The 72,089-nt window shown below is 38.8% G+C and overlaps 1 protein-coding gene across 4 annotated transcripts; it reads right to left on the bottom strand.

Moving 5' to 3' along the window:
- Nucleotides 1–33,611: 33,611 nt before the first annotated feature.
- Nucleotides 33,612–52,375, bottom strand: Naa30 (N-alpha-acetyltransferase 30, NatC catalytic subunit). Of its 4 annotated transcripts, none has more exons than XM_051177110.1 (6): nucleotides 52,262–52,375; nucleotides 51,258–52,023; nucleotides 46,269–46,392; nucleotides 43,866–43,921; nucleotides 38,353–38,448; nucleotides 33,612–37,036 (listed from the first exon to the last, which is right to left on the bottom strand). In XM_051177110.1, the coding sequence occupies exons 2-6, from the start codon at nucleotides 52,020–52,022 to the stop codon at nucleotides 36,899–36,901; spliced, it is 1,179 nt and encodes a 392-aa protein (XP_051033067.1). In that variant the 5' UTR covers nucleotide 52,023; nucleotides 52,262–52,375; the 3' UTR covers nucleotides 33,612–36,898. The 4 variants fall into 4 exon arrangements, with proteins under 4 accessions (XP_051033067.1, XP_051033068.1, XP_051033066.1 ...); XM_051177111.1 differs by lacking the exon at nucleotides 52,262–52,375 and adding an exon at nucleotides 52,145–52,162; XM_051177109.1 differs by lacking the exon at nucleotides 52,262–52,375 and having other exon boundaries at nucleotides 51,258–52,138.
- Between the last annotated feature and the right edge of the window lie 19,714 nt (nucleotides 52,376–72,089).

The following is a 72,089-nucleotide window of genomic DNA, read 5'->3' as shown; positions in this document are numbered from 1 at the left end:
AAAGAAGCAGTCTATGGGAGCCAGTGAAGGGCTTACATAATAAAGTCACATGTGTCACCAATCTTCATAAAAGAATAAGACAGACAACACTAGCAACAACAACAAAAAGATCCTCTGGCATGATCATGGTAGCGTTAAACAAAACAGACTTAAGGGCCTGTAACAGGCATACTCACTATTAGTAGCTGACATATGCACTCTTTCAATTTGGCAAGAAGAGAAATATTTCACACCTCACGAGTATGAAATTGATCCTCATAAGGAACAGTCATGACAGTACACCCCACCTTTGAGAAGGCAGGATTGAGCACTCTGCTGGAGTCAGAACACTCAGTTTCCCAAAGAAGGGTTTCAAAGACTTTAAAAAAAGGCAGGTGCCCATGAGCAGGTTCCACACATCTGTAATGCAGTGGTTTGGCTCTATCTAAGCATGATGTGGCAACAATCAAGAGGTTTAAAAGCCCATTGCTGGGGCTGGAGAGATGGCTCAAGGGTTCCTGATGTCCTGATCAATTCCCAGCAACCACATGGTGATTTGAAACCATATAATGAGATCCAGAGTGCCCTCTTCTGGCATGCAGGCATAAAAACCATTTAATTTTGCCCTAGAATTATCAGAGAAAAACTCCAAAATTGGGAGTTTCAGAAATGAAGAAAAAGATGCTGGCATCAAATCCAGGTTCACAGTAAGGAAGAAGATGACTTTTACAGAGTTCTGTTCTTTGAATCTCTTACTGAAAGGCTTTCTACTCTTCACCAGTTCTAGGACTGTGGGTGGGGCTCAGTAATAAAGGGCTTGCCTAGCATGCACAAGGCCCTAAATTAATCCCCATGACCACTCTCAAAAAAATAGTCCCCAACCACAAAGTCCTACAAAATATGATCCAAACCCACTCACACAGACCAGGTAATACAGAACAGCTGAGCACAGATTACCAAAAGTGACTTTAACAGCCTGACAGTCAACCCTATGTCCCCACATGGGGGAGCGGGCAGAGTCCCCACAGTGCTCATATTTGACAATTTTATTTGTATCGATTCAGTGCATTGGTAAATGTCTTCCTCACTCTTTGAAAAGGATGGAGGGTGGGGGGATGGCTCAATAGTCTAAAAGCACTTGCTGCTCTTGCACAGGACCTGGCTTTGGTTCCCAAACTCCACATTGAGTATTTCATAACCACCTGTAACTCCAGTTCTGACATCCTCTTCGGTCCTCTGCAGATACCTGCATGAACATGGTACATACACATAGATGCAGGCAAAGCATCCATACATCTATTCATAAATATAATGCAGTAATAACAATAAAAACTATTTGGAAAGGGACTTCCCTATTGTATTTACTCTATTTCCACTTAATATCACACATTTGCATCCACAAACCATCACTATCCACCCCCGACTTCAAAAACAAAGAAGCAGGGACCTCCATCCTGTCTAGAACTGGGTGGAGGAAACAGCCTGTGGCTGTAGACATTTTGCTACCTACCAACCTTTTGCTGAAGTATCTTGCTCTCCTTGAAATTTAATGTTAGTGACACATATTGAGACTTTAGCCTTTTGGAAGCATTTCACCAATTGAATGAAGCTTGTTTTTGTTTTGTTTTATTTGTATTTTTAAAAGCTTTAATAAGGAAAAGAACTAAAGGCTCAAAGATGCCACATGAATATGTAAGAGCACTCAAGTTCCTTTAAGAGCCCTCTGCTGGCTATTTTCATATTTCTCAATTAAAATAAAATAAAATTGGTCACACAAAAAACACTGGAAACAGCAAACCATTTTCAGTAACTTCCTACTCTGACCCCGCTGTCCTAGGTCTGAATCGGCAGCCAGGCTTACTCCATTTGCTGTTTCTTGGAAAGTAGGCAGGCAGGCAAGCTCTGATCTGTCTTGCTCTAAGTTGCTTCCACTTATTACATTATTATTTGCAAAGTTTCTATTATCTAGCTTATTACTTCTTTCCTGAATTAAAATTTTGGAGGTAGTCCTAAATGTAGGCTATTAAAAGCATACCAAGCCTTTAAAATAAGTTGTAATTTCCAGGGGAGTAATTAGAGACAGGCATATTGAGCCATGCCCAATTACTACAAAGTGCTTCCTCAACTGAGTAAGCTATGAACATGTCAGGACAAGACACATTGCCCACAGAGTTCTAAAGGCAAAATCCATCCCCACAACTTAGTCTCCTTCCCTTGGTCCCCCTTTTAATCTTTTTAGTATTCCTATTTCCTCTGCAGAATCTTATAGGCTACTCTATACTTTACTGTCCCCTATGTAAATCTTGGAAAGCAAAGTATCTGCAGAAAGACTAGGGCAAGTAAGGGATGAGAAGTCTGGGTTTCTGAAATCCTTATTCTCTTCTAATTTCATGGTGATAAGTCAGCATACAATACAGGTGATTGCACACAGTAGCCCAGAGACAGGTGAGCTGAAAGCATTTTTGACACCTGAAAAACAAGTCAATAAAGACTGACCTGTAAGAAACATCATGCATTGAAGGGTATGATTATGCTAACAAAATGTCACCAGTGGAAAGACATGAAATGTCAAAGCTTGGGGATAGGAACACACAAAGGACACAGTCAATAAAGACCAGAAATATTTTAATTTAAAGTGACTGTTTCTACCAGCGTCTCAGTCTAGGACTTAGGACAGGAAGACAAAACCCTGAGCAGACCTCCTCAAACAAAAGTACCAGTAGTGAGACAGCAAGCAAGGTCAGTGGTGAGGCAACAAGAATGATGTGGCTTCATTTGCATGTGGCCAAAAGTTGACTGATCTTCAATCACTTTTGATCTTCAATCCAGGGTTCAAGCCTCATGATGGAGACAGGACAGATAGCCTGGCTTGACCTTGATGCCCTCTCCTACTATTGACCTCTGAATTGTTATTTCTTCGATCACCCCCAAACTGAGCCATTGGTAACCCAGTTCATGAACTAGAGGATCTGAGGGAGGATGGAAAAATGAGACGGCATGTCTTAGGCCTATTTTTGCTTATCTTTTTTTTTTTTCATTTTTTTTAATTTTTATTTCACATATTGATCCCAGTTCCTTCTCCCTCCCTCCCTTGCTCCCTCTTTCCCTCTCTACCACCCTCTTATGTACCGGACCACCCTCCCATCCCATCCCACCCACTCCACATATAGGGTGATGCCTTCCAGGAGGGGTCATCGAAATCTGTCAAGTCATTTGGAGTAGGGACTAGGACTTCTCTCCTGCCTCTAGGTTAAGGGAGTATCCCTCCATGGGGAATGTGCTCCCAAAGTCCTTCTGTGCACCAGGGATACATTCTGATTCCACTATCCAAGGCCCCTTAGACTGCCCAGGCCTTCTAACTGAGACCCATGTTCAAGGGGTCTGAGTCAGTCCAATGCTGGATTCCCAGCTATCAGTCTAGGGGCCCAATAACTCCTCCTTGTTCAGGTCACCTGTTTCTATGTGTTTCTGTAGCCTGGTCTTGTCCTCCATCTCGGAATCTTGATTCCACTTCGGCTCAGTGTTTAGTAGTGGGTGGTGTTTGCTTCTCTTTCCAACAGGTACTAGATGAGGGCTCATGATGATGGATAAGTTAATCGTCAATTGCATTATCAGGGAAGGGCATTTATGGTAGTCTTTCCACTGTTGCTCACATTGTTAGTTGGGGTCAGTCTTGTAGGTTTCTGGATATTTCTCTACATTCAGTTTTCTCTTCAAACCTATAATGGCTCACTCTTTTATGCTCTCTCTCTCTCTCTTTCTCTCTCTCTCTCTCTCTCATCTATTCTTCCCGACTCATCTTTCTAGACCCACTTGCTTTCATCTCCTCCCCTTCCCTTTCTCCTAGCTCTCTCCACTCACTGCCCCCCACTCCCAATATGCTCTGGAGATCATGTCCCTTTCCCCTTCTGCAAGGGGAAACTCTTAGAATCCTCTTTGTATCCTAGTTTCTCTGGCAGTATGGATTATCCTTTGCTCATTGTTTGAAATCCATATATGAATGAGTACATACCATGTTCCTCTTTTTGTGACAGGGGTACCTCATTCAGGATGGTTGCTTCAAGTGCCATCCATTTGCCTACGAATTTCAAGATTCCATTGTTTTCTTTTGCAGAGTACTATTCCATTGTGTAAATGTGCCACATCTTCTTTATCCATTCTTCGGTTGAGAGGCATCTAGGCTGCTTCCAGGTTCTTGCTATTACAAATAATGCTGCTACAAACATGACTTTCTTGCATGGATGTGGATCATTTGGGTATATGCCTAAGAGTGGGATTGCCAGGTCCTGTGTGGTAGACTGATTCTCATTTTCCTGAGGAACTGCCATACTGCTCTCCAAAATGGCTGTACAAGTTTGATCTCCCACCAGCAGTGAAAGAGTTTTCCCCTTTCTCCACATCCACTCCAGCATAAATTGTCATTGGTGTTTTTTTATTTTAACCATTCTGACAGGAGATAGTAAGTTGTTTTGATTTGTCCCTGATGGTTACAGATGTTGAGCACTTTCTTAAGTGCCTTCTAGCCATTTTAGATTCCTGGATTGAGAATTCTCTATTTATTTCCATACTCCATTTTTTAATTAGATTATTTGGAATTTTAGTAACTAGTTTCTTGAGTTCTTTGTACATTTTGGAGATCAACCCTCTGTCAGATGTAGGGTTGGTGAAGGACTTTTCCCAGTCTGTGGGTTGCCATTTTGTCTTGCTGACTGTATCTTTTGTCTTACAGAAGCTTTTGAGTTTCAGGAGGTCCCATTTATGAATGGTTGATCCCAGTATCTGTGCTACTGGTGTTATGTTCAGGAAGTGGTCTCCTGTACCAATTTGTTCAAGGGTACCTCCCACTTCTAAGAAGTTTGATGTGGCTGGATTTATGTTGAGATAGTTTATCTATTTGGACTTGAGTTTTGTGCATGGTGATAGACATGAGTTTATCTGCAGTCTACTACACACCATCATCCAGTTGTGCCAGCACCATTTGTTGAAGATGCTTTCTTCCTCCCATTGTATACTTTTAGCTGTTTTCTCAAAAATCAGGTGTTCGTAGATGTGTGAGTTAATGTCAGGATTTTCAATTCGATTCCATTGGTCTACCTGCCTATTTTTGTGACAATATCAGGCTGTTTTCAGGACTATTACTCTATAGTAGAGCTTAAAGTCTGGGATGGTAATGCCTCCTGAAGTTCCTTTATTGTACAGGGTTGTTTTGGCTACCCTGGGTCTTTTGCTTTTCCATATAAAGTTTATCATTATCCTTTCAAGGTCAGTGAAGAATTATGTTGGAATTTTGATGGGAATTGCATTGAATCTATAGATTGCTTTTGGCAAGATTGCCATGTTTACTATGTTTATCCTACCTATCCAAGGGTATGGAAGATCTTTCCATTTTCTGGTATCTTCTTTAATTTCTTTCTTTAAAGACACAAAGTTCTTGCTATATAGGTCTTTCACTTGTTTGATAAGCATTACCCCAAGATACTTTATGTTGTTTGTGGCTATTGTAAAGGTAGATGTTTCCTTGATTTCTTTCTCAGCCCCTTTGTCATCTGTATATAGAAGGGCTACTGATTTTTTTTTTTTTTTTTTGAGATTATCTTGTATCCTGCTACTTTGCTGAAGGTGTTTATCAGCTGTAGGAGTTCCCTGATATAGATTTTTTTGGGGGGGTCACTTATGTAAACAATCATATCATCTACAAATAGGGAGAGTTTGACTTCTTTCTTTCCAATTTGTATCCCCTTGATCTCCTTTTGTTGTCTTATTGCTTTAGCTAGAACTTCAAGTACAATATTGAACAGATATGGAGAGAGAGAGCAGCCCTGTCTTGTTCCCAATTTTAGAGGAATCACCTTAAGCTTCTCTCCATTCAGTTTGATGTTGGCTGTTGGTTTATTGTATATTGTTTTTATTATGTTTATGTATGTTCCTAATCTCTCCAAGACCTTTATCATGAAAGGGTGTTGAATTTTGTTGAAGGCTTTTTCAGCATCTAGTGAGATGACCATGTGGTTTTTCTTTTCCATTTTGTTTATATGATGTAACACATTGATAGATTTTCATATGTTGAACCATCCCTGCAACTCAGGGATGAAGCCTACTTGGTCATAGTACATGGTTTCTCTGATGTGTTCTTGGATTCGACTTGCCAGCATTTTTTATTATTTTTGCATCAATGTTCATGAGGGATATTGGTCTGTAGTTCTCTTTCTTAGTTGTGTCTTTGTGTGGCTTGGGTACCAAGGTGATCCTGGCCTCGTAAAAAGAGTTTGGTAATGAACCTTCTGTTTCTATTGTGTGGAACAATTTGAGGAGTATTGGTATTAACTCTTCCTTGAATTTCTGGTAGAATTCTGCACTGAAGCCATCTGGCCCTGGGCTTTTTTTGGTTCGGAGGCTTTGGACAACTGCTTCTATTTTATTAGGGGTTATGAGTCTATTTAAGTTGTTTATCTTTTCTTGATTTAATTTTGGTAAGTGATAGTTATCCAGAAATTTATCTATTTCCCTTGAATTTTCAAATTTTATGAAGTGCAGGTTTTCAAAGTATGACCTGAAAATTGTCTGGATTTCCGCAGTGTCCATTGTTATGTCCCCCTTTTCATTTCTTTTTTTTTTTTTTTAATTTGCATGTTCTCTCTCTGCTTTTTGGGTAATTTGGATAAAGGTTTGTCTATCTTGTTGATTTTCTTGAAAAAACCAACTCTTTGTTGCATTGATTTTTGTATTGTTTTCCTGGTTTCTACTTTATTGATTTCAGCCCTCAAATTGATTATTTCCTGGTGTCTCCTCCTCCCGGGTGAGTTTGTTTCTTTTTGTTCTACGGCTTTCAGTTGTTCTGTTAATTCGCTAATGTGACTATCCTCTGTTTTCTTCATATGGGCACTTAGTGCAACAAACTTCACTCATGTACTGCATACAAGGTGTCCCATAAGTTCGGATATGGTGTGTCCTCATTCTCATTCAATTCTAGGAAGTTCTTAATTTCTTTATTTCTTGTTCAACCCAGGTATGGTGCAATTGCGCATTGTTCAGTTTTCATGTGTTTGTAGGGTTTCTGCGATTTGTGTTGTTGTTGTGTTGGCCTGATAAGATACAGGGGACAATTCCCTTTTTTTTTTTTTTTTTTTGTATCTATTTAGGTTTGTTATGTTGCCTAGTATATGGTAGATTTTACAGAAGGTTCCATGTGGAGAGAGAAGGTATATTCTTTTGTGTTTGGATGTAATGTTCTATAGATGTCTGTTAAAACCAATTGACACATAACTTCTGTTAGTTCTTTTCTTTCCTTGTTAAGTTTCTGACTGGTGGTCCTGTCTAGTGGTGAGAGTGGGGTGTTGAAGTCTCACACTATGAGTGTGTGAGGTTCTATGTGAGCATTGAGTTTTACTAGCATTTCTTTTACGAATGTGGGTGCCTTTGTATTTGGGGCATAGATGTTCAGAATTGAGACTTTGTGCTGACAGATTTCTCCTGTGATGAATACAAAATGACCTTCTTCTCTTTTTATTGATTTTTGTTTGAAGTCTAACACTTGTTAGATATTAGGATAGCTACACCTGATTGCTTTTGGGGTCCATTTGATTGGAAGATCTTTTCCCAACTCTTTACCCTGAGGCAATGTCTGTCTTTGAAGCTTAGATGTGTTTCTTGTATGCAGCAGAAGGATGGATTCTATCTTCGTATCCATTTTGTTAGCCTCTGTCTTTTTATAGGTGAGTTAAGACCATTAATGTTGAGGGAAATTAAGGACCATTGATTGTTAATGCTTGTTTGTTTTTGATTTATTGTTGGCGGTGGTATTGTGAATATATTTGCCCTTGGGTTCTGGTGAAGTGGGCTTATCTATTGCCTATGTCTTTGTGAGCGCAGTTAAGTTCCTTGGGTTTGAGTTTTCCTTCCAGAACTTTCTGTAGGGCTGGATTTGTAGATAGCTATTGTGAAAATCTGGCTTTGTTATTAAATATCTTTTTTTCTCCATCTATAGTGATTCAGAGTTTTTCTGGTTATAGTAGCCTGGACTGGCATCCGTGGACCTTTAGTACTTGTAGCACATCTATCCAGGACGTTCTGGCCTCGAGAGTTTCAATGGATTATTATGTGTCGAGGGGTCTTTTTTCTTTGGTCCAGTCTATTTGGTATTCGGTATGCTTCTTGTATATTCATGGGCATGCCCTTCTTCATATGTCTGGCAGACATTCAGATTATCTTGCCCCTGTCCTTTTAGAACAGAAGTCTTAATTTGCTATTTGCTTTTTCTAATATAAAAATGTCTTACATTAACTGGACATGCTGGTGCTGTAAGACCCTAATTTTGGGGTCCTGATGGGCCAATGGGAGAGCCCTGTGACACAAACACCAAAACCAGGAGATGCAACAAGCAAGAGGTCTTTAATGAACAAGTGCGCACTCGGGTGTAAGCAATCTCGGGGAAAGCTGCACACCCCTCAAAGGGTTCAGGCTCTTTTTATAGAGAAGATTGCAAATCAGCATACATGCATGGGGCACAAGGTGATTGATTACAAAGTATGATCTCATGTGTGATCTGTTCTTCTTCAAAGGAAAAACCAAAGAATGACTTGGAAAGTCCCCAGACTGTCCGTTGGCCAGGTATGACCCAGACAGGGCTGTTCCAGGGTTGGGGTCCTATTTCCTTGTGGGCCAAGACCTGTGAGAAACGTTTTTTTTTTTTTTTTTTTTTTTTCCTTTTTCTTTGCAAACTAAAGTCTTTCGTACTCTGGCTTTCTCTTGGCTGTACATTTAGAGCCTTCAGTTATTCCAAAAAGGTTTGATGACTCAGTAACTAGCCCGATTTAACAAGATCATCCTAGCATATAACCACTAGCCCCATCACCATAGTAACCTTTCTTGTTCTCATAATTCCTGATCTTTCCGCCCATGTCAATGTCCATTCTTTGTGATTTTCTGTATTCTGCTTGAAAGAACTATTCTTTTTACCCTTTCCTACATCCTTGCTCTGCAGGCTAAAGTCTTTCACTTCAATGGTTTTGTTGAATATGTTTTCTGCACTTTTGAGCTGGGCTTCTTTGCCTTTTTCTATGCCTATTAGTCTTAGGTTTGGCCTTTTCACGGTGTCCCACATTTTGGATGTTTTGTGTTAAGGAAAATTTAAGATTTTCTTTGGTCAATGAATCTATTTCCTCTAGTTTATCTTCAGTGCCTGAGATTCTCTCCTCCATCTCTTGTATTCTGTTGGTTATGCCTGTGTCTGTAGTTCCTGATAGTTTGCTCAGTTTTTCTATTTCCAGCATTCCTTCAGTTTGTGTTTTCTTTATTGTCTCTATTTCAGTTTTCAAGCCTTGAACTGCTTCCTTCACCTGTTTGTTTTTTCTTGGCTTTCTTTACTTTTTTAAAGAGATTTCTTCATTTCTTCCAATTTTTGTTTTTTCTTCCATTTCTTTAAGGGATTTTCTCACATCGTCTTTGAAGGTCTCTATCATTTTTATGAAGATATTTTTTAAGTCGTTCACTTCTGCTTCATCTGCTTTGGGTGTTCAGGTCTAGTTGGTGTAGAATCACTAGATTCTAGTGGTCTCATGCTTGTCTTTCTATTGTTAGGTGTTTTCATGTATTGCCGTCTTCCCAACGCTTCTTCCAGTGGGTGCAGGTGGGGTCTCTCTCTCTCTCTCTTGTACTCCCCTGGTGGGCTTAGGTGGGCCATTAGTTCCATGTCTGTAGCTCTGGGTGGTCCAAGGTCTCTAGGATGTCTCTCCACAGGCAGGGGCCCGGCGATGGGTGTCAAAGATCAGGCTCCATCAGAGGCCTGGCGATAGGGGGTCAAAGATCCAGCAAGCAAGGACTCAGGATGGTCCCAGGGGGATATGCAGATCTCTGGCCAGGGCCCAGTGTTGTTGCTTATCTTTATGTTTAAAGAACAACAAAAAATTGAAAATCCCATCAAAAAGCTAAAACAGGAAAAATTTAAATATATGTTGTGAAGCCAAATTTAACACATAAAACCTGAGCAGAAATCACTACTGTAGGTCAGAGACTTGAAGTTAATGCTTGTCATGTGTGGTTGTATAATGATCCTCAGAATCCTGTAAAGGGACTAGAAGTGTGTATTAGTTACTTCTCTCGCTGCTGTGACAACATACCTGAAGGAAGAAACTCAAGGAAGATTGCTTATTTGGGATCATGGTTGAAAAATATAAGCCACCATAATGGTGACAAGAGCATAAAACAGCTGTCCCACTGTGTCCACAGTCAGGGAGCAGAGGATGAATTCCTGTCCTCCTTTGTATTCAGTCCTGTACCCCATGAATAACACTGCCTACATTCAGGGTAGTCATCTCATCTCAGTTAACCAATCTAGTGGTTTGTTTCCTAGAAAATTCTAGATTCTGTCAAGTTGACAACATTAACCATCACAACTTCACCTCTCATTCCCAACAGTGTGGATAGGGGAACATTTCACAAAGCCCCTACTGAGAGGGGGTAAACCAGTTTTCAGGTACAACACCCCAATCCTACATGTGTGCAAATAATATCACCACTAAGTAGAGAGAGTAGGTTGTAAGGATAAATGCATATGCGTATGATACATATATGTGCATACATACAAAATGTATTTTCAATTATAGAAGGAGATATTATCAATTTTTGAGGTGGTAGTGTGACATGGCAGAAATTGGAAGGATAGAGAAGGGTACAAATAATGCAAACATAATATATACTTACAGATTTAATCTACAAATAAATATAAAAAACAAGTTACATACTTCCAATATACAATGACATATAATAAACATATATTCCAGCAGGGAAGATGGGGCTGTATCTTTGTAAGAAAAGACTGGATCACAGTAAGACCAAAACCCAGAAGACAAATACTAAATCCTACAGCTTCATGTCCAGCATCTAGAGCTCAAGATTAGATCATCTGGGCTTCAAAAGGCTTGAATAGTCCCACCCTTCAAGAGGAAAACATAACCCTTTCTTGGACCAGCTCTACTCCACACTTCAGCTTTCCTTGGTGATTATTCCATGGTCCTAGTATCTCCAATATCATATGGTCCACAGTGCAACTTAGGCCTTACCTTCAGAGATTTATGAAATGTCCTGTCAGAGGCTCTTTGCGGGACCTCTAACACTGTACTCAGTGGTAGAGTGATTATCTAGCATGAGCAAAGCCCTAGGATCAATCTCCAACACCAAAAACCAAACAAACAGAAAGAATGGTGCTAGAGCAATTAGGCTTCCACATTTAACAAAATGAATGTAGACAAGATCTTACATCCTTAACAATTGACTCAAATAAACTGGACTTTAAATATAATATGAAAAAAGATGCCTACAAGACAACAGGAAAAAAAATAGGTGCATTTAGTAAGTCAATTACTTTTTAGCTGGAATAGCAGAGGCACATGCCATGAAAGAAATAATTGAAACTTTATTTAAATTAACATTTTTGGGGAGGTGGTGGCACACACCTTTAATCCCAGCATTCAGGAGGCAGAGGCAGGTAGATCTCTTTGAGTTTGAGACCAGGCTGATCTACACAGCTAGTTCCAGGATGGCCAGGGCTACACAGAGATACCCAGTCTCAAAACTCAAAAAAAAAAAAAAAAAACTTTTGGATCTGAGAAAAACACTGAAAGGAAAAAATATAAAATATACATATGAAAAGGTATTTTTATTTTAAATCAATAAGAAATTGAGTAATGTGATTAAAGTACAGCAAAGACCTTAACAGGTGCTGTGATAAAGAAGATAGAAAGTAAATTGGGATTACAATTGTTCACATCTGTAATCCCAGCACTTGGGTGACTGAGACAGAAGATCATGCCTGTCACAGGCAACTGGACTACACAGTGAATTTCCAAAAAGCTCTAAACTACAGAGTCAGGCTTTGTCTAAAAGGAAACAAACAAATAAAAAAAAAAGAAAGTGTCTTAGTTAGGATATCTGTTGCTGTGAAGAGACACCATGACCATGGCAACTCTAATATATTAGTTTACTTTTTACATTCCAATCCCAGTTCCCTCTCCCTCCTCTTCTCCCACTCCCCCAACTTCCCTGTCACCTCACCTGCCACCTGTTCTTCAGAGAGGGTAAAGTCTCCCCTAGGAAATCTACTAAATCTGTCCCATCATTTCATTGAGGCAAGACCAAGGCACCCCTGTGCATCCCCTCCACCCCCGTGTCTAGACTGAGCAAGGTATCTTCCATATATTGCCCCAGCCGCACCATTGTCACCTATACTCAGGGAGTCTAGTCAAGTCTTATGTAGGTTCCGCAGGTGTCAGACAAGAGTCAGTGATTTCTCACTAGCTCGGGTCAGCTGATTCTGTGGGTTTCCCCATTATGGTCTTGACTACTTTGTTCATATTATTGTTCCTCCCTCATTTTAAATGTACTCCAGGAGCTTGGCCCGTTGGTTAGTTATGGATTTCTGCATCTGCTTCCATATGATTCTGGAAGAGGGTTCTAGCTTCTCTGGGGTTGTGAATTGTAGGGTAGGTATCTTTTGCTTTATGCCTGGTATCCACTTGTGAGTACATACTATATTTGTCTTTCTGGGTCTGGGTTGCATATTGAGGATGGTTTTTTCTAATTTTGTCTATTTGTCTGGAGATTTTAGGATGTCATTGTTTCTTCCATTGAGTAGTACTCCGTTGCATAAATGTACCACAGTTTTTGGGGGGTTTTGTTTGTTTTGTTTTGTTTCTTATCCATTCTTCAGTTAAAGAGCATCTAGGCTTTTTCCAAGTTCTGGCTATTACAATAATGTTTCTATGAACATAGTTGAGCAAATGCCCTTGTGGTGTGAGTGTGCTTCCTTTGGGTATATGCCTCAAAATGGTATTGCAGGGTCTTGAAGTGGGTTGATCCCTAATTTTCTGAGAAATTACCATACTGATTTCCACAGGGGCTATGTCCTTACTTGACATCCTCCCCAGCATAAGCTGTCATTGGTATTTTTGATTGTAGCCATTCTGATCAGTGTAAAAGATAGTATCTCAGAGTTGTTTTGATTTGCATTTCCCTGATGACTAAGGAGTTGAGGATTTCTTTACATGTCTTTCCACCATTTGAGATTGTTTTGTTGAGAATTCTTTGTTAGATCTGTGCCCTGCTTTAATTGGATTATTTGGTAGTTAAATTTTTTGCTTCTTGAGCTCTTTGTATATTTTGGAGATCATCCCTCTGTCAAATGTGGGGTTGAAGATTTTTCCCATTCTGTAGGGAGCCATTTTGTCTTGCTGACTATGTTCTTTGCTTTACAGAAGCTTCCCATTTTCAGGAGATCCCATTAATTGATTGTTGATCTCAGTGTCTGTGCTACTGGTGTTCTATTTAGGAAGTGATCTCCTGTGCCTATGTGTTCAAGGATAATTCCCACTTTCTCGTCTATGAGGTTCAGTGTGGAGGGATTTATACTGAGTTCTTTGATCCATTTCAACCTCAGTTTTGTGCATGGCAATAGATAGGGATCTATTTGCACTCTTCTACATGTTAATAGCCAGTTATATCAGCACCATTTGTTGAATATGCTTTCTTTTTTCTATTTTATATTTTTAGCTTCCTTGTCAAAAATTAGGTGTTCATGGATGTGTGGGTTGATATCTGGGTCTTCCATTTCATTCACTGGTCCAATTGTCTGTTTTTATGCCAATACCATGCTGTTTTCATTACTATAGCTCTATAATAGAGCTTGAAGTCAAAGATGGTGATGCCCCCAGATGATCCTTTATTGTACAGGATAGTTTTGGCTAGCCTGGGTGTTTTGTTTGTCCATATGAAATTGAGTATGGTTCTTTCCAGGTCTATGAAGAACTATGCTGGGATTTTGAAGGGAACTGCATTGAATCTGTAGATCACTGTTGGTAGGATTGCCATTTTTACTAAGTTTATCCTACCTATCCAAGAGAATGAGAGATCTTTCCATTTTATGATATCTTCTTTTATTTCTTTCTTTAAAGACTTAAAGTTCTTATCATACAGGTCTTTCACTTCTTTTGTTAGTCATCCCATATACAGAGTAAGTTTTTCCTCCCGCCACTAGTCTTGTCCCGCCACCGTGCCAGCCCCAATTATCACACAGAGACCCTGTATTAGATATGCTGTTGGCCAGGTACTAGTTTCTTATCAGCTAGCTCTGTCTTAAGTATTAACCCATTTCTTTTAATCCAAGTACTTTCACGTGGTCTTATCTTACCAGAGAGTGAGGCCACTGGCATTCTTCTCTCTCTGTCTTCCATCTTGACTCCTCCTTACTACTTCCTCTTTCCTCCTTGTCTCCTAGTCCATCCTCTCTTGTTTTCCTATTGGCCAACACTGCTTTATTCATTAACCAGTATGAGAAACATATTTACAGAATAACATCTCACATCATCTCCTCTTTTTTGTCTAAAATAAAAGAAGGGTTTTAACCTTAACATAGCAAAATATATCACACAACAGTTATCAAATAAGAATCACAGTTAACAATATTTAGTTCCTTAACATTTACCAACATTTAAGAAAATATTCCATCAGCTATCCTATCTAGTCTATGTAACTTATCTTTAATCCTAAATGAGGAAAACTATAACCATAACTATCTGTCTTCAACTCCCTCAAAGACCACAGACCATATAAACTCTAGAAATGACAGACACAACTCACTGCCTGGTCAGTCACCTGAAGTTCTTCTGTAATCTTCCATCTTCAGCCCATAAGCCATAATATGCCTGGCAGACTCTTCAGCAAAGCAGGAAACTTTAAACTGTCTTCTTGTATTGGCAGTTTGAAAGTCACTTTTCTCTGTGTCCTGCATACTGTCTGGCAGACTCTTCCATGAAGCAGGAACTCTGTAGCAATGTCCATCTTTTATCAGCAGTCACTTTCCTGTGGGTCCTGCATGTCCAGTTTATACAGCATAAAGTCCAACAGTCAAGACAAGAGCAGTATCTTGTCCAAATGGATAGTTTTGCATTATTGAAAGCAAAGTCCATAACGCATTTCTTCGATGTTCATCTTCCTTTCTAACGCAGGTAGTGTTGCCAGGAGCAGTTGTGCTTCACTGTCAAGAAAAACCCTAAACCATTTTAAATGCCATATTCTGTATATTCTGTAGGTCTTTGAAAGGTTTGAAGAATGTCTATTCATCTTAAATACATCTCTATATATCTAGAAATCCTAACTTAAGTTTTGACTATCATAGGTAACTATTTAAAATCTGTACTAAAATATACATTATATTTCTAAATGAGCTATATAAACACAATACCTAAGCAAGAGAAGAAATATACATATCACAAAATTGACCTTAAATTGTATCAATAAATGGAAATCCATTCCAAAACAAAGTATTCATATCTATACCATAATCCCCTTTTTACCTTTAAAAAGATTGGTTGTTATCATTAACCATTTATAACCAACCCCATTTAAATGAAAACAAACATTTATAAACAATATTTGGGAGCTTGGGTTTCCAAACTGCTTCCTGCTGGTAGGGGGCGCTATCATGGGGGGGATCCTAAGAAGACTCAAAAATCCTGGCTGTAGTCTGCAAGGCTGCCTTGTCCCAGATGTTTTGAATGTAGGATTACCTGGTATTCTGTTTCAGGGGGTCTGGCTTGGGGTCTGGCTTGCTTAAACCACATCGGTCTAAAAGGAATCCACAGCTTTTCATTTTCTGTGAAAACAAAAATAGAAATCCTTTTCCCCAGTAACTTGTCCTTAGACTTAAATTTTGAAGTCAAAGCATTTTTAAAATATATAAATTGGATTGATCCAGCAGCATTTGTTTTAACAGTTGTTTTTATTTCCTCAGATTGGAGATGTGGTCACTGCAATGGCCAGCTCTCATACACACCAATAAATTTTTGGAAGTGCTTCTTAAAAGCTGTGCGGTTTTTTTGCCGCTTATGCTGAGTCAGTTAATTTCCCTTAAAGGAGCCATGCAAATATCTGCTTGTCTCTCGCAGACTCCAACCGAGAAAATGCTGCTACCAAGAAACCTTGCTTGTCTCTGTTCTTTTGTTTCTAAAACCCTTTTTTAAGTTTTTGTTAAATTTTAAGTGGAAGTTCTTATGGCCCCACTGCTGGGCGCCATATTACAGAGTAAGTTTTCTCCCGCCACTGGTCTTATCCCGCCACTGTGCCAGCCCCAATTAACACACAGAGACCCTGTATTAGATATAATGCTGTTGGCCAGGTACTAGTTTCTTATCAGCTAGCTCTGTCTTAAGTATTAACCCATTTCTTTTAATCTAAGTACTTCCACATGGTCTTATCTTACCAGAGAGGCCACTGATGTTCTGCTCTCTCTGTCTTCCATCTTGACTCCTCACTACTTCCTCTTTCCTCCTTCTCTCCTAGTCCCTCCTCTCTCGCTTTCCTATTGGCCAACACTGCTTTATTCATTAACCAGTATGAGAAACATATTTACAGAATGACATCTCCCATCATCCCAAGATATTTTATATTATTTGTGGCTATTGTAAAGGGTAATGTTTCTCTGATTGCTTTCTCAGCCCATTTATCTTCTGTACATAGGATGGCTACTTTTTTTTTTTTAAGTTAATTTTGTATACTGCTACATTACTGATGGGGTTTATCAATTGTAGGAGTTCCCTGGTAGAATTTTTGTAGTCACTTATGTAAGCTATCATATCATCAGCAAAGAGCTAGAGTTTGGCTTCTTCTCTTCTAATTTGTATCCCCCGTGATCTCCTTTTCTTATCTTATTGTTGCAGCTAGAACTTTGAGTACTATACTGAATAGATAATGGAGAGAATGGACAACCTTATCTTGTTCCTGATTTCAGTGGGATCACTTTGAGTTTCTCTCCATTTAGTTTGATGTTGGCTGTTGGGTAGCTGTATATTGCCTTTATTATGTTTAGATATGTTCCTTGTATCCCTAGTCTCTCCAAGACATTTATCATGAAGGGGTGTTGAAATTTGTCATCTAGTGAGATGATCATGTTTGTTTTGCTTTGTTTTTTTTTTCCTTTCAGTGTGTTTATATGGTTGATTACAGGATTACATTGACAGGTTTTCATATGTTGAATCATCCTTGCATCTCTGAAATTAATCCTACTTGGTCATGGTGGATGATTTTTCTGATGTGTTCTTGAATTTGGTTTGCCAGTATTTTATTGACTATTTTTGCATCTATGTTCATGAGGGAAATCAGTCTGTAATTCTCTTCTCTTGGTTGTGTAAATCAGTGTAAATGTAGCCTCATAAAAAGAGTTTGGCAGCATTCCTTGTGTTTCTATTGTGTGGAATAATTTGAAGAGTATTGGTATTAGCTCTTCTTTGAATTTCTGGTAGAATTCTGCACTGAAACCATCTGTGTCTGGGCTTTTTTTGGTTAGGAGACTATTGGTAACTGTTTCTATTTCCTTAGGGATTATAGGTGTATTTAAGTTGTTTATCTGTTCTTGATTTAATTTAGGTATGTGGTACTTATCTAGAAAATTGTCCTTCTTTTTAAAGTTTTCCAATTTTGTGGAGTACAGGTTTTTGAAGTATGACCTAATGGTTCTCTGAATTTCCTTAATGTCTGCTGTCATAGCCCCCTTTCCACTTCTGATTTTGTTAATTTGGATATTCTCTGTCTTTTGATTAACCTGGATAAAGGTTTGCCTATTTTGCTTAACTTCTCAGAGAACCAACTCTGTCTCATTGATTTTTTGTATTGTTTTCTCTGTTTCTATTATATTGATTTCAGCCCTCAATTTGAGTATTTCTTCCCATCTACTCCTTTTGGATGAGTTTGCTTCTTTTTGTTCTAGCAAGTGCTTGTTAATTCACAAGTGTGGGATTTTTTCAACTTCTTTGGGTAGGCATTGTGAACTTTCCTCTCAGCACTGCTTTCATTGTGTCCCATAAGTTTGGGTATATTGTACGGTCATTTTCATTAAATTTTAGGAAGTTTTTTCTTTCTTATTTCTTCCTTGACCCAGTAGTGGTTTAGTTGATCATTGTTTCAATATCCATGTGCTTGTGGGCTTTCTAAAATTAATGTTGCTGTTGAATTCTAACTTTAAGCTGTGCTGATCTGTTAGGGTACAGGGGAAAGTTCCATGAGGTGCTGAAAAGTGTATTCTTTTGTGTTTGGGTGGAATGCTCTATAGATGTCTGTTAAGTCCATTTGAGTCATCACATCTGTTAGTTCCCTTCTTTCTCTGTTAAGCTGTCTGGCAGACATGTCCAGTGGTGAGAGTGGGGTGCTGAAGTCTTCCACTATTAGTGTGTGGTGCTTGATTCGTGATTTAAGCTTTAGTAATGTTATTTTACAAATGCAGGAGCCTTGTGTTCGGGGCATAGATATTCAGAATTGAGATGCCCTTCTTTATCTTTTTTGATTGATTTTAGTTTGGAGTCTATTTTGTTAGATATTAGGATAGCTATACCAGCTTGTTTCTAGGTCCATTTGATTGGAAATTTTTTTCTCAACCCTTTACTCTGAGGTAATGTCTGTGAGATTGAGGTATGTTTCTTGTATGCAACAGAAGGATCAGTTCTGTTTGGTATCCAATCTATCAGCCTGTAACTTTTTATAGGTGAATTTAGACCATTTATATTAATGGGTATTAATGACCAGTAATTACTAGTTCCTGTTATTTTCAGTTTTGTTGCTGGTGATGGCATTGTGTGTTCAATTCCCTTCTTTGGGGTATGCTGCTATAAGCTCATCTACTGCCTGTGTTCTAGTGTATACGGCTGACATCCTTGGGTTGGTATTTTTCTTCTAGTACTTTCTGTAGGGCTGGGTTTGTGGACATGTATTATTTACATCTGGTTTTATCATGGAATATCCTGTTTCTCCATCTGTGGTTATTGAAAGCTTTGCTGAGTATAGTAATCTGGGCTGGCATCTGTTGTCCCTTAGTGTTTGTCCAAACCTTCTGGCTTTCATTGTTTCCATTGAGAAATCAGGTGTAATTCTGATAGGTCTGCCTTTATATGTTACCTAGCCTTTCTCCTTTGCAGCTCTTAATATTCTTTCGTTATTCAGTATGTTTATTGTTTTGATTATTATGTAGCAAGGGGCCTTGGGGGGGGGCAGTCCAGTCTGCTTGGTGTTCTGTAAGCTTCTTGTACTTTTTTTCCTTTAGGTTTTCTGAAACAGGGTTTCTCTGTAGCTTTGGAGGCAATCCTGTAACTCGCTCAGTAGACCGGCTGGCCTGAAACTCACAGAGATCCACCTGCCTCTGCCTCCCGAGTACTGGAATTAAAGGTGTGCACCACCACCACCTGGCTCTGCTTCTTGTACTTTCATAGGCAAGTCCTTCTTTAGGTTGGGAATGTTTTCTTCACCTTTGAGCTGGACAACGTCTTCTGTCCCTTTTTTTGTTAGGTTCAGTCTTTTTATGGTGCCCCAGATTTCCTGCATGTTTTGTTGAATTTAAATATTTTTTGATAGTAAATCTATTTCCTCTATCATATCTTCAATGCCTGAAATTCTTCTATCTCCTGTATTCTGTTGTTTATGCTTGCCATTTGTGGTTCCTGATCATTTACCCACATTTTCTATTTCCAGAATTCCCTTGGTTTGTGTTTTCTTTATTGCCTCTATTTCAGATTTCAAGTCTTGAATCATTTCCTTCACTGCTTTTTCTTTGTTTTAAGGGATTTGCCAATTTTTCTTTCTTTTCTTTTTTTTCCCCCCTCTTTTCCTCCATTTCTTTAAGGGAATCTTTCATGTCCTCTTTAATGGCCTCAATTATTCTCATAAAGCTATTTTTAAGGTCATTGTCTTCTGCTTTATTTGCATTGGGATGTTCAGGTCTTGCTCTTGTAACACCACTAGTTTCTAGTGGTGCTAGATTGCTCTTCATATTGTTGAGTGTGTTCTTACCTTGTTGTCTAAGTATCTCTTCTTCTAATTAGTTACTGGGGGTGGGGGGTCTCTCTTTCTCCAACTAGTATAGTTGGGGGTTGTGGCTCCATTGACTTCTCCTTTAGGTGCAAGAGAGCAGAGTCTCTGGTGAACTCTCCTCCTGGTGGAAGTGGGTCCAAGGCTCAGATAGTTGCTCTTTGAGGTACAGGTGGGGCTACAGCTCAAGTGAATGTTTCTCCCATTGGAGGCAAGGACATGGTTCCAGTGATTGCTCCTCTAGGTGTAGGTGGGGCTGAAAATCCAGTGGTCGCTGTAGCAGCAGGGTATCTCCAACCAAGAAATGCTAGTGGATGCTGACTGGGACACAGGTATTCTTTCCCAAAGGAACTTCTTACAATAGCTTCTGGAAGCCACTGCTTGAAGTGACCACAGCAAATCTTATAAAGGAAAACAATTAATTGGGGTGACTTGCTTACAATTTCAAAGGTCCAATCCATTACCCTCACAGAGGGAAGCATGGCAATGTACAGGCAGACATTGTGCAGTAGAAGTAGCTAAGAGTCCTACATCTTGCAGGCAATGGGAAGTCAGCTGGGACATTGAATGAAGGTTAAGCAAGAGAGACCTCAAAGTCTGCCTCCACAGTGACATACTTCCTTCAACAAAGTCACACCACTTCAACAAGGCCATCCCTCTCAAAGAACCACTACCTATGAGCTAATGGGGGGCCAAATACAATTAAACTACCACAGTATGCATATAAACAATAATTTGCTAACATTTATTACTATGGCATTAAGAATTAAAACTGCAGTTAGGTACTACTTCATACCTGTTACAAAGGTTAAAATTGAAAACAACACCAAATGTTTGTAAGAATGTGAAGCAGTTGAATACTCTCATGGCTAGAAAAAATAAGACAGTCTTGTTGGATGACAGCGCTGTCTGTTTTATTTATTTCTTTCAAACTAGTATCCTGTTACTATGTAAATAATTATATTCCTTGCTACTTAACCAAATGAACTGAAAAGCATGTAAACACAAAACACTTCATACAGAATGATCATAAAAGTCTTACTAATAATGGTCAAAACTTGGAAGCAACAAACTAGCACATCTAAACAAAGGAAATATTATTAAACATTAAGAAGAAATGAGTTCAATGCATATTATTAAGTAAAAGAGGCCTACCTAAAAAGGTTGCAATTATATGACCTTCTGGGAAAGGTAAATCTTCAAAAACAAGATGGTTGTCAAGGGATGGGGGCAGGTAATAAGTAGAGCACAAAGATTGGTTAGGTCCATGAAATTAATTTTTATACATACATTTTTCAGACCTGTAGAATTTATATACCTCAAACGGAACCCTAATATCAATTTAAGATCTGGGTCATGATAGTTATAATACACCACTGTGGTACAGATGTTAATAGTACAAGGTGCATTTGTGGGAAAAGAGCATACATGCGAACCTTTTATTTTCTTTTTTCCCTTTTATTAAAAATAGATTATTTTCTCACACAATGTATCCTGATTATCATTCCCCACCCCCATTCCTTCCAGATCCTCTCACCTCTCCTTCCTTCTGGATCTACTCCTTTTTGTCTTTCATTAGAAAAGAACTGGCTTCTAAATAATAGGTGCCATACATAACAAAATAAAATATGAGATGAAGAAAAATTATCACATCAAAATTGGATATAGTAACCCAACTGCAGGAAGAGTCCCAAGAGCAGGTGCAAGAGTCAGAGACCCACTCATTCTCACAGTCCGGAGTCCCACAAAAATACTAAGCTACAAGTTGTAATATGTACATGGAGGACCTGGTCTAGACCCACATTGGTCCTGTGCTTGCTGCTTCAGTCTCTATGAGCTCATCCATGGCTTGCTTAGCCAATTCAGAGGGCTTTGTCCTGGTGTCCTCCATCCCTTCAGACTCTTACACACTCTACTGGATTCCCTGAGATATGATGGGAGGGATTTGATGGAGACCTCCCATTTTTATTCTATCTCTGCATAATGTCTGGCTGTGGGTCTCAACATCTGTTCCCATCTGTTGCCACAGGAAGCCTCTCTGATTATTCAAGTTGTAATACAGAGCTGTAGTAATAAAAACTGCATGATGCTGGCATAAAAACAGATGTGTTAATCCATGAAATCAAATCAAAGACCCAGACAGAAACCCTCACACATATGAACACCTGATTTTTGATAAAGCCATAAACACACACACTGGGGGAAAAAAAAAAGACAGCATCTTCAACAAATAGTGCTGGTCAAACTGGATAGTTATATGTAGAAGAATCCAAACAGATTTGTAACTATCACCCTACACAAAACTCAAGTCCAAGAAGATCAAACACTTTGACATAAATTCAGATACACTGAATCTGAGAGAAGAGAAAGCGGGGAATAGCCTTGAATGCATTGGCACAGGAGGCATGTTTCTGAACAGAACACCAATAGCGCAGGCACTAAGATCAACAATTAATAAGTGGAACCTCATGAATCTGAAAAGCTTCTGTAATATGCAAAGGACATAGTCATTCGAACAAAGCAGAAACCTACAGGACAGGAAAAGATCTTTACCAACTCCACATCTGATAGAGAACTAATATTAAAAAAAAAAAAAAAACCCTAGGTATCAAGAAAATGTGTTTTAAAATGGGCTACAGATCTAAATAGAGAAATGGCTGAGAAGAACTTAAAGAAATGTTCAACATCCTTAGCCATCAGGGAAATGCAAATCAAAAAGTACTTTAAGATTCCATCTTACACCTGTCAGAATGGCTAGGGTCAAAAACACAAGTGTCAGCTCATGATGACAAGAATATGAAACAAGAGGAACACTTCTCCATTGCTGGAGAAAGTACAAACTTGTACAGCCACTCACTAGGGAAATGGATGTGATGGTTTCTCAGAAAAATCAAGAATTTTGATCTAGCTCAAGACACAGCTATACCATTCTTGGACATAAATCCAAAAGACGCTCCATCATAATACAAAGACACTTGTTCAACTGTGTTCATATCAGCTTTATTCAGAATAGCCAGAACAACTAGATGTTCCTTAACAAAAGGTATAAACAAAACGTGGTACATTTGTGTATTACTCAGCTGTTAAAAATTTGACATCATGAAATTTGCAGGCAAATGGATAGAACTATAAAAAAAAAAAAAAATCATCCTGAGATAACCCAGACCCAGAAAGACAAATATGGTATGTATTCACTCCTAAATAGGTATTAGCCATAAAGTAAATGGTAACCAAGCTACAATCCATAGACTTAGAGAGGTTAGGTAAAGATGAGGTGTTTGGCAGAGACACATAAATCTGCTTGGGAGGGATAAACAGAAAATATCTTACAGGTAGACCAAGGAGTGGGTGAGGACAAGAGATGAGCATCAGGATGGGGAAAGATGAGAAGGGAAGAGAGTGCAGGCAGACAGGGCTGGAATTGGTGGGCTTTGGTAGTTAGTATATGGAAACCTAGTGCAAGAGAAACCACCTGATATCTATGAAAGTGACCCTAATGAGGATTCCTGGTAATGGGGGAAATGAAATCTCAACATGCCATCTCTTGTTGCCAGGAACTCTATTTTCTTGGAGAAAACCAAAAATTACTAAATTACTAAAACTCTATAAATTTCTCAAGAAAATAAATTTTATTTTTACAAGTCAGTTGCTATTTCATATAAAGAGCTGGATTGTGAAATTGGAAATATAACCAATCTTTTTTTTTTTTTTTTGAAGGTGCCATGTAATACAGGTTAGACAGGTTAGGCTTAGACTTACTATATAACATGTATAAACATTAAAGTCTCAAACCTCCCACCCTCTCTTCCACCTCCCAAGTGCTGAGATCACAGGCATGTACCACCATACTCAGCTTAAAATAACTCTTAAAGCAAGATTTGTATTATTTTAATGATGTATACATGTGGGACTATGTGGAGAGCCTATGTGCATAATAAAAACAGGTATGCATGGAGCATGGAAGATGGCATCAGATCCCATGGAGCTGTGGAACAATCCTCTTGTATACTGTAAAGATTTGTCACTAGAGATGGTTTAATAAAATGCTAATTGGCCAGTAACCGAGTATAGGTGGGGTTACCAAACCAAGAATGCTGGGAAGAGAAGTCAGGAGTTATAAGCCAGATGCAGAAGCAGCAAAATGAGAAAAAGTACCAAGCCACATGGCTAAACATAGATCAGAATTATGGGTTAATCTATGTGTAAGAGCTAGCTGATAATAAACCTGAGCTACTGGCCCAGCATTTATAATATAAACCTCTGTGTGGTAATTTAGGAAACAGCTGCAGGGTATTTTGGACCAAGTGGCTCCAAGACAGGAAGCTTCTGCCTACAGATGATTGTGAAACATCCACTGTGGGTGCTGGGAACAAACCTCAGGTCCTCTACAAAAGTAGCATGAGCTCCTGGCTGCTGAGCCATCTCTACAGTGCCTCTAGTAAACCTCAAACACTGAATTTTTACTTTATACATAGGAGAGACAGGAATAGGCAAATGAGTGAAAGATATGGTTGATACATATGCACTCTATTGGTTTGTTTTCTGAAGACCCAGACTAATATAGAGAACATGGCAGTCCGTTGTCCATAGTAACAGCAATGGCCAGAGGACCATCATTATGCCCTTGCTCCCTGACCTCTATTTAGTTCCAGCAGAGCAACATAGAGGCTCATTGTGAGTTGTATTTGAGGAAAAGAACACTAAAATTATGGAATTCTGATGTTCTATGTCCTTTGCTCCAGATGAGAGGTACTATCTTTGTCTTCTGAAATTGTTCACCATACAACTATCTTTAAGACAAAGACAAGCAGAGTACAGGTTTAAGAGCCTCATGGAAGATTACAATGATGAGCATGTTAATTATCCTGATATAATGTGCATGCATGACACACATGGGTTGAAATGTCACACTGAACTTCTAAAACATGAACTACTATTATGAGTCTTACATTTTTTATCTGTTCTTTGATCTTGCTAAGCCTTCTAAGACTGTAATTGATAACACTTCCAGCCAGGACATTTGAATAGATTCCTAAGTGTTGGTTATGGTATTTTTAAACATGAGTGCATCCTGAAAAGCTGAGTAAATTGAGTGACAAAGGATATTTAAAATGGATTTCAGATTCCTACCACTTTAATCAAGAATATGGGCTTCACTAAAAATGGGCATGTCTATGCACTATGCAATAAACTGGCTAGCTTCAGTAGGGTATTACTTCAGTTTCTGATAAGATTAAGCACAATAGATAATCACTTGCCAAGTCAAACACTAGGGAAAAAAAATTGAATATGAACCTCTCACTTTTAACTTTCCGTGTTGAAGTCAGAATTAGAATTAAGTAGGGAATACATTACATTGAGCAGAACTTCTACTTTAGGCCTAGATAGGCATAGTCTCTCCCATTTCCATTCCTAGAGTTAAGGCTGTGAATTTGCTTACTGTAACTGGGGGCAAAGTAGTCCCAACACTAGACAGGATTAGTGGACACCAAAGCCAATATACTGAGGCAAATTAGAGCCTGATCTTTTACTATCATTCAAGGCAGTTACATATAGATAGAAGTGAATAAAAAACAGTGTTAATTGTAATTGAGGGATCAGTGTTGACTAATAGTTTTTAGCTGGGTTGGGGGTGTGTCTAGAGGCAGGCAGACAGATGTGTGTATGTTCATGTGTGTACCTATATAAGCACATTTCTTGGTCTGCCAAGAAAGCCTAAAAGCCAAGGACACCCAGTAACAATTCTCCACCAGAAAGATACAGATCTCTGCTAAGAACTGGCTGCTTTCCAGGTTGTGCCAAAGATGAGACTGGTGACCCCAGCATCATTTGTATTAGAAAAGTAACTGCTCAAAGAACAATGAGGAAATGTCAAGAAGGAAAAACCTATCTGACATAAAAGAGTTAATACCTTTTATTTTGCAAATTTTCCATCAATTCAAAATTACTTCAAAATTAAGTTTCAAAACATATGTATACCGTCCTCATAAATTGGGAATTAAAAATATTGCCATTCATTTGCTATGTTGAAGAAGTTTCAGCTTATTTAACAACAAAGGGTAAGTTAAATGTAAAAGGAAAGATTTAATTTCCATAAATAAGCACTCAGCATTCAACTTGGAAGAGAGATGTGTAAAGAACAGTAGTAACTCAGCTAGGCATTGGTAGCATGACTTTAATGCCAGCACTTGGGAGGCAGAAGCAGGTGGATCTCTCTGAGTTTGAGAACAACCTGATCTACAAGAGATAGTTCCAGGACTGGCTCCAAAACTACACAGAAACCCTATCTTGAAAAGTAACAACAACAAAAAAGAATATTAGTAGCTCAATCAAGGTCAAGCAATAGTATTATCTAGAATCTCTAAAGTTCTTCAATAAAAAACAAGTTCTGTCACACAACAGATCCTAGGCTGTGTGGGTGACCTTGTTAACTGATTGATGGTCAACTGACAATTTGCTAAATGCCTTGGGGTTTCTATTGTGATGAAATACCAAGACCAAAGTAACTTGGAGAGAAAGGAACGTATTTGGCTTACACTTGCAAATCATTGTTCATCATTGAAGTAAGGACAGGAATTCAAACAGGGTAGGTATCTGGGCAGGAGCTTAAGCACAAAACATGGAAGCATGCTACCAGTAAGCTTGCACCTCCTAGCTTGCTCAGAATGCTTTCTTACAGATCCAGGACCATTAACCCTGAGGTGGCACCATCCTTCAATGGGCTGGGCCTTCCTACATCAATAATTTAAAAAATGCCCTACAGGCTTGCATGCAGCCTGATCTTAAGGGAGGTAGTTCCTTAATTAAGGTTTAGTCCTCTCAGAAAACTTCAGCTTATGTTGACACAAAACTAGCCAGCACACTAAGGTATAAGCTACAAACATGACCTTATGTCCAATTTAGATTGTCAACTTAGAATAACAAGTGTTTTGTTTTTATTTTACAAAATATTAATACTAACATTTTCCAATAACAAAAGTAACCCAGGACCAGAAATACAGCTCAGTGATTGAATGCTAGCCTAGCATGCAAGAAGCCATAGGTTCATTCAACTCTCGTCTTACACTTACTTACTTACACACACACATACTAAAAATTCTGGGCTAGACTCTCTCTCATAAATATATAACTTGCCCTAATTATCCCCACTTTCCTATGAAGTTAGGGCAACTATTCTTAAATTTACAGATAAAACTATTGTTCTGTGCATTATACACTCCAGGATCACGTGGCTGATCCCTGGCTTTTTAGTGCTAAAGTCCATGGAAATAATCACGTAAGATTCCATGCCATGCTTCAATATTTTGTGTCTCCCTCAATACTCTGGTTATGGTAATAATTTAGAGGCAAACCCCTACTTAATCATTAAAAAAAAAATCTGGACATGACCAACTGCAAAACAAGAGTAGCTATTTAAATATAAAAGAATTGTTCTGCAAGTGAGATACCCAGGGGTCATACTTCTCACATCACACTGCTAATGCCCTCCCATGCCTCACTGCTGAGGCAAACTGTTGCTTTGTTAATTTGGTTAAGAAGTTTGGAGAGAAACAAAGAGTCTTAAAAAAAAAAAAAAAAAAAAAAAAAAACCTACTGATTTAGACTAGACTATACCTTTTATGTTCTTATAGACTAAACGATATTTGTCCTCAGTTGAACTTTTAAAAGTGACAAGTACAGGGCTCAAAAGATAGTCCAATAGTTAAAAGCACTTGTTTTGAGTTTTCTGTTGTTTGACACAGGGTCTCTACATTGCTCTGGCTGTCCTGGAATTCATTATATTTATCAGGCTAGCTTAGAACTCACAGATTTCCCTGCCTCTGTTGCCCTCCCGCTCCTCCCAGTGCTGATAATTAAAAACGTGCATCACCACACCTGGCACAAGAGCAGGTTTTTTTTTTAAAAGGACCCAGGTTCTGTTCCCAGTTTCCCACATGGGCACCCATGTGGGCACAAGGCATGAAAATGGTATACATACATGCAGGCAAAACATTCACACACAAAGAAAATCTTTTTTAAAAAATTACCAAACAGCCATTCCAGAATAGTATCTGCAAAAAGAAACCAGTGTAGTCCAAGAGGCAAATCAAATCATGATCTCAAACTCCAGGCCCAGAAGCTAGCAGGCTTCTGTGTATAGGTGCACAGTGGACAATCACAGAGCAATATGCCCTCTCACATACTCCCTGAAGGATCTGCTGGAACTGTATTCACCTCTTTCACAAAGGAAATACTATCAGAACACAGTAAAATCCAGGGACATCGTTATAGGCATGCTACTGACTTCAAATTATGAAAAGGGATTTTTTTTTCATGTCAACTGTTATTACTAATATCTCACAAATAGTTATAGATATATTTGCATATATCCTAACTTAAATTTGATTGGTGCTTCCTTTGGGGGTTATTACCATACCAAGACCCCTTAAAAGTATTACCTTTTTGTATTTTACCTAGATCCAAACCACAGGTAGTGGAAGCAAAGAATTCTGTTAGAAATTGCTCCTGTTCAAGAAATCATACTTACAGAGCCTGGGCCTTTTCCTCTCCGCTGTAAGGGATGACTAGTCTAGGCAACAGAGCTGGGTTGCCAGTTTTGAAGACCCTGAGTTGAGTCTACAACAGCCAGGGCTACATAGTAAGGAGCCCCAACAACAAAAACCTGTTCACTGACCTCTCATAGTCGCTGTATGCATAGATTGTGACTTATCATAAGCATTCATCCTAAATTAATTTGTAACTATAAAAAAAGATATGAATTTCCCACTGAAACAAACAGCAAGTATTGAGTATCCTGGAGGTATAATCTGTTTTCAGATCATGAGGGAAGAGAACAGCTACAAGGTCACTGGGATAATTGTCTCTGGTTCATCTCCTCTGAAGAATGACAGGGACTCTAGTTCTGGTATTCTTCTGAATTATTCCTTGGAACAAGGACAGAATCCCAGTGTCTTGTGCCACCAAATGTCCCATTTCAAATTTCTGCTGTCTCTCCAACCTGTGGTTTAGAACACCTCAACTGATGTAGAAGAGTACCTTTCACACACATTACATGAAGGCTAATGGCTGCCAGGCCGTTATGCCCTGTGTAAGAAATGGGTAGTATGCCAAAAGCATTTGTGACTCCTCAGTCCTGTTTACTGTCCCAGACACAGACCCAAGAGAACTCACCCTGGAGTGATGAGATTATCCCAAATCTGTGTGCACTTCAAGCAGGACTACTCATTCTTCGAGTGACTTAGGGTAATGTGCTGGGGAGGAATCATGAACTATACATGGAAAATACTTCCTAGAACCTCTTAATTAGTTGAAAACAAGATGAAAAGTTAAAACTATTTAAATGGCAACTATGACAGAGAATCCCAAATTCCCAAGTGGAAGCTATTTAGTACACTAGACAGATATGGACACCTGATGTAGTTTTATCTCCTGTCCCTCAGTGGATCCTGAGCCCATCCTAACAAGTCTAAGCAGCACAGGATAATGCTTTGTAGAGATCAGCTAGCCCTCCACCTTCAGTCTATTAACTACTCTCTGCTCTCCTGACATAGGCTTTCATAGAGTTCCCTCAGTCTCTAAGTGAACAGACTGTAATCCCCTCTGGCAAGAATTCATGCTATATCCCTATGATTACTCACTATACTTAAAGACACCATTCAGAATCTACCAAGCCCTGTTCTTACTCAAGACAGCAACAGAAAACTAACTCTTCAACTTAGAAGCAGGCCTCCCTCCCAGAGTCTAATTTCCCTGTGCAAGACCTCTTAGCAGGTGTGGAATGTTACCATGCAGACCACCAACAAAGGACTCATCCACTGAAACGACAGCTATAGTGTATTCTTTTTACTTGGAGTCTGCCCTTGTGTTATCCACAAATAATAAAATGGGCAGGATGGTGTCACTTCCAAGCTATCTTTGGTTCCTGTGTGGCTTGGCACTAAATGAACCAGAATTAAGCAGTAAGAATGATGATGCTAATCATAAACTCGAATATTTAACCATATCACAGCAACAGCCATTACCACAAACACATGAAATGACTTATTACTGTTTTCTATGTTTAAAAAAAAAAAAAACTTTTAAAATATTTAAATAACTTACCTAGTCAGACATGATTTAACTCAAAGTCAAATCAAGTTATGCTTTTAATCCAAAATAGTTTTCATAGCAGGGACCTTTTATTGCCCACCCTCTAAGCCTTTACTACAGTGGCTCTGAATTTCTTGCCACAGTTCTCATCTATCCCATCATTCCTGATTGAAGAAACACCAAATTGTCTATTATTAAAGCTAAATATTACAACCTTTGCCTCTGATCACCTCTGACCCTGATAGGCATACTGTTCCCACAGGGGTTCCTTGGGAAACGAGATCTGAGATGGAGATCAGCACTCTGGAAGCTGATTAGGAAATATTCTTAGGTGCCTAGGCTAAGGAGAGGGAAGTTGAGGTTAAGATGTAGTGCCAGTGAAGGTTCAGCCAACCCATGAGGATTTCTGGTCCTACCAGATTGGGGGAGTGAGGCTGAGCCTTTACACCCATACCAACCAGGCCCTGGATCTGGGCTGCTCTGGGAAAGGACATGACACTATACAAACCAGTTCTTCTTGGCAGATGCACATCCTAAAGAAGCTGCTTGTTAAAAAGAGTATGTCAACAATGCTCCCAGCTCTGGACAGCATTTAAGGTCACATTCCTAAAAAGGAACTCAATTTTTAGTCGGCATCTTTGTTTTGCTGTTTATGTGAGCTACTATCCCTACAATAAGCACACACATTTGAGAGTATAAAAATTTTAGCACACACACACACACACACACACACCAAAAAAAAAAAAGTCTTTTAATTTAAATATCTAATGTCTACCTCTGGTGTTTTAACACTCACTATAAAAGTTGTTCTATATTATTAATAGCTATCACTTAGTTACTATGCACTAGGTGACTACTGACTAGGTACCGTCAAGGTTACCAATAAACATCATACCATTTATTCTCCATAACTTCATCAGTTTTACCAAAAGGTCAAAAACATTAAAAAATATGCCCAGAATCATTAATGTTTCAATGTTCACTTTCAGTTCCTAATATGAAGAAAACTAATAATTACATAACAAAATACAATGCTCACATTATATTAATGTACTTCATTTTTAAATTACATGCTATGGAGCAGACAAATTTGAAATCAGTTTACATTTACCTAGTTAAGTCAGTACTTGATGGGCTTAAAATCTTTAACTGCATTCACAGAATATGCAGGTATTCATGACTCTGCATCGAAGGTTACATACAGCCAGTCTGGAGGAGAGCAGCATCTAAAGGCAGCAGGTTTAAATTTAAGGCAGTAGGTTCGGCTCCCATAAAAGTGATCAATAAAACTTAACATTCACAGGAAACCTGGCCCTAAAGAGGACAGTGATCAATTCCTTACATATTAAGGCATTGAATCGCAAGTACAAACTTTAGCAATTACATTATATTTTACATTAACTTTTGGAGGTTTCATGCATCTGTGGAACTTAATAATGTAACTGTTCTCTTAAGATGTCAATATTTTCCTTAATGCGGTTAATTAACTGTTAGAAAGACACGCCACCTCTCACTTTAACTGTGAAATTATTTAAATCTCAAGAAGTAAGACATGACTATTTAATTTGAGAAATTTGGATATTTGTGGGGGACTTTTGGAGGTATTAGTTCATATATGCTAGCATTATATCATGGTGAGTTTCTGACATGACAGAAAAGTATCAAATACATACAAACTTAGCAGTTATAAGGGAATAAGTGTATACATTTCATAGAATGCAAATTTTACTAAAGAGTGCATTTACTAAATACCCTCAGTCAAGTCTCTAAAACATTCTTAAGAAACTTGAAATTGACTCATCATGTAACATATCCAATAAATCTCTAGATAACTTCAAGAGAGGAAGGATCCTTCCCCTGGGATACGGCAAACTATTTACAAAAATGTCTATTCTCAGGAAGCTGAACCATTAACAAACTAAGATGCATTTATACAGCAAAGAAGTACTCCACCATAACTAAAAGTTTATTTTATTTTTTTTTTTTTTATCAGCTGGGTGATGGCAGCACACACCTTTAATCTCAGCACTTGGGAGGCAGAGGCAAGTGATCTGAGTTTGAGGCCAGCCTAGACTATACAGTGAGTTCCAAGACAGCCAGAGATTGAGAGAAACCCTGTCTCAAAAAACCAAAACCAAAAACATTAAATACACTGACAATTATTTCACCATAATCCCTATACTGTCTAAGTTTTAAAGTAACAGGAAATATATCTTGGTGCTTCTATTTTTCTCACAGAAATAAAACACCAAGTTGCTATCAAGTCAAGAGGCTGAGAGCTTATCAAAGGCTGTCCCAACCAAGTCCTCTTCTGTAAGGACATCTCCACTGCTGCCTTTTGAGACACAGCTGACCAAATGACCAGCAAAGATGAATGGATATGCCAGGAAAGCAGATAAATTTACTCATCAGAATTAAAAAACATTTGCCCTTAGTCTCATTTGCTTTAAAAATTGTATAAATATGAGGTACCTCCATGTTCCTGGTTTGACCATTGGTAAAATGAGGTCTATTTTATTTAAAAGGGTAATTATTTCAAATTAATCTAAAATAAACTGTTGGGCCTAATGCTACAGGACTTAAAGCTAAAATCTATTAACAGTCTCAGAAACCAGTCTCTGCAATCCCAAGCACTTGCAACAGTAAGATACAAGAACTGCTTCTTCAATGAGTGATTCACACAAGGGGCATGAGGCAGGAACATGACCAAGGAAAATGTCAATATACAAACAGTTTAGTTAGTGCTTCTACTCAGAGGCAATTTTAAATCACCTATTAATTTCACATTTCAATAAGCTTTCCTCGGGCATATGTGTCTAAAGTTCTGCTAGCCATATAGCAGCCAATGGCCACATATAACCAATTTCAAATCAGTAAAATTAAAAATTAAGGTTCCATCCTTGTCATACTTCATTTCTGCTCAGCAGTGAAGAATTAGTAGCTTCCATCCTGAAGAGGACAAAGAGCACTTCCATCATTGCATTCCAGCTGAACAAAGTACAACTATATTATATGCTGATTTTTTAACCCTATTGTTTGAAGATGCTTATTTAAAAAAAATAAAAACTGGATAATAATAGTCTTACATTTCTGGTCCTCATTTACACTAAGTTTCTGAAGCATTCAGACCCAAATACAACATGAACTCAGACACTTCACACTTCTACAAGATCAAAACTTGATCAGATGTTTCACACTTCTATTAAGAACGAAATATTCAGCAAGGGTGATAAAACTTAGTAGTCACAATTAAAATATATCATCTCATTCTCCAACTGATATTCAATACTTCAAATATAAAAAATAAGCATTCACAACTACACACTTAAGTTTCTCACAAGAATGGGTCAAAAAGCACATGAGTTCTTGCTCAACTTTAGTGTTTAGCAAAAGAAAAAATTATTTATACAAGGAGGCATTGTACAAATAGTAAAAATAAAAACTGACTTAGGAGTAAGTTGCTAGGATCACTTAGTTTTTAAAAATGTTCTCCCTTGTACTGCTATCTCGGTTGACTAACCTTGAGTACATTTAGCAATCAAGTTTGTGATTTTATTTTCAAATTTACTTTGTCAGAACACAACATGGAGAGATAACAACTGTATCATTCCTTCCAAATGACTCTTGGTGGAGGGCAGTGAGAAACAGAACCATTTGCTTTTTGAATATCTGAAACCAAATTATAGAATGTACACAGCTGTATCTTAAAGAAAAATGCAAACACAACTTAACCATACTTTATTTGACTGCATGTTATTCACACAGCTTGCACATTTCAAATCCCATTAAATCTCTCTCCAAAAGGATAGGGGGTCAATAGGAGAAAACTATGCAGCAATACCGAAGTCATTAAACAGCAGTCCAGTATTTTTGAGATACACGTGATATTTCATAGATACTCAACTCATATGTGACGTCAATATAACTTATGGTTTTGTTTTTACAAACCTGAAAGCCCTAGGACACTATAGCACTCATCCTAGTGATGTTGAGGTGTACTGAAAAGTAACTGGTGTACTACCAATCTGATTTCCTCTATGCTCCTGGAAAGTGATGAACCTCATAATTTTTAGACACCATAATAAATATACACATCCAGTCTTATACATGCCAGCCAATACCACAACAGAGCATGGAAGGAGTTAAAACATGACAAACTCCTTTACACAGATTTGTCTCATGTTTGTGAAGAGTAATTTGGAGGAGACAGAAAATGTTAAAAAAATCAACTTTTAATACTAATTTTTCACCTTATTTTGCTGGCTTCAACATCAAGTACTAATGTTATGATTTGTGGACTTTGATTATTCCAGAGTTAAGTATTTTCATCCCAATGTAAGGGGAATTATAATCAGCCCACACATCTAGACTGGTAGTATATCCATTAGCTTTCTTCAATACTAACATATATAGCTTAACTGTAGCATGTATTAAATGTTCAGCAGTATCAACTGCCAAACCAATGTCAGTGGATAGTACAATCAGTCTTAAAGAGGCAGCACCCCACTAAAAGAAAGTTGCACCAGTTTTGCTCAGTTTTAGCCAAGTGAACCCATGGTCAATTATAAATGGAATTACTTTAAGCTGATAGAAGAAAAATGAAAGCCTAATATTAAGTTAATGTTTGAACCTATTTCAACTTGGAAAGTTTTAATTTTGTAACTAGGTTATCAAGCTAGAAGTTAGAATTTTAGGTAAGAAATTGGTCAAATAATTAAAACATCAAGGTATGCACTGATATTCATCATGTATCTATCCATTGAGCAGTATTGTAATGATCTGGTATTTTAGTCACATGGTTCAGATCATGTTTACAAATCAGACAATCAGTTCAGGTAATTCAGCAATTCTGAAGTTAAGGAGAATCCTGACAGTTTCATTGACAATCTAGCAAGAACAAAACTTTTGAATTGGTAACTCTAGCATGTATCTACTTTACAATGATACCCATTAGAGTGAGTCAAGAAAATGTCTGTTCATCAACAATTCACTACTTATGTACCAGCAAATCAAAACAAAATTGGATGATGTCAAGTATACTGTTTAGCTACTTTCCTTCACATCAAAAATGAAAACAGAAGCATCATGATGACTGGTATTCTTCTAAATGCTGGAGCCCAAATGACAGTTGACCAAAACAGACTCAAAATGGTCAGCAGAAAAGCTGAGTACTATGTGGTCATCACATTTTTAATATTACCAGTATTCTGCATTAAACTTTAAAGAGCAATATAAAATGGAAAGACACATTTTCTTAAAAATAAGGAACTATAAATGATCCCACCAGCAGGAAGTTTTTATTTTCAAATATAAAGTGTGCATCTTTATTTTAAAAGTACTTGTTACCATGTTCACTTTCAAAATATTATACTGAGCAAAGAGCAGCTTTCCTTTAAAAAGAAAAAAATGAGGAAAAAAAAAAGCAACAAACTTTCCTGAAAAGGGGGCCTTTACCAACTGTTAATGGAGGTAGGGTTTAAAAAAAAAAAAAAAAAAAATACAGTAATTACAGCCATAAAATAAAATTCAAACCAAGTAGTAGAGCAGAAGGAAAGTATAGTCAAATGAAAATAACAACATGAATGTCAGATCCCCATAAAACATTTCAGAGAATGAATCTTTTTCCTTATGAGTGCTTAGGTTTTCTAGTTAAATAAATTATCCATCACAGATTTACTGACTCAAAACAATTACCTAAATTTGTTAACATTACACTGATTAGCCAAAATACACTGTAACTAATAAACACCTTGGCTGCTCAGAAAACTCAAAGAACTCATTAAAAAAAATTCCATCCCTCCCCTTTTTCTGGAGGAACAAAGCAAAGGTCCCCCAAGAATCTGCTCATGAGTGAAAAGAAAATAAATGCAGCGTAAAACAGATACAATGCTCTTTGAAATTTATTTCTAAGACGAAGAACCAAAAATGAAGTATTCTCAAAAATGGAAGCAATGCAAATTCAAATCAAGTTTAAAAAAAAACAAAAAACAAAAAAAACCCCAGCTACTTTATAGAAGCTGTTCTTCACAGCTTAGCAATCATTTTGATTAAATAAAATCATACCAATTTACATTAATTTTCTATTCCTTTCCAAAATCTCCCCATTCTCAAAAAAAAAAAAAAATAAAAAAAACAAAAAAACAAAAAAAAAAAAAAAAAGTGCATCCAAAACCCAGCAATCCCCAGCTCCATCCCTTTAAGCCATTTCTGTTTCCCAAGTAGATTCAATTTCTTACTATAAGGGAAAAAGGGACTCCTAAATCAAACCACTGTCACTCACCTGGAAAAACTGTCCAAATTATAAAAATCTGAAATAATTTATTAGCAAATTTAGAATTTAAATAAAAACAAGTTTGCTTGCAAAGGCATTAAAGAAAAAGACAGCATGCATTCAAAAACTAGAGATGAAGACAAGAAAACTTATCTACACAGGCACTGGCAGACGCAATTTGTCATCTTTACTCATTGTAAGACAAATCCCACCCTACACTTGTCATCCACTAATCACTGAGGTACCAATATTCAAGAATGGAAAATTTAATATTGAAAAAAAAAAAAAACTAAGTTGAAGCTTTTCCCTTCAGAAAACTATGGCAGGTTGTGTATGAAATGTTAGTACACTTAAGAGACTTTTACTACATTGGCTTCTTTAAGGAACAAAAAATCATGTCCCACTTACTGGTTCTGTGATAAAATGATCACTGTGTAAATAGCACTGTCAGAAGACTTTGCAAATGAACAAGTCTTGGCTATTAACTGGCACATCCTGTTGGTACCAAAGGAACCCTTGAAGTTTAAAAACAATCTCATTTAATTCAGAATAAATGCGCCATGCCAAAGTGCAACAAATATTGTGCGACACTCAATGGACACTGACAGATAACAGCTGCATGGGAATTACTAAATCCACCTGCAAAGCAATTCTGCACAAATTGCATTGCATGCAAAAGTCGCTTCCATGTGGGTGGAGCCATTCCTTGCTGTCAGTCTCTCAGCGCAGCCACAGTTTAAGTCGCAGTGCGTCAACTCCATTTAAATAGTATCTGAACAGCCTCTTATCTCGAACAAAACCAAGGTTTTCATAAAGTTTCAAAGCAGACTTATTTGTTATTTCTGTTTCCAAAACAACCTTAAAAAGAGAAAAAAACTTGTTATAATTTCATAATTAAAAATTGACAAAATATATAATGAAATATTCTTAAAATTAATTGATTTGTTAAAAATGACAAAACAATACTGGTATACAGAAAAAAATCATCAAAATGCTAATTATTTTTGAGCCATGATATGGGTGGAATCATTGAGAATTTTTCTCCCGGTTTTTGTTATGTTTCAACTTTTAGGACTTGACTACATGTTTATAATAAAACAAAGATGAACTATTTTCCTGTGGAGAAAACTAAGGTGACATATAAGGTGATACAGTTAAAAGAGAGAAAGAGAGAAAGAAAGGAAGAAAGAAAGAAAGAAAGAAAGAAAGAGAGAGAGAGAGAGAAAAGAAAAATCAACAATCAAAAGTTTTGAAAGTAAGTCAGTACTTGAAATTATTTAGTCTGATCTCTTAACTCCTGTTTGTATTAATCTCTCACTGTTTACCACGGCTTCAGCAGTAATTTCTCAACCTTCCCAATGCTGGGACCTCTTAGTACTATTCTTCATGCTATGGTGACCTCCAAACATAAAATTGTTCCCATTGCTACTTCGAAACTGTAATTTTGATGTTATGAATCGTAAACATATAATAAGTAGATGGTTTTAGGCGAACCCTATGAAAGAATCATTTGACAACCCCCCCCCAAAAGGGTTACAAACCACAGATTGAGAACCCCGGGTCTAAGAGCCCAGACTAGTCTGCGAACTAAAGAACTGAGCCAAATATCCTAATGCTATCAGTTTCCATATAAAAAAAATTCCTGGTGGCTGGGGATATAGCTCAGTGGCAGAGTACTTATCTAGCACATATGAGGTTTTGGATTCAATCTTCAGGAAAGCATCAAAAAGAAAGGAAAGAGGAAGAGAGGAAAAGAGGGAGGAAGGGGAGGAGGGAGGGAAAGAAAACAGGTAACTTTTAATAGAACATGGCTATGTCCATTTGCGTATATGCCTAAGGCTCCTTTTTTGTGGCACAGAACAGAGCTAAGAAGCTGTCACAAATACTAAAAAATATTTAGTATCTGATCTTTTGTAGAAAAAGTTTCCTGAGCTGGGTGTTGGTGGATCACGCCTTTAATCCCAGCACTCAGGAGGCAGAGGCAGGCAGATCTCTGTGAGGCCAGTCTGGTCTAAAGAGTGAGTTCCAGGAAAATCTCCAAAGCAATACAGAGAAACCCTGTCTCGAAAAAAGTTTACTAAACCTAAACCAAGAGAATTTAAACATTAGGGTCCATCAGACACCTGGAGGGATGGTTAGAACAAGATTGCTGTGGGCTAGGAAAGGTAAACTACCTGCTGCACAAACATGAGGAAGTCAGGTCTCCGTGAGATTGAGGGCAGACAAGCAGATCTATAAAGGTCACTGGCCAGTCTAGACAAATCAGCAAGCTACAGGGTAAAGGAAGAGACCCTGTGTCAAAAATAAGGAGGACTGGTGATGGCTAAGCAGGTGAAGGTGTTTGCAGAGCAAGCCTGGCAACCTGTGCTTGACAGTGGGAAACCCACATAATGGTGTAACAATAGAACCAACTCTAGTTATCTGATGTCCACATATGCCATGGTGTATGCACTCACATATCACAAATATATACACACAGTAATAACTAAGAAAACTAAGGTGAGGGGAATAAGGCCGAAAATAACTGAAGGAAATACCCTTATTGATCTCAGACCTCCAACTTGCATGCACAAATAGATGATACACAGAGAGAGAGAGAGAGAAAGAGAGAGACTTAGGACAAGGCCCAAGAACATGCATTTTAAACAAATTACAAGGTGAGATTGATGTCACTGAGAATCAGTAGTCTAAATATTACTCAGATCAAAACAGAGGATCACAGAGTACTAGGTTCCATTTGAGTCTTTTGGATTATCACTTGAACTGGTAGCCCTGAAAACAGAGCTGATACTTTTGAAAACTATGAGCTCTTCTTATGTCTATTTCCCTCTACCTAAACACTTTCTTCCTTCCCAACTTTATATATGTTGCTCTGTTTACTTTTTCTATGTATTCTGCCCTGTGTCACTGAGAATTAGCAACACAGGAAGACAATTCAAAGGTGTCATAACCTTTGGGCATTTAGAGTGAAGGGAAAATGGTAAAAGCACAACTAACAAAGACACAACAAAGCATCTATAAAGCACACAAGGCTCTTCCTGTTCTATCTTCGAAGAATTCAATAGACAAAGAGAAAAGATAGCACCTCAATTTGCACAATTCTGCCTCATAGTGACGAGGCTCTCCATCCCACCACCCAGTTTTCTCAGCCTGAAATCCAGGAGTCTAACTCTTTTCTCACCACTCTCCTATACCCATCCAACCACTAAGTAAACCAATTCTTCCCCCACAAATGGCCCTCTTATTTTTACCCCACACTGACAGCAGTATAAACTGCCACCAGCCTAGGAAGTCTCCCATTTTTTACATGTGATCCTCTCATTGATTTCCTTGCTAAAATAACTTATTGACTCTTGGACCTTAAAATAAACTTAATGATCTAAAAATTATCTGAAGATATTAACAGTCCCATCAATATATGGTTTCCATGTACATCCCCAGTTTCTTTCTCTCTCCCTCCTCTTCATGTTCAACATCAAACTGTCAGTCTCTAGAACCTTCACCTTCTATAGATAGATGCCCAAGCTTTTAAAAATGTAATATGACATCACTTACAAACATGTTGGACCAAATCCATGAGTATTCTGAAATATGTGGTTCATGCGTATTGGATACACACCTTCAATCCTATCAGAGTTAAGAAATTTCTATGACCATTGAGCTAGCCAAAGCTACATATGAAAAGCTGCCATGAACAAAAATTCAAGTATTAATACTGAATGCTATACTAGAATACCTGAGTACAAGTTTTCAGATATGATAATTCCCTTGGAATTCTGTTATTAGGTCAACATGTAATTACAACTAAATTGTTAAATAAAGGCAATTTAATTTGAAAAAAAACTGATGTTACCACAATACAAAATTGCGGTCTTATTTCACCAAAAATAAATAAATAAACAAACAAACAAACATACATACATTTAAAAGATAGCTATATTTAAACAGAAACCTATGGGTCATGACCCTTTGACAAACCTCTATCTCCAAATGTATTTACACTATAATTCATTAACAGTAGCAAAATTATAGTAGCAATGAAAATAATTTTGTGGTTGTTGGTCACTACAACAATAAAGGATTGCATCACTAGGAAGGTTGAAAACACTAATTTATACTTTACAGATGAATGAAACTCAAGAAAACCAATAAACGGCTGAAGAGTTGGCTCAGTGGCTAAGAGGAGCACTAGCTGCTCTTCCAAAAGTCCTGAATTCAATTCCCATGGTGTCTCATAACCATCTTTAACAGTCTCATAACATAACCCATGGGATCCAATGCCCTCTTCTGGTGTGCAGGTGTACATGAAAACAAAACACTTGTATTTACCTGTCTATATACATATATATCATAGATTGTTAAAAAAGAAAACCAGTAAACAAGGACAAATAATTGGAGTTCAAGTATAACCTAGAACTTCATAGTAACCATACTTTAGTCCTCTCCACTATTTCCTAGGGGAAGCTAAAGCAATGATTAGAAAATCTAATCAACTTGGACAAGGGAATCTGCCATCTACTTTCACTCATAACTAGCAACCCAAAAATATTTTAAATCAGTGGTTCTCAACTTTCCTAATTCTTCAACTCTTTAATACAGTCCTTCAAGTTGTGTTGATTCCCCCAACCGTAAAATTATTCCATTGCTACTTCATAACTGTAGTTTTGCTGCTGTTAGAAAATGTAATGTAAGTATCTGTGTTTTCTGATACTGGCTGACCCCTATGAGTCATTCAATCCCCAAAGGGGCCATGACCCATAGGTTGAGAACTGCTGTTCTAAATGTATATAAGGGCAACTACAGCTACACAGATACAACTAAACTGTGGTTAAGAGTTACAATCTAGGTCTGGTAATAGCTTAGTAGTTAAGAGTACTTGCTGCTCTTTTGAGAACCTGAGTCCCTCTTTTTGGCTTCCACAGACATACATGGCATACTCACATTCATACACATAAATGAAATCAAATCTTCAAAAATATATTTGAATTTTGGCTTGTTACCATCCTAATGAATTGAGTATTAACTATAAAGAAAAAATTACAGAAATGGCTACTCTAATCAAAATGTAAAGATAGCCTAAGTATACTGAATACTTCCTAAGAGATTATATATTATCTAATATAGTAGAATATGCTGTTAATTATTATTCAACATTTTATCACTTCAACTCATAAACATATTGTTTTCAATCAAGGTTTATACTAAAATTTTACTACAAAGCTTCTCTTTCACTTTACACAGAAATATGACACAAGAAGCCAAATGATAATTCTGAAATTTTTTTGATCTTAAAGCAATAATAAGAGATAGGTGAGTGGGTAGTTAAGTACATGTACTGCTCTCACAGACAAACCCAATTCAGTTCCCAGCACCCATATTAGACAACTCCTAACTATGAGCTATTGTAAGGGGCCTACTCTTCTGGTCTTCTTGAACTCTACACACAGGTGGCTGGCTGGCACACAGACAGACAGACAGACAGACAGACAGACAGACTCTCTCTCTCTCTCTCTCTCTCTCTCTAAGAAGCTTGATGTGTTTGAGAGAAATGCTGTGCCCACTGTTATCTGGCTCCCTACAGAACTTGACTAGATACTTGATGAATGAACAACTAACTATTGTTCTTCACAACAAAAGTTAAAAGTGTAATTAACATAACTTCACACAAAGTGACAGAGTAGGCAAAGTGAAATGATTTGCCCTCAATTATACAATTGCTAAGTTGCAGAAGATGGGTAAGAAATCAAGATGTCCCATAGTGAATTCTTTAAATAAGCCAAACCCAAACTGTTCACTCAGGATCCTTAGGGTATGGGGCCAGTGAGACAGCTTAGTAAAGTGCTACCACACCCAGCTGAACTGAAGAGATAGGTCTAGGTTCAATGAAACCCTATGTCAAAAATTAAGGTGAAAAGTGATTGAAGAAGACAATCATCAACGTTAGCCACTGGCCTCTACATGTGTACACACAATGATACATACACAATAAATAAATACATAAATAATAGCATTCAATTCTAAAATAAATAATAAAATTAACACAGTATTTTCCAACTCTCCAAATCCTGTATTAGAAGCTTTGATGAAAACCTAGTATTATTTCAACACTTAATCAGTAAGTACACATCTTGCTTCATAGGCAATGACTAATATAACTCATGAAAAGACTTAACTCCAGGAACAAAGTAGATCCTGACCTAAGCATCCCTGTTCACAATAATTCTCGTAGCAGAAAATCAAAGTACAGTCTATTACTCAAAGGTTCTCCAAACTGCTAGCAACTTTTGTGAATACTAAGAAGTTATTACATCTGCATGAAAAAATGCTTAGAAATGTAATAGGTAACCAACTTGCAATACGAAGGAAGGTCACAGCTGAGGAACAAGATAGTTGAGGAATTTTGTAAACACACACACACAGAGCATTTATTTATTTGTTTGGTTTTGTTTGGTTAGTGGTTGGTTGGTTGGCTGGCTGGCTGGTTGGTTGGTTGGTTGGTTGGTTGGTTGGTTGGTTTTGGTTTTTTGAGACAGGGTTTCTCTGTGTAGCTTTGGAGCCTGTCCTAGAATTCGCTCTGTAGAACAGGCTGGGATCAAAGGCATAAGCCACCACCACCTGGCCAAGACTTTTATTTTTAAACTATAAATTTTACACCAAAAAATTAACTTTAGCAGGGCACACTTCTATATCCCTGGTACTCTGGAGCCTAAGGCAGGAGAATGGCAAATTTAAGGGCAGCCTAGACTACCTAATAAATCCAAGGACAGCCTGAGATATAGACCCTGTCTCACACAACAAAACAAAAACAAACAAATAAACAAAAACCCTCTGCTTTAAAAAGTTATCAAAGCAAAGGAATCACCTCATCTCCTTATCTGACAATTTTGTTAGGACACATCTGTCCTCTCACAGTAAAGGCATGTGCTGAGCACAGTGGTGCACACCCCTAACCCCAGCATTTGAGAAGTTAAAGCAAGTACCAACTTGGTCAACACAGCCAGGGCTACATAGTGAGACTCTGTCTCAAAACACCAAAAAAAATCACTTTTTTTCCAAAGGTAACTGTCCTTTGTGTTGTTTAGTCATTACTACTATAAAAGGCATCCGTTCTCTAGTTTAAACTGTTCCCACCTACATTAATGTACGATATTAACATCCCCAGTTATCATCAATATTTACTAAGCATATATGAAACATTGTGCTATAGGAATAAAGAAAGTACAGATGGCAAAAAAAGGCCTTACAGACAAGCTGAAAAGAGAAGATGTGCTCTTATGGTAATATCCAAACCAGTCATTACTTAATACTTGGAGACATTTTCCTAGAGTGAAATATCCTCCACACAGGTGGGTATTTTTTTGAAAGAAAGTTAAACAATAGGATAAAAGGTAAGCAAAAAGAAACAACAACTTATTTAAATGACTCAGCTGATAACAAAGCTTTTGAATTAAATATTTACTGAATATGTTTAGATTTCACCTCTGTGTTCTGAAGATATTCAACTCCATTTTCTTAAAATTTATATCACAATTGTTTCTAAAAAAAAAAAAAAAAATTCTCCACAATCTGCATTTGGGTAGAAGATCTGCAATGAAACTTGCAGTACTATTACTATAGAACACTGTAAAAAAATCTATCCAGTAGAACCCTGCCCAGGATAACAGGATTAAACACTTGAAAGACTCACCTCATCACAGTCGCCTTCAACCATGGCATATATAGCTTTCTTTACCAAGTTAGTACCTAGAATATAGATCTGAGTATTAATAATGAAGGAAAAGTATAGTTTCTTAAAAAATCTAAATTATGATAATTATAAATGCACAGAAATTTAAAACATTAGATTTCATCTTCAATGTAGACATACTGATCATCTCTAAGAGAAAAGTAAACCAGAAATCAGCTGGGAGAAGCCCAGGAAACCTCCATTTATAAAAAAAAAAAAAAAAAAAAAAAAAAGGCTACCTTAGTAAGACCTACCTCCTGACAGATTCCTTTTTCTCAGGTCTTATTAGCCTCAAGCAGGAGTTTTATTGTTACAATATATTAGGAAAGATAAAAATGAAATGGGAAAATACAGCATAGATTAGGCCAGAATTCTGTGAGCTAGCAAGAATTTACTGAATGACCTGAGCTGATTTTCCCAAATGTCCTCCAAATCTCTGGACATAAGGCACAAGACAACCTAACAAGAACTGCTTAGCCCGCAAGGTGCCAAGACAAAACCAGCTGTTGTATGTAAAACATAGTGATACTGACACAATAAAGTCAGGCAGTGACTGATGCCAGTGGTGTGTCTGTAAATATCTATAAAGTTTATCTTAATTCCGTGCCACATATATCTGATACTTTAAAAGAAATAGTAACTTCCAAATCTGATTTTAAAAAGAAAAATTTTGCCAGGTGTGGTGGCACACACTTTTAATCCTAGCACTTAGGAGGCAAAGCAGATGGAACTCTGTGAGTTCGATGAAAACTTAGTCTACTTGGAGTTCTAAGACAGCCAAGGTTACACAGTGAGAACCCTGTCTCAAAAAAGACAAATTTTATTTTAAAATCACTTCGTTTTCAAGGCAAGCTTATGAGTATGTACACATCTCACAACAAGGCTGGGTCAGGATGGAACCTTAAACAATGGCTTCTTCTGGAACTTGTCAGTCAATAAAGAGTACTGTTTTCTTGTGAATCCTTAGCTCTTTTCAAAAGCATCAGTTTCAAACTTGTCTATAAAACAACTAAATTCATTACAATTTTAGTAGAATTTACTTTTCTTTACTGTTAACACTATCCAAAACCAAAATCCTTTACCTTTTAGACTGACTCAGCCCAGTGACACCTGACTGAAATCCCAGCTACTTAGAAAACAGAGGCACAAATATCTGAGCCAGCAATTTAAACCCAGTGTCAAATAAACAAACTCCTAACATATTTATAGGGGTCTCTCATGACATTATCCTGAAAGTCATAAATATGAGTCTTAGAGGATAGTAGTCATATTCTTTTAAAGCCACAAGTAACAAAACTGCTAATAGTACTAACAAACAGCACATCAAATATTTCATGAACATTAACATCCCAGCATGTACACCTACCTCTCCAACTTTTCCTTCATTGTGAAAAAAGAGCCAGCAGGTACTGAACATACTAGGATAGTAGTTCTAACTAAGCTTACAAAGCCGTCAACAGCAAAAGCTTGAGCCCAACCAATTGAAAGAGACTCTCAAGGAGCGGGTCTAACCATCTGCTGTTAAACCATCCAGATGATTCATTCTAGTGACAGTTAAAAAGACACATGTGTTGACCTAGACTAAAGACGGCTCAGCAGGGGATCAAACTAAGGTCCCTGGAACCCACATGATAGGAGAAGAGACTCCCAAAAATTGTTTTCTAACCTCTACACATGCAATTTCTCTCTCTCTCTCTCTCTCATACACACACACACACACACACACACTAAAAAAAACTAAGGAATTCGATTGTTTAAAAGGACTAGGAACAGGAATCTCAGAACAATAAATAATTATCTTCTTTTGAACTCTAAAATTACTTCAGGCTTAATGATTAGTATTAGGTAATGATAACAATTCCCCCATAATTTTAGCGTGGTCAACATATACTGAACTTGAGAATAGTACCTGATATAAAATGTTCTCATAATGCTATGAAAAAAACAGGAACACTTTCTCCAGGACTTAGTAAAACACGAAGCATTCTGGATCAATTTTTTTTTAAATCCTGAACAAAAAACTGATCATCTGCTACTTGTTAAAAAGATAATCTCTCAAAACCATTAATTGTAAAACCTATTTCTAAGAATGTTTTGAAAATATGTTGAAAGAAAAACAATCTTAAGGAAAGTGAGATAAATGGCCAAGTAGGTAAAAGCGCTTGCCCACCCATAAAGCCTGATAATCTGAGTTTAATCCCCAAAGCTGTGCTCCGACACACAATAATAAATTTATTAAAAAAAAAAAAACTTTCTTCCCTTCCCTTGAAATTTATTTCTAAGTATGGACATTAAAATCTTTTGTTTCAAAACACAAAAATGAAAATAATTAATTCACCCTTTGTGAAATAGCTTTTTCCTTACCGATGCCATTTCTCCTGTATTTGGAATCCACAGCTAACATGGCTATATAACCTCTGCGGAACATCTTTTTGTGCATATCCAACTTGCAAACGATGGCACCTACACACTCCTCCCCTACCATGGCCTTGAAAATAAACAAACAGTTATGAAGAACACAATGCCATCAGGAATGCAAAAATACCTGACCCTTAGTCAGCATTTTTGAGAGAAGATATCAGAAGAACTCCAGAGCAAAACAGCAATCACAAAGTTTCAGAAACCTGAATCTCAAAACTTCAAATATTCCTGTTTTTAAAAACTCACACTTCCTTCAGATCATGACTTCTACAAGGTAAACACTCAAGGACTTTTACAGACTACATATCAAGTACTTATAATTAAAATAGTTTGCAATAGAGACCTGTTTACATTGGGAAGAGGAAGTAAGTAAACAAAACTATTTTAAAGGAAAGTCTACTTATTAGGATACAGTAAAATATTGCACAATTTACCCATCAGCAGAGTACCACAAATTATAATAAAGACTTAATGAAATTTAAAAACATAAGAATTGAAAATTATACCTGGTAGTTAACTCTGATCAAGAAAAAAGTACCTATGATTTTTTTTCAGAAAAAGCACTGTTTAAAAGGTATTACTTAGATCACATTCAAAAGGTACTGGACCACTACAAAAATTAAATACATGATGGTCCCGTTTCCAGGATATTCTGGACAGTATGAGTCATTATCATAAAGTTCCCAGAAATTGAATAGCCTGCACTCAGTGGGCTAAGGTGGAAGGATCTGAGTCAGAAGGATCTGAAGTTCAAGGCCAGCTTGCTCTACACAGCAAAATCCTGTCTCCAAAAAAAAAAAAAAAATATATATATATATATATATATATGTGTGTGTGTGTGTGTGTGTGTGTGTGTGTGTGTATCATATACATCTCATTATATGTGGTATTTTAAGATATATACATATAAATACCTTAAACTCCAATCTTTATATTAGTATAATTAGAATACTATGACTTATTTTTTTATAAAACTATCAGAATGTTAAAGGCTTACTTTGCTATTCATTCATGTTATCAATGCAAATGTTTATCAAGTATGTCAAAACTGCTAAAAAGTTCTAGTAGTGTATACTGAGAAATACAAATAGAACAATATCTCAGCAAACAATATTTCTGTTTTGTAAACTAACTTCCCAGAAACAACTATTTCAACAACCAGGAATTGGTCAAAAGATTAGTAAGCAAAATCAAACACACACTTAATACCTACTTTAACTCAAATTTGTTGTAACATATTGTGTCTATTACTTAAAACATTTCCTGAAATTCCTTTTTAAATAAACTGTGGAAAAATCTTTGTAAGCAAGATAATTTTAATCCATTTAGAAATCCTTTTGAAGGAATATTAAAGTCAATAACTGATAATAGTTCGTTCACATTGTATCATATATTCCATAATTCTTCCAGGTCAAAACACCTTACAATTATTTCCATTTTGTTTTCTCTCATTCATATCAATTTAATGCACAAATCAATTTAATTTTTTTTTTATTAAGACCTGAAACAAAAAGAAAATTATCTAAATGAACAACTTTGACAGCCTTTTTAGTGCTGAGGATTGAACCCAGTAACATACATGTACCCTGTCAGTTAGCTACACGCCTAGCCCCGCTAATAGCATTTTCTGATTTGGATTGTCAGTATACGCGCGCGCGTGTGTGTGTGTGTGTGTGTGTGTGTGTGTGTTTAATATATGTGTGTATATATATGTATATATATTCACGTGTGTGTGTATATATGTGTGTGTGTGTGTGTGTATGTGTGCGCACATGTGTATACATATACATAATGATATCACAGACCAAATTATACAATTGTAGCAGCCAGGGAAAAAATTTGCCCTGACCTAGTAAGCTAGGCTCATGCAAAATAGAATACATGCAAATCTTATATAAGACCATAGAACAGCTATATCCTACAGTTAATAAAGTCATTCAAAAAGAAAAACTAAAGTCACTATGGACAGCTAGACAATACTTTTAACCTGTACCAGAATTTCAAACAAATATTTGTTCTCTGACCATATAAGTAAAAAGCAAACAAAATGTTAGTTTATTCTTGAGATTAAAAGATACTTCCCTTATTAAAAAATTTAGAAGCATAAATCAAATTGTACATATCATCTAGAAATAAAAACTTGATATAGATATATGAATTGCTCATTATAAAATCAATACTGCAATCCTAATAAATTGCTTATCAACATTTATAACAACCACTAAACTACTTGTTGATTTTTTCCCCCCAAACAAAAGTTGCTGCACACGATTTTGAAGCATATTATTAAATGTGTTTTTTGAAGTATAGGAAGTGGTAAATCTGTTTAACAGTTAAAGATTTTTCAAAAGCCTGTTAAGTCTACAGAACTATGAGAAATGTATATGTGCAAAATACAGATTTCCAAATTCCAGAACATTACAAAGAGAACACTGGAGGGCACCAAAAAGTTAAATTTAGAGTAAATGGAAGTACTCTATTACACTGCTAGTCATAAATTTAAGAACTTCTAAAAACACTGAAACTGAAAATACTATGAACTATAAATGGATAAAGTTTATGGTAATTGACAATGACTCATTTGTACTAGATTCTGTTTTTCCAAGTGTTACAAATATTAGATGAATTTTAAGAAAATTTGTTTTAATGAGTCAACCAAGTATAGGCAATTTTTAAGGTTCAACCTCACATACTTCATTTGGTCTACTACATGTCATCCCAGAAACTTAGGGGCACTTTGGAGGTTCTAATCCCCTGAGACTGATGCTTATAAGGACAACCACCCCTTGTGGAAGACAACTATGTGCCATGATGATAAAGTAAATAGGTCAAGGGTATGTCATAGTTCCTCATGCCATCTTGAAAGGCTAGGAGACCAGAGAGGTAAAGACCTCTCTGCTGCCAAACAGCTAGATATTTAAACACACAGCACCACGGCTTTCATTCCCACTGAAAAAAAATTAAAAGGTAGCTCTAGATAGATCATCTCTAAGGTTGTCCTTTCAGGCAATTAGAAAGACGTAATTCAGACATTTGTAAAAATTAGTTTTATGGGAAATTAAACTTGAAAAGCATATGAAAGACCCAGTTGTAAACTGCCTCTGTTGTGTAATTTTATTGTTAGATATCTCCAGACTCATATTCTATATTTTCATGAGAAACCTTTGAAGTCAGCTACTTGTACAACTTCTAGATATTCATAACTTAATGTTAAACTTTAGCTAGTAAAGGCTGAAGTACAAACTAACTAGTCAATTAAGAGGGGTGTACATAAAAGACTGGAGTTTACCATAGTGTAAAATGCCAGAAAAACTGAGTTCTAAAGAACACATGAGTCAACCCACTAGCATTGAACCACATCAGCTCCATTCAGTTTAAAATGTGACTCCATTACACACTTTTGTGGATTAACTCACAATTAAATCAATACACAATTTTGAGTTGTATCTGATGACATTTATAATAGTAAATACTGTTCCATATTCACAGACTCTAACATGCCTTAGAACTTTTGTTTGTGTTTGTTTTGTGAGTTGGGATCCCTCTACACAGCTGGGGCTGTCCTGGAACTTGCTATGTAGATCAGGCTGGCCGTGAACTCAGATCCTCCTGCCTCTGCCTCCCCAAATTCTAGGATTTAAGGTATATGCCACCATGCCCAGCAGAACTATTTTAATACAATGCTAAGAATTATAAAGAAAAATTAAAAGAAAAAAAAACACCACCTTTTATGGACTACAAAATACAAAACTGTATCTAAAGTTTAAACAAATGTTCTAAAATAAGTTTAAGCATAATTAACACAAAAGCTAGCAAAACTACCAATATGTACAAAATCCAGTAGCATTTCTGGATTACCACCATGCTGTGGAAGCAACCATAAGACTTTTGACATTTTGTCAAAACATACTGCAAGGAATACTGAGTGAAACTAAGTCAGGGTTAAAACAGTAATAATAGTGAGAGCTTTACACTCTTGAAAGTATGCTGCCTTTAGTGAACCAGTGAAAACTGTGCTGCACTCATGGCGCACAGCTTACACCTCAAGTGTAATACATCTCAGTTAAAGGTTTCTCACAGGCAGAAAGTGGGTCAATGTTACTGTGGAGAGATTACTAGTGGTGAGAATGTAAACTTAAAATAGTTATTCATCTTATTCAACAGACAAATCTGTTCAGCTTACACATAGGTCTGTCAGCTATACCTCATGCAAACCAATGGTACCAGTTTTTGGAAAGTTTTTGAGTAGTTTCACGCTTAAGTTTCCTGCATCCCACAGAAGGGCCTTCTGTTCACTTTTCCAGGGGCCTTTCTGCCACCGGAAGTCTTAGTGATACCTTCTGCAATGGCACACCTGGAAGGAAGCAGGCTGACTAAAAGTATTGTCCCACTGAAGGAAACAATGTCCATCATCAATGAACATGGCTCAGAGATTTCATTCTCCAACGTGGCCACAGCAAGTTTACAGACAACCATGTTCACCAAAACATGTTTACCGCATACATTCTTCCTTGACTGGCTGTAACAGAGTTATTACTAAGGCCTGTATGTGAACAGAACCATCACTACAAAATACTCCGCGGATGGTGGAGGGTAATTAATGAGGGTTAAACATGATTAGAAGCTAATGTAAACAAGATGTGAGATCCCCCTCACCCCCACCCCAGGTGAAACACGCTTTGCACAGGCTTGCTGCAGTTAACAAGAGTAGTAAGTTAACCCAGATCACAGTTCTTACCTTCCACACAGTTCCATTTAGTAACTAGAAACGTGCGCGCCCGCGCGCGCGCGCGCACACGGCAGCACTTCACATCTGTAAGGTACTGTGAAAATGAAGGGTACAACCACCGCCACACAAGGGCCCTCACACTCCCTGGCCTGAGTGGCCTGGCTCTCTGCTGGGTTCACCCTGTTTTCATGCCATCCACTTACCAAGAAACACAGCTGTGGCCAGTTGTGGATAAAATATCTATACGTATAAATGGAGTAGGGTTCAGACAGATCTTTGGTGATCAGTCTCATGATATCAGGCATTTGGAGCTCGGATTCATAGCGGACGTATCGTATCGTCCGATCCTCCCCGGGCTCGGCCTCCCGGCCCAGGGAGCTCCTAAGACTGCAGCCGACGGTCAGAGACGAAGACAGCAGCCGCACCTGCTCGTCGTCCTCCTCATCCGGCTCGTTGCCCTCCACCAGTCCGTTGGGAGCCGCCGCGGGGTCGCTGGCTGCCACCGCCGCCACCGCCGCCTCTGGCCGGTCGGGGAGCGCAGTTCTTGCATTGTTGGGGACCGAGTGGGGAGGTCTCTCCCCCGGGTGTCCCCCGGCTCCTTTTGTGGCAGTCACTTTGGGGGCCCCGTCGGGGGCGGCCGCCTCCGCTGCACTCAGAACCTTACTCTTGAGGGTCGCCGCGGCCCGGAGGTGTCGCAGTTCTGGGCCGATCAATCCGTTGAGCTGCTGCTGCTGCTCCTGGGGCAGCTGCGGGCAGCGAAGGCAAGAGCGCGCCTTGGCCGTGGTCGCCGCCTCGCCGCCCGCTGGGCTCCCGCAGCCGCCTTCGTGCTCCTCGTCGTCCTCCTCGTCCTCGCTGCAGCAAGCGAGTGCAGCCCCCGCCGGGAACGGGCAGCGGGGCTCGGCCGCCGCTGGGGCCGCAGGCGCTGGTGGTGGGAGGAGGCTGCTAGGCCCAGGCGGTACCTCCGCCATCCTAGAAGCGACACAGCCGAGAGAGGAGGCCATGAGAGGCGGCCGACCGGCGCCAGGCAGCGCCGACTGGCGGGCCGGGGGCGGCCGAGGCGGGGGGAACAAAGGCAGAAACCGTCCCTCACCGAGTGTCCCCAACGCCGCGCCGCCCCCACGCCGCCGTGCCGGCCACCGTCCCCGGCCGCCCGAGCCCCGCCGCCGGCCGTGTCACTGCCTCCCACCCGCCCCTCCTCGCGGCTCACCCCGCGCCGCTCCCCGCCGCCGTTGCCTCCGCTCCTCTCCCTCAGCCACCGCCGCAGCCTCCTTTGCCGCTGCGGCCGCTCCGCCGCCGCCACCGCCGCCGCCGAGCCTCTCACCCGGCCGCCGCCGCCGCCGCCGCCGTAAAGCGCCTCGCCTGTTACCCCGGGTAAAGTTTCCTAGGCCAGGCTTTACGACACTTCCCTGCCTGCCGGCTGCCGGGCCAGAAAAGGGGGCGTGGAGGGAGGTGACCTGTGCAGGGGCGGGGCCCGAGGTGTCTCCGGGGGGCTTCCGGGAGGCAGCGCGCCGGGGGGGGTGTGGCTCCAGCCTGGGGTTCCTGGCCCCGGAAGTCGGCAGGCACCCTCGAGGGTGGGCCGGGCTGGGCCGGGCTGGGCGCTCGGAGTGCTGCGGCGGCGTGTGGACCAGCCTAGCGACAGCCCTTCTCCAGGGCCTTTTCGCAGCTGCACTATTAACTTTTGCTCTGACCTGGCGCGTGGGGCAGGGAGCGGCGCCTACAAAGGTAGCAAATCCCGGACTGGATGGCGAAAAGGAGGGACTTTAAAACATTGAGCTGCGGAGACAGAATTTTGCAATAGGAAAGAACCTCATTATCCTGTTGGGACAAAAGAACGACTAGTTTTATTCCAAAGTCCTTCTTGCCCTATTACTCCATCCCCAAGAAATTGGAGGCGTAAATGTGACTAACAGGTGCTGGACAACTACAGGCACACCTGGGATGAAAATGACAGAGAAGGTGGAGGCTAAGAAGCACATTACTAATTTGTGTTTATAATTGTGTTAGGTTGGGAAGCACTGGGCAAGAGTTCACGGGATCCTCCCATGTGACTTGCAGGTGTGGAAGACTAGAGACTAGCATGCATTTGAGCTTTCCTCTGTTGGCTCTAGTCCACAGCTGGTAGTTAGCTGCATATCTGAGCAGAGAGGCACAAAGATGGTGTAAATAACTCACTTGCATATTGATCAAGGTATTTGTTTTTAAGTTGTTTGTAGGGGCTGGAAGGGTGAGTTAGTGGTTTAGATTCCCAGCACCCATATGGCAGATCATAGTCTGTATGTAATTCCAGGTCCAAAGGACCTGGCCTCCAAGGACATCAGGAATGCACATGGGGCACAGACAGGCGTACATACAGACAAACACCCACACACATTTTTTTAAAATATTAAAATAGATTTTTTAAATTTATTTGAACTGGTTTATACAGCTAGTCAGTTGTGCCCATGATTAATGTTTTCAGGGATAGGCTTCTATAACAGAAGGTATTTGCAATTTTGTGTCATAATCTCAACATAAAAAAGGGAGCTGCACTAGTCAGCACCTGACTACAATCCAAGTTCTCAGGAGGCAAAAGCAAAAGGCTCAGGAATTCAAAGTAAACCTGGACTGCATACCAAAGCTATATCTAAAAGTAAATAATACATAAAAATAATTTTCAGTTGGGTGGGGGTGGCACACATCTTTAGTCCACAGGCAGAGAGAGGTGGATCTCTTGATTTTGAGACCAGCCTAGTTACACAGAGTTCCAGAACAGGCTCCAAAGCTATAGAGAAACCCTGTCTTCAAAAATCAAAATAATAATAATTTTCAAATGAGATTGACTCCCACTGTGGTTTGGTTTTAGACACAAGAGTTACAGTTCTTTTCACTAAATATTAAAGCACACTGACACTTCTTGTGGAGAGATTAAGCCTCTAAAGAAAATAAAATTTGCAATTACCTGCCAGGTATTGTGCAAATTGTCCTCTATACGTTACTGAATTTGTGTCCTGTGCAAGTACAATCCTATACAAACAGGCATGAAAACTTTTATATTTCAGTCTTCTCTGTAATATGGGGAAAACTCCAACTAAGTAGCTATAAATTTGAGAATGGCTAAATAAGTTTTTTAGTGTGTGTGATGTAGGTCTGAGTGTGTGTGTGTTTGTGTGTGTGTGTGTGTTGTAGGTCTGAGTGTGTGTGTATGTGCATGCATGCATGCATGGTCACACTTGTGAGCATAACACACACGTTAGAAGTCTTCCTCCTTCACTCTCCTGTTTTATTCTTCAGTTTAGGATATCTCGGTTGAACCCAAAGCTCACCAACAGAGCTAGTTTTGCAAAGCATCTTGCTCCAGAGATCCCTCTTCCCTATCTTCTCAGGCTGAAATTACAGGAATGCTGCCACACCCACCCAGCATTTACATAGGTTTTGGGGATCAGAACTCAATAGAGTCCTCTTGCTGGCATAGCAAGTTAACCATCTCCCTACCCTAAATTAAAGACTATTACTGTTTAACTATGCTATTGTTTTTAAAAATTGGAAGAGGTGTTGCTATTAGTATTCTCCTAGCTCAGATGACTGCTTTGCAAATTACTCCCACAATTATTCACTATGAACTAATCATTTGGTAGGTGCACTGGCTAGCCTTATGTCAACTCGAAATAAGCTACAGTTATCTGAAAGGAAGGAATTTCAATTAAGAAAATGCTTCCATAAGATGAGGCTGTATGCAAGCCTGTAGAAGGGCATTTCCTTAATTAGGGATTAATGGAGGAGGATCCAGCCCATTGGTGAGAGGTACCTGGGATGGTGGTCAGGGTTCTGTAAGAAAACAGACTAAGCAAGCTATGAGGAACAAGCCAGTAAGAACACCCTTCCATGGCCTCTGCTCCAGCTCTTGCTGCCACATTCCTACACTATTTGAGTTCCTGTCCTAACTCCCATCAATGATGGACTACATTGTGGAAGTGTTAACCAAATAAACCTGCTTTTGGTCATGGTGTTTGATCACAAGCAATAGAAGCCCTTACTAAGACAAGCTTGTGCCAGGATAGTTGGGCATTGCTGTGACAGTCCTGACTTTGGAACTTTAGACTAGAAATGCCCCTGAACAGCTCAGTGAAGTGTTCTGTAGGAGCTTGGAAGATAAAAACGTTGAGAGCAGTGCAGATGAAGAAGGCCTGGCTTGTAAAGTTTCAGAGGGAAGCAAAGACTCTACTGGGCCCTTCGAGTTAACAATTTGTGGTTCTGGTTAGCTGGTGCTGAAGAATCAGCTGTGATTAACAAGATACCAGATCTACTAAAGTGAAACCTGTGCTTTGCTGAAATACTCCATTCTGGTCAGCTGGAGCTGAGAAATACCAATGATTGAGACCAGCATTGTTGACATAAAATCTTCCGAGGAGTGTTTCCTGAGAGCACACAGAAGCTGTGTTCTAGAGGTAGCCAAGTTGTAACGACAGCTGAACCGGTTTTTGGAGTTTTGAAGGCATGAAGGGGTCATGGAGAGAAAGCCAAGGCTTGCCCCTGGGAGAGGCCGCTGGGGAAGGTGTGGCATCAATGAGAGCTGAAGACCGGGGATTGAAGGTCATGCAGGGAATTTGTGTCTTGGCATCGTGAGGAGAGCCTAGAAGGGGCTATTGGTGAAAATGCAGCCCAATTGCAGCATAAGACCCCAGCATTTTGGAGATGACCTCCGAGAACAGCAGTAGCTGTGGAATGGAGCCATTTGATGTAGAAGGCAAGCTGTGTGCTGCAGAGGCTAGAGCAGGAAAAATGATCCAAGCCCCTTAGTGGAGCCTGGATGATCATAAGGATCACAGACATTGGACATTGTTTTGTTCACACTGCTGGGAGTTTGGTTTTGCTTTGTTCAGACTGTGACTGTGCCTGGCTCCTCCCATTTGAAGGAATAAAGTACTTAATGTATTTTTTATTTTACAGGAGCCCACAGTCGGGATTTTAAACTTAAAAAAAAAAGATATTTTGGAGTTTTACAGAAAATTTGGAATTTAAGAGGTTGCATATTTTTAAAAGGACTGAAATTTTAATGTCTGAGTTGGTAAAGATTGTGGAACTTTTAAAGTTAGTTATATTTTTAATGTGAGATCTTGAGGATGAATAAGGAAGGAAAGGTTGTGACTCAGTAGTGATATGTTTTGTGTGCCAGATAGTTTATGTCAGCTTAACGCAATTTAAAGTCATGTGAAAGGACCATGAATTTAGAAAATGTCTCCATAAGATCAGGCTGTAGCCAGGCAGTAGGAGTGTCTCTAATCCCAGTGCTAGGAAGGCAGAGGCAGGAGGTTCTCTGTGAGTTTGAGGCCAGCCTGGTCTACAGAGCAAGTTCTGGAACAGCCAGGGATATATAGAGAAACCCTGTGTCAAAAAAAAAAAAAAAAAAAAAAAAAAAAAACCAAAAGAGAGAAAAAAAGAAAGAAAAAAAAGGATGAAGGCATTTTCTTAATTAGTGACTAATATGGGAGGGCTCAACCCATTGTGGGTGGTGCCATCCAAGTGATGGTAGTCCTGGGTACTATAAGAAAACAGGCTGAGGAGGCCAGTAAGCAGCATCCCCCCATGGCCTCTGAATCAGCTCCTGCCTCCAGGTTCCTACCTTACTTGAGTTCATGTCCTGATTTCCTTCAATGATGGACTACATTGCATAAGTGTAAGCAAAACTTTCTCCCTGAACTTGTTTTTTGGGACCTAGTGTTTCATTACAGCAATAGAAACCCTAACTAGGACAAGCCGTTTTGGAAACTTTGAGTTGCCATAGGCATTTACATGGAAAGGTTTTCTAAAGTCAAGCTGGTGAGCCACACCTGTAATTTCAACACTCAAAAGATAGTAGCAGGAGAATTGCCACAAGTTCAAGGCCAACCTAGTCTATACATGGAATTCCAAGATAGGACTACTTAATGAGACTGTCTCAAACAAAAAGCATAGCCCCCAATACCTTATGGGAAAGGGAAATAAAATATGTGAGTATGACATAATCCTGTTTGTTCTCTTCAAAAAACTCAAAAATAAAATTAATTTCCAAACCTAGGCCTGGTGGCATACACATGTAGTCCTAACATTTGAGAGGCTGAGGTAGGAAGGTTAGGGTTCGAATCCAGCCTTTGTTACAGAGAGTTCAAGTTAAGCCTGGGCTACATGGTGAGACCCTGCCTCAAAAACAATACAATCATCACAACAATCATATTTTCAAACATGAACACACTGTTTAAAAATCTACATTTTTCAGGCCAGGTATAATGGTGACCACCTATAATGCCAGTGTTTAAAGGCTGGGGGAGAATCATGGGTTTGAGTCAGCCTGGGCTGCACAGTGAGAGTATATCACACAAATAAACATACATAGGGGCCTTGAAGATGGCTCAGTGGTTAAGAGCACTTGTTGTTCTTACAGAGGACCCAGTTTGCTTCCCAGAACTTACATGGTGGCCCCCAACAATCTATGACTCATTTCAGGGAATCTGATGCTTCCTTCTGACCTCCAGAGATACCAGATGTGCACATTGTGTATATACATACATACATGCAAGCAAAACACCCATATACATAAACAAGTCTAAAAACTGTCAAGGAAATGATATGTGTGTGTATGTGTATGTATGTATGTATATATGTGTGAACACACATGCACACATGTTTGTGTTTCAAAATACATAGTTCCTAAACATTACCTGCGAGTTTGGCCAAAGGAACATGATTTGTTCAAATCATGAAAAACAATGCACAAATGGCTTCACACAATCCTCAGAGAACGTTTAAAGGAAACTCACTTAACATATGTAGCTTAGCCTTTCTCTTTGAAATACTGCTATCTCCTAAAACACACAGGATCCATGTGTAACAAGAAAGGGCAACTTGTCATCAAAATTTTTCTGTATGTTAGTTAACAATGAATTTGGTCACATTGAAGGGCTGATTAGATGTTGTCTCTCAAAAGTTATTTTTTTTTTTAAGTCAGAATTATGGTCCAGGGAGAAGGTTCACAGGCTGTAGGAGTTACCACCAGGCCTGAAGACTTGTGCTCAATCTCAGGGACATGCATAGTGGGAGGAGAAAAACAACTCATATAAATTGTAGTCTGACTGCAAACATGAGCTGTGACAGACATACCCCTCCCTACACACTCTCTCTCTCTCTCTCTCTCTCTCTCTCTCTCTCTCTCTCTCTCTCTGTCTCTCTCTAAATAAACCATTACAAAAAAGGTGAGGATTGAGTTTTTATTTTGTTTTGCTTTTGTTTTTGCTTTGGAATGATGAAGACCTCCTTAAAGCCTGGGAAGTAATTTTGTATTCTCTAGCAAACACATAAAGGAGTCTTAAGCTTTTTTGACACTATCCTTCAGCAGTCTTGAGTTCTTAAGGTAACAAAGTAAATTCTGGCTTCCTCTACACTTAGGGAGAAATGCTTCTGACATCTGAGCTCCAATGAGTTCTCTTTGTAATCCTGTATTAACATCTCAGTAGTGACCTTCTGGGTCAGGTGACATCTCTTAAAAGACTGCTTTTCTACTTAGGAAGTAGTTTCCTTTTTTACTTTTTGCTTGACATGGTGATAACATAATGTTGTTGTAGCACAGAAATAGAACTAATTCTCTTCAATACTGCAGGCATATTTGCCTGCTGGAAAATTCTACAAAGAAAGCTACCTCCCTGAGCAAAGACTTCACAGGAAAAGAAATGGCCTCAGAGCAGGGAAGTGATACCACTATTCCTCTATCCTGGTAATTGGCATTTTCATTGCTTTGTAATATCCTATGATGTAATAGCTACTTAAAAACAAAAAGAAAAAAAACTACTTGTTTTCTTTTTAATAACAAAAGGACACAACTTAAATTTTGAAAGAAAAACACCCTCCTCATTAAACCAGTTAAGATGACTTAACAGCAATTTCAGAAAACACATCTTAAATCTACTTCCTGGAATTTCCCTGGAAGAAGAGCTCTTTCCCAGGTTTCTCTATCAGCAGGACATTTTTCTCTTTTTGTCTAGGTTTAGAGGAGAAACTGAGCTGTGTACCAAACTGTATGGCAACTGTGGGAATGAAGACATTAATAATGAAAGGGTACTTTCAGTCCCCTTAACTCAGCAGGATGACATGATGTGCCATAGGCACAAACTGAATAATTTAAGTATTTGTGTAGTTTTACTTTACGTGTCATGTGGGTCTTAATCCTACTAATCTTTTATACATAAAGCGCTGGATGGGTGTGTCCTTAACTTTCTTTATTCTCATGGAAACAACAGTCATAGCTCAAATCTGAGGGCTGTATAATTTAGCCAAAGGATGAATATTAGTAAAACAGTAATTTTATTTTCTAACCTGGTGCACTTTGAGAGTCCCAGTTTAAAGAGCTTTAATTAACATTGATTTTTCCCTTTGAATTGAGGTCTTAGGTTGGTGGTCTGTTCTTTCACCTTCTGCCTTCCTTGAGAACAGTAATTGGCAGTCTCAACTGCAAGCACAGTCCAGAGGCCTCAGAAGCAGACAGGGTAATGCTAAACAGCACTCTTCCCATTACTTTCTACCTTGTACTAATTTCACAGCCAGCCTACAGACCTGGATGCAGGGATGGCGAGAGGCCTTGGGGAGAACTGCCTTCCCTTCATTTAGCAGTGCCTTTAGCTGTTGATACTTCAGAGACTGTTTAGCCAGGCTCCGGGGACAGTCTCATCCAACCACAGCCCAATCACTGCTGACTTATCACTACCCTTCAGGCACCTGCTGCCACTTCACTAAGAAAGCCAACTCTTTCTTAGCTGTGGCTGCCACCGTATCCAATAAACTTAGCCGTATCTGAACTCACCTTTGCCTGTTTTCCCAGTCCAGAGATTGGAAGGCAAGTCTTCATGACTCAAACCTCTCTCGAGACTCAAGCAGTCTGTTCAGGGTCTCTGCACCTTCCCGGTCATAGTTGCCCCCTGAATGGTGCCTTGGCTGGGAATCATGCCCCAGAGTTTAAACACATGATCCCTTTGGAAACTCTCCCTTCTCTTGTGCTGTCTCCATGGCCTCTGTGCCCCTTCAAGGGCAGGCTCATCCTTCAACTAACCTGTTAGTGTCCAGCCCCTTCTCTCTGCTAACATCCCTCTGGCAATAGTCACCTGCTGTGTTCCCAAAGCTGCACCTTTCACCTCCTGAGTGCTCCTGTCACTTTGTCACTGTGTGGCATTTCTTCCTGCCATGCCCTCCAGGAAATTTTGTTTTCTTTTGGTGTGTTAGTCCATTTTCCATTATTCTAGTAAGAAATTCAGTTCAAAATATTCAATTAATGGTGATTGTTTTTATGGATGAGTGAATTTAGAGATGAGTTGTTTGAAGTTCCCAAAATGTGCCAAGTGATTTCTAGCCCGCCATGGCTGTGCTCATGGGCCCTCCAGTGCCCGGAAACCATCATTCTAACCTCTAGTCGGCTCCTTGTGGTTTACGCAGGTGCACACATTTACGACTAACCTATATGCTCTAGATGTCTAACCTTGTCCTTCTTTGGAACATCACTTTGCTAGTCTGCCTGTGACTTCTAGAAAAGAATTTGTAAAACAAAACAAACAAAAAACCTTGTTTGTATTTTTATGGGTGTCTGTACATCATGAGCGTGTAGTACCTGTGGAGCCCATAAAAAATGCCAGATCCCCCTCAAACTGGAGTTGTAGACCTATGTAAGCCACCACATGAGTGCTGGGAACTGAACCTGGGGTCCCCTACCAGAACAGCAAGTGCTCTCACAGAGCCATACTTCTAGCCCCTGTGAAGATTCCTTAAGGGTAGGAATTCATTGTGCACTGTATTTATTCTAAAGTAATGGGTGCAAGACTGAGTTGTTTTACATCTTTTAAGAATGTAGCCCTTGAGGGCTGGAGAGTAGGCTCAGCAGTGAAGATCACCAGCTGCTCTTCCAGAGGCCCTGAGTTCAATTCCCAGCAACCACATGGTGGCTCTATAATGGGCTCAGGAGCCCTCTTCTTCTGGCCTGTAGGTGTACATGCAGGCAGAACACTGTATACATAATAAATAAGTATATCTTAAAAAATAATATTGTAGATCTCAGCCCAGTGGTGGTGGTGTCACTTTTTAATCCCAGCCCTTGAGAGACAGAGGCAGGTAGATCTTTGTAAGTTTGAAGCCAGCCTAATCTACATAGTGAGTGCCAGGACACTGTCTTGAAAAATCAAAAACCAAAAAAATAAAAATAAAAAAAGCATGTAGCTTTCTATTTGTATAGATATCTTTAACCAAGTTTAATTATATGGGACTTTCTTTTATCACATAGATGATATATCTGAGGCTTAAGATAACATGTCTTAAATTCATATTTTACATATAAAATGTTACAATAAAATGTTTACAATAAAAATAGTAGTTGACTGCAAAGATATTGTTGACTGCTTTATTTTGGCTTCAGATCACCATAGCATGCATGAAATATTTTAATAAAAAGACACTTTTCAAGGCTGGTACAAGGCTCTGAAAAGGGTAAGTATATTGTTTTAGACTTGAATGTGGCATCTGAAATAAAATACTACAATGCTCATTGGAGTGGCCGGGTCCCTATTCCTAGCATATATTTCAATTTGCAACTCATTTCTAGTACATGTACAAAACTGCCAATGCAACTGCAGTAAGGAAATAGACCTGTGCAGTAACCTTTCCAGGTAACGTTGTGCTTCTACACAGTGATGGAAGTCTCCAAAGTATACAGGGGCAGCTGCTTCTCAGGGTTCCCACCGGAGAAACCTTTGAAGTTCCGGGAGTGGCTAATGGTCCCTTTGATCCTCTTAGACTTCTTGCACTTCAAGGAGCTTTCGAGGAGAGCGGTTTTGCTTATCACTGGGACCTATTGTTAAGCAAAAGAAAAGCCACTTCCTAGATTTGTGGAGGTAAGTGGAGCAGGTGAGGAGCTTTTCCTGGCCAGCTGTGGGAGCTGCTACTCAGAGCCTGCTGCATTCCTTTAAGTCATTTGGAGTAACTGTAAATTGATTAATTGCTGTGAAATTCATGCTAGTATAAAGATTTTTTAATCCTTGGCCCTTTAACAAACATGATACATGCTCATTTAGATAAAACACTAAAAATGCTATAGAGAAAGTGTTTTACATAGAATGACCCTCAGAGACAATTATAGGTTTTAATTATATCTACATAAACAATATGTAGACCAGGCTGGGCTTAAAAATCACAGAGTTCCACCTGCTTTGCCTCCTGAGTACTGGAATTAAAGGTATGCAACACCATATCCATCTACTTCCTATATCTTAATTAAATAAATTCATAATATATTTTATGTGTAAGATAGCAGTTTATTTCAATCATGCAGTTTGTATAGTTTAAAAAAAATCTTTAGAAAGAAGAACCTGAAACAGGCTTTATTCACAGCAAATACAATTTCATACACACCTGGGTGGTGGTAGCATACATTTTTAATCCCAGCACCAGGAGACAGAAGCAGATAGATCTCTGAGTTCTAAGTTCAAAGCCAGTGTGGCCTAGATAGTAAGTCCAGGACAGCCAAAGCTATACAAAGAAACCTTGTTTCAAAAAAAAAAAAAAAAAAAGATTGTGTATATTTAAAAAAAAAAATTCCAAAGTTCAAAATCTGAGTATACTTTCCCTCATTAATTAGACATTTAAATATATGTTGGACATCAATTAATAAGTGGTTAATATTATTACAATATCTGAACTTTTTTGTCTTTAAAGATTATTTGTAATCACTAATGGATCCTATTTTGTACACTCATTATTAGAGATGTCTTTAAAGTAGTAGAGATCAGTCAATGTATCAAAATTGGTTCCCCCATAAAACATTTGAAAAGCAGCTTCAAAGTACATAGTGGGGTAATGAGAGAGAGAAAGACAAACACCAGACACAATCCCCTGGACCACCACCATCACAAGATTCTCATATTCATTTCAATATGAAATAAAAATATATATTTATAGGAATGCTTTGTTAGAGTTGTGCAGAGTCAAATATGATCAGGTTATCTCATTTATTCACTCACTCCATTACATTTAATGAGGAGCTGTTGCTTCCCAGCTAAACACTATCGGTGCCAAAAAGAAAAGGGAGAACTTAACTCCGCCCACGCAAAGCCCACAATCTGGAGGAAAGGGAGTACAAATAACGCAGAGTTAAAGGTGGGAGGCTGGCGGCAGGGGCTACAGCTTAGTGGTAAACTACTATCCTTGAATGCACGAGAACCTAGACCCTATCCCCAGTGCCCCAGAGACTTCAGCGGCATCAATAAAGGACTACACTAGGGAGAGTCGTGCCAGGAATGATGTGAATAGCACCGACCACGAAGACTTTCCAAGGAAAGCATTAAAGGGCAGGCAAGAGTTAAACCAGAGAAAAGGCAAGTCTGTTTTAACCCAAATGACCACTAGAGGGCAGTATGAGAAGGACCGGAATGCCTGAATGATGGCTAGGCAGTTTAAAGAGCTGGGTGGGGAGAAGGCAGGTCACCAAGGGTCTTGCAGCTGCTCTAAAGAATTTCAGTTTCATCCCAGGGGACAACAGGAGATTTGTTCTTTTTGCAGTCTGGAAAATGGGCAGGGGTGCAGTGGGAGGTAAGAGATGGGGTTGTTGGAAAACTTGGGGTAGGGAGACCCACCAACTGAGGAGGTTCTACAAGAGGCAGGAGTTGGACACCACTCTTCACTTACTCATTCATTACATTTAGCATCCAGCCCTATTCAACCAACGGAGCATGCAAAGTGCTTAGTAACGGCCACTTTTTTCTTTACTCTTTTCCGTGCTTGGGCATTTCATTATCTGACTCTATTTTTTCCTTCCTCTAAAGCATCGAGTGTGGGTAGTTAGCATCCAATGTTAGAACCTTTCTGTTTCAGCAATGCAGGGTCCCATGCTTTACTACCTGCACTCACTGAGATGCTCGGCCTTGAGCTGAACGCTGAAGTCTGGGTTTCCTTTCTGGGCTTAAACAGCAGAGTTCACAATGCATACCTACAGGAAGAGGGAAATCATCTCAGTTCTACCAGCACTCAAAACTGAGTACTTCACCCATCAAAACATTAGTGTAAATGTAAGTTGAATATGAAAAGCACAAAAAATGCAGAAAGTGAAAAATAGGGTAGAACTGCCATCAACAAATAACAAATATTAGTATTTTGAAGCATTCTCTTATTGTTTTTGCTGCTGTTACTATTGTCTTGAAGTGTTGGGGCTGAAATTCAGGGATTCGGGCATGCTAGGCTAATCATCTCCCTCTGTGATTATAGCTCACTCTAATTCAATATGGAAGCATGTATAAGTTATTACCAGTTTTTATTATAAATAAAGCTATCAAGAACAGTTTGGACATAAGATTGGGGGGTGTTTAGGATTGTACTTTTAAGATAATACCAAGAAGCAAATCTAGGCTCATAATGCATAATGCTAATTTGATTTGCAAAGTGGATGTACCAGTCAATTGTGGTGACATGCAGTGTATTCCCAGCATTTGGAAGGTTGAAAGGGAAATGGGGAGTTTGAGGCCAGCCTAGACTACACAACAAGACCCTGCCCTCAAAAACTAAAGCTGGAGATGTAGCTCAGTGGTAGAGCACTTGCCTAGCTAAAGGTTGGTGCTCATCCCACAAAAAGTTTGTATGCACATGTATGCCCTCATGTGTGTGCATATATGTGTGTACATATGTGCATGCATGTGAACCAAATTTACATTTCTACTGGAAACATGTGAGTACCTGCTTTAATTATACAACATTGAAAAGAAAATTTGGCTCACTGAGTACACAAGAAAAAAAATTTAAATAATAAATATAGATGTTTTACAGCCATAGTAACTGAGAAAGCAAAGAGAGAAACCGATTGGAGATATTAAGGCAAAGTCTCTCTGATAGGCTAATTGACTGCATCTCCCATCACTTGGGTAGAATTGTGACTCATTATCTAGCTCTTGAAACTCCTTGACATTATTTTGAGGGAAAATAAGGTATGTAGCTATTTCTCCCTTGATTCTGGTTCTCCTTAATATTAAGACATAGTGTTTTATAAATTATGTTGAGGGTTAACCTCATTTAACAAGTCGTAACACTGATCTGTGTCATTTTTCATTGTTCAGTTTTAAAGTTAATTTAGTAGTAAATTAATCTTAGAAAAGTGAGAAAGAACATTAAATCAATAAAAGTGATAATGGTTTAGCTAGAGAAAACACAAGAGGGCAATCTTGCACAGCAATGAAATGTTTGCATAAGATGAAAAATAAGTCAACATTTTTAATCAACTGTGGGTTTTCTTTTTTTTCTCCAACTGTGGGTTTTTCAATAAAAGATGCTTACAGTCTTGTTAATATCATTGTCTTATTGTTAACTTATAGAAGTGTAAATTTACAAGGAAATGTAGCATGGACATCCATATAATGAATTCTGGATTGGAATTGTGTTGGCCTTGTTTATAAATAAAAAAAACAAAAACAAAACAAAAAAACAAACAAAAACAAAAAAAAAAAACCTGAATCTATTTTTTATTTGACTACTGTATATTTTGGCTTCAATTTTTAGAAAAGCAAGGAGATATGATAGATAAGGCACACAGAACAATTTTTTTTCTGTAGGATTGGTATAAATATCACACACATATAAAAATGGAACTCTGTGTGTTTGTGTGTATGTATGTGTATATGTATGTGTGTGTATGTGTATGTGCATGTATGTTAGTTTGTTCTCACAGGGGCTATGAGAAGATAAATTCAGATTGTAGCTATTCCCCACACCCATTTATTTGTTTATTTGGTTTTTTGAGACAGGGTGTCTCTATGTAGCCCTGGCTATCCTGAACTCACTCTGAAAACTGATCTCGAACTCACAGAGCTCCATCTGCCTCTGTCGCCTGAGTGCTGGGATTAAAGGCAGAAGGAGAGGCATTCAGAGGAAGAAAAGAAGGGATCAATGAGAGGGGCCAGGCAGGAAGGAGAGGGTAGTCAGAGAGGAGGCTGACTTATAATAAAGTATGTATGAAACACTTGTGTGAAATACCATAATGAATCCCACTCCTTTGTGTGCTAACTTCCTTTGTGTGCTAACTTCAAATTTAACAATAAGATGTGTTAGGACAGTGTAAGTTTGCTGTGTGCACCTCCACCATGCAGAAGCCTGTTCCACAGCCTAGCTTTTTATGGTCTGTTTTTCACAGCTCCCCAACATCAAAACTACTTCTTTCTACACTTTTCTACAAGTAATTTTTGATTGTTGCTACATTCTTTCTTTGAACACACTAACATTGTGTGTCAGTTCTAAGAAGGAAGAGTTCTTTCAACCTAGAAGCAAGATATCAGTGTTTGGTTCTATTTTCAGCTCATATCTCTGATTCCACAGGTACCTCGGTGCACCTACAAACTCAAGGCAAAAATGATGTGTGGCATTAGGAAGTCGATGTATGCACTCATCTAATTGCTGGGGCTTTGGAAGGAGGAACAGTGAAGAGCAGCGATATAAAAAATTATAGCAGCATTATTGATGATTGCCAAAAGGTAGAAGCAACCCAAATATCTATCAATTCATAGATGGATAAGCAAAATATTATTTATGCATATAACGAAGTACTACTTGAACCTTAAAGATATTGTGTTAACTAAAATTAAGCCACACACCAAAGGGCAAATATCATAAGATTTCACTTACATGAAGTATCTAGAAAAATCAAAGTTGTAGTGACAGAAATTATGATCAAGGTTACTAAGGAGGAAAGCAAGCAAATAATGTCGTCATCTGTGGCATAGTTTCTGTTTGAGATTATGAGGAGGAGGAGGAATGGACAACAATGATAGAGACAAAGTAGTTTGAATGAGTCTGATGTCATTGAATTATATACTGAATGAGGGTAGAGTAATATAATTCATTATATAGCTGTCACCATAAAGACAGATGAGCTGGAGAAAAACAGCTGTCCAGACATCATGGTGATAGGCTGCCTGGTATTTTGTGGATTATAAACATAAGGGTATTGTATCTGGTACACATCTAAGACACTAACATTTATCTTAATTTCTGTTTCCACATGAAAGTATCTTTTAACTACCACATACTTGTCTCATCCTCACAGTGTTTTCTGCATGTAAATGTTATGGTATTAATATTGATGTTCTTCCTATTGTTAACTCTGGGCTTGCATCCTCCTTCTGGTACCCTGTTAGTACTGGGAATTTGATGCACCACTATTAACCAGGGAAAGGGGATTCTAAGACAGCGCTGTTCATCAACCAACTGTGGGCAATTCTATCGAGCTTTTGTTCTTGACACGTGGGGATGCTATCAGATGCTTCTCCTCTGGGATCCTTAGAGAAGCCCTTAACACTGGCTGACCTTACATCAGACAGGGAGAGTACCTCAGAGGAACTGTAGATCAGAGAGAGGCTTCTGTTATGAAAAACAAAAACGAACAAACAAAAAACTCTTTTATAAAACCAAAAGGAAGATGTGGCTAGGCCCATGCTTTTTCTAACACCTGCTTGGTCTCATGGAGATAGCTCCATCATTGTGAGATGTAATTGGGTGCTACATCTTGTGCATCTTGACAAGGAAAGGCAACTCTGAGTTTCAACATTAGTGAAACTGCCCAAAGAGCTCATTTTGTGATTTTAAAAGAGCGTAAGAGGTACTCATGAATCAATGGAAAACATGTTTATTATGTAAAGTTGTGTAATAACCAGCCCCCCCCCCATCTAGAAAAAGCAAATCACTAACAAATTTGGAAGTTTCCCAAACTATGTCACTGCAATTGACCCCTTCCTCTGTAGGGTCAGTGCTAACAGGGCCATAGTCCATCTGAATCTAGCTGAGAGTTAATGACTTGATAAATAAATAGCATCTATTATGGTTATAATAACAAGAGACTGACCTACAGCTTTGATTTTACTGCAATTTATTTGTTAAAATAGTAAGAAAAATATTTTATCCATTTCCCTATTGTGTAATATTTTATGATGTGATGTGAATGGTGCATAATTTAAAAACAAAAACAAAACAAAACTCCCGTTGTTAGAAAAAGAAAAGGAAAAATTGTTTACCCATGATTACTATGAGATGAGATTTGCAAATATCCCTTCTTTTACCTCTATCATTTATTTACTTAACTTACTTATGTTGGCTTCTTGAGGCAGATCTTGCTATGTAGCTCAAATTAGCTTTGAACTTGCGATCCTCCTGCCTCAGCCTCCCAAGTGCTGAATTTGTAGGTACGTGCTGTCTCACCTAGCTTGAATTAAGTTTAAAACGGAAAAGTCCACAGTGACAAAAGGCCAAGATGTTGTTTTTGTTTCTCTTTTTTTACCATAAAGTCCTTCAGGCTAGATATTGTGTTTGTCTGATTTTTGTAGCCTCAGAACCCAAAATAGTGTTTGGTATGAAATAAGCACTAAGTATATGTTCATTACAGATCACTGGCTCTCTTAAGTAATATTTATTATTGTGGATAGCATTGGTAGACTTTAGTCCTGGGATGTACAACCCAGACTATGATCTATTACTAATATATTATGTCAAACTGGCCTGTGTAAAAAATACCACTGGACCCCACGTGCTAAATGCCATGGAAACCAAAAGTCCCAAGAACTCAGGGGCTCGCAGATACAGACTGTATGCTTAAGTCTTTCTTATCTCAGAGTTTCCATACAAGGGGAAGGTGAAATTCCCCTATGTTAAATTCATAAACTACATGCCATGTTTCACATGACCTCAGAGCCCTTCATAGCTTCCTCAGAAGGGGAAGTCTGAAAATGGCCGTTTAGATCTGACTATATAACTATAGCAACCTTTCAAATACTGGGAAGAAAAACAGTTGGAAACCTGTGGCAGTGCCTTAGAGCTAAGGCAGGTTGTTACAGTATATAACTGTAGCTAATGCCAGCTGAAGAGATGGCTCCGAGGTTAAGAGCACTGGCTGTTCTTCCAGAGGTCCTGAGTTTGATTCCCAGCAACCACATGGTGGCTCACAGCCATCTATAATGAGATCTGGTGCCTTCTTCTGGCATGCAGGCATACATACAAGCAGTATATTGTATATATAATAAATAAGAAAAGTTATCCTTATGTATAAAGAATAAATTTAATAAATAAGAAAAGTTGTCTTTAAAAAGAAATGTACCTATGTATAAAGAATAAATTTAATATAATTTGTCTTTTTCGCTGAAAACTTACTTTTTTGTTGTAGCATTAAGAATTTACACTATGAAGTATATTTCATTAAGTAATAGTTTTAAGCATAAAACACAGCATTTTTCCCCTTTTAATAGTGTGGGCCAGTGAATTGGTATAGTAGATAAACAATCACCACCAAAAATGACTACCTGACTTTAATAGCCATGGCCCTCATGGTGGGGAAGAGAACTGACTCCAACTTGTCCTCTACCTCTGTTGACACGCTGTGACATGCATGTATCAGGCCCATAATAAACAAACAAATGTAGTAAAAATTAATTCCCAGAAACAAGTTCATAGAAATGTATATGACTCTCAGTATAGAATAGAAATGGTCACCATTTGCCCAACTAGCTGTACCAGTGTCCAGCGTTCAGAGACTACCAGTCCAGTCTCTGCTCTTGTTACCATACAGCTACCTTCATCATCTTCCCTCTGTGTGATGATGCTAGTGTTAGTCTGACTTTTGTTATTATAAGGAAGTGCTTGAGTCAGGCTGACTTTACAAAGAAAGGAGCTTCATTAGTTTACAACTGTGAGAATTCAAGAGCAAGGGACTGGATCAGCCCTGGACCTCATGCTAATGTCACAACAGCAAAGAGACATGTGCAAGGAAAGACAGAAAGCCCGCAAAACCAGGGTCCTTTCTAGATGGACTCTCCAGTGACTACAGGCTTGGACACTGAGTTCCACACTTCCATGTTAAAAGCTGACCACCTCTGAGTGCCACATGAACATCCGGGGTGGAGGACAAGCAACACCTAAGTGACAGCCATTTCAGATTCTCCCACCTGATCATCTACAGTGACCCTATTTCCCAGCAAGTACATTCACAGATACTGCAGCAATGATTATAATGAATATAAGTTGGGGAGGGATGTGATTCAATTCAACTGGGAGTAAGATTTCAGTACAAGAGAGCTGATGTGTCAGGGAACAGTTAGGAGCACTGGTAGGACAGCAGTGCCTAGATTTCAGTAGAAGAGGATGAGTAGGAGGTAATAATAACAGTTTATCAATAGGATGCACAGGACATGTCCTGTAAATGTCAAGCACTTTGTCCAGTGTGCTGTCCAGTTCTGCAAGAGCACACTTGAAGTAAGATGCTGTTGGAGAGCCTTGTGACTATTCCCTCTCTACAAACCAGCAAGTATTGAGCCTCTCAATCAGACAGCATAGCTCAATCGTTGAACCTCAGGGGAGTTAGTCTGAAGCTGTTTGCAGGATGGACTGGACTGGGGAACCTGTGGTTGTAGAAGACCAGAAAAGAATCCATTGCCACTATAGTTACTAGCTCTGAGAGGCCAGGAAGCAAGCCTTGAATTTCCAAAGTAGAGTATCTCACAGATTCTGAGACTGTCCACAGCCTGGCTACAAGGACATAAAAGGACTGCTTCTTGTGATTTGCATAGTCCCAAGGTCCACATGGGTCTTTCCATCGGAAATATAGCTTGCAGTATATTTTCCCTTTGTCTATCTGACAGGGTTGCTTTGAGAGTCGCAGGGTTGTGATGATGTGTAGCATTTGCTTTAAATGAGACCCAGGGGTTGTTTATGACTTTTCTGAAGGCCTTTCTGATTCTTTTCCATGGCGTTTTCAGATTGCTATGAAGAAACATCTCGCGTCAGGAAATGAAATTGAAAAGCGTCTTCTCATTTAAGTTCTTAAGAGCTTTTCTGCATCTTTTTTCCCCCCTTCTCAAAAGGGCGTATAAAAGTGGGTTAATGGCCGAATTAAGCAGCGCCAGCCAGGCAGACATTGTGTGCATCTGCAGAGGAAGCGTCCACCCGCCGCTCGCCATTGTGCTTTGCCTCGGAGATGCTTACAATTATGGAGGAGATCCAGCAACAAAAGGAAATAAAAGTCACCAGAAATAGATGAAAAGTACCATTGTGTTCAGGAGCATGGGAAGTGCACATTTCAGAATGTCCTGTTTTCTGCTCCGAGAAGAGGAGCTAGGTGTGCTAGTGGGTATCAGCCATGTTGTTAGACTGAGCAATTTCCCGCTTTGGGACTCTTTCCTTGGGGGCATGGGACACATTTGGAATTACATTGGTCCCTTTGTTCAGGTAAGTCTATCTTGGATTCCGAATTTGACAGCAATTGGCTTTCTGTTCCATGTAGCGGCTTGGCTTGATTCTTAGATCTTTCTGGTACATGAACACAATACAAGGTAGCCACACACAGGCAAAGTAGGAGAGTGAAACCCCGGGAGCCGGGTGGGTTCCCTGGGACACCCTCTAGTTAACAGCCAGAGGACTACCATCTTACAGAGAAGAACCTGTAAGAACCAGGGAAATCCAAATGCCAATGCTAAAACCTGCCTTGAAGTCCCGTGCTTGTTACACAGAACATTTTTGTTACACATTAGAGCAAACATGTCTGCTCACGGTTTGTAGTATCGCCGTGAGGAGGTCAAGCCAGGGCAGGAGGCTGAGTGCTAATTGCACACAGCTGATTGCTGAGTGCTAATGGTCCTGACAGTAAAACTGAGTCCAAAGTGTAAAAAATAAAATAAAAAATGTTGGTTCCCAAGGTAGGCACTCTCAAATAACCTTTTCTCAACGTGGGGCCATGAATTCGAGCTATATCCATTGTCCTCTGGAAGTTAGCCGTATGTTTACTGAGAGAATTTGACTTCAATATCAAAATGGTTTTATACATATGGCTCTATGGTTAGTTCAGCATTGTTAGTAATTTTTATTGGCAGAAGCTAGAATATTCCCTAAGCTACGTAATTATCTTCCAGAATTAAAAAGAAAAGAAAAGAAAAAAGAAAAAGAAAAAAAATATGACTCTCTTAATGGAAAACATTAGGATAGGAAAATCTACACAAACGATGCTTTATATGTAAAATAAAAAACCATAAACAACTTTT

This window comes from Phodopus roborovskii, unplaced genomic scaffold, assembly GCF_943737965.1.
Source record: "Phodopus roborovskii unplaced genomic scaffold, PHOROB, whole genome shotgun sequence".
In the NCBI taxonomy this organism is placed as follows: domain Eukaryota; kingdom Metazoa; phylum Chordata; class Mammalia; order Rodentia; family Cricetidae; genus Phodopus; species Phodopus roborovskii.
This window is presented reverse-complemented; position numbering and strand designations above follow the sequence as displayed.

What these genes read in the sequence shown, in the direction of transcription:
- Naa30 (XM_051177109.1), bottom strand. Translation starts at nt 52,055, where the DNA reads ATGGCCTCCTCTCTCGGCTGTGTCGCTTCTAGGATGGCGGAGGTACCG. An exon ending in ATACAGGAGAAATGGCATCG is followed by an intron (nt 43,922 to 46,268) that starts GTAAGGAAAAAG and finishes TCTATATTCTAG; the next exon opens with GTACTAACTTGGTAAAGAAA. An exon ending in TTGAAGGCGACTGTGATGAG is followed by an intron (nt 38,449 to 43,865) that starts GTGAGTCTTTCA and finishes TTTACCCTGTAG; the next exon opens with CTTGCTGATTTGTCTAGACT.